Raw genomic sequence first — 72,089 nt, 5'->3', positions numbered from 1 at the left:
GCCCTATGCACAGAAAGACCCCAAGGCAAATTCACACCAAAAAATAACTTATCTCTGCACTAACTTATCATTAGCATAGATGTGCCCTGTGTGACATTACTTTTATAAAAATTTAAACTATCATGACACATTGTCTGAATAACTTATTCTGGACAGACAGCATTCTCCTATAATCAACTGAATAATCAAGTACGACAAAGAAATCTGAGAAAATAAGAATAGAAATTTGTGCTCTTCTTGTGAATAGAGAAGATATCTATTCTGAACAAGTTCTGATGTTGCTTAGGTAGGATTTTTTTTTTTTTTATGAAATTTTAATGCAGGGCCTACTACTTGGGTGACCAGAACCTATTAGGTATTTTTTCAATATAAAACACCAATACAAAAGTAAAATAAAATTAAAAGATTATGCAGATTTGCTTATACTTTATTTATTTTCTTATTAAAATTCACAAAGAATAGCCAGTGCGCAACAATTGTGAATGTTGAGATAACCATTCAGTTGCCCAAGTATTGTTTTAAATTCCTTATTTTTGACATTCATATTAGAAAACTTAAGTTTCTCTTATCTACCCATGAGATTTTAAATTTATGTCTTAAGTGCCTGTATTAAAAGCAGATATCAGCTTCTCAGATGGTGCATCTCCATTAACTAGCAGTAACTCACAACTAAAACCTCTCAGGCTGAAATGCTCCACAATGACTTCCACCCCAAGTATTCACATCACTGTCTAAAGGACCAATTTAGTAACATGACTGATACCTTGGACCATTCAAAAATGATTTGAACAAAATGCAGTAACTGCTGTATTACTGACTAACTTCCAAAGACCTTGCCATTAAATAAGAAGAGTTAAATATTTTTTCTGATCATCTGTTATCACAAACAGGACTTACTAACAGATATTGCATGCTCAGCATTTCTCTATAAAAGTTCTCTGAAACAGTCACTCAACACAGTAATCAGTAAGTATACTTCTTATATGCTAGACTGCAAGGAGATACACTAATGAAAAATGGTTCTTAATTATGTGTTTAATGGATGAGAGCCAAGCCTACTACAACAAAATAAATGTACGTGACAATATTATTTACCCTTCTTTCCTGAAGATCATGTTAAATGTTTGGTGTACAGGACCATGTCTGTAGAGGTCTATGGATCTGAAAAGGAATATCAATGATTTTTCAGTAGTTGGCTTGTTAGGAAGGGCAGAGCAATGGAGCTGAACACAGGTAGATGTCTGCTTAATGGACATTATTCTCCATCCTTAGATATTTATATGGTATAAATATTTATAAACATTAAAAATAAAGTACCAACAAGGGGAAAAAGAACAACTATTAGTTAAGTGTTTAATTTGTCTTCTGTTTACATTACTGGTAATGTAAATACTTTACATTGTAAAGTATTTACATTGTAATGTAAATACTGGTAATATACGTCTCTTATTATGGAAGTTTCATTAGAATTAGAGAGGGCTGTTATGTTTTATAGACCAAAATATAAAAGATAAAATAATTTTGGGGTAACTTTACTCAGAAGAAAAACTTTACATTGAGGGAAGAGTCAAAGAGCATTTAAGAAATCTCTTCTGATAGCTGAACATGACATTGACACTAACTGGCCCTCCTGAAGAACAACCTGCTGTACTACCTAATATTTTTGCATTCAAATAAATAATTGCATCTCTCATGGCATAATACATACAGCAAAACAGGACTACAGATTTTTGTCCTGATAGGCATCCTACTTATCATAACTTAAATGAGGCTGGAGTGAAGATGGAATGAAGATTTCTTTACTCTGAGGGTGGTGAGGCACTGGAACAGTGAACAGCCCAGAGAAGCTGTGGATGCCCTTTCCCTGGAAGTACTCAAGGCCAGGTTGGATGGGTTTTGAGCAACTTGGTCTGGTGGAAGGTGGGAGATGTCCCTGCCCATGGCAGAAAAGTTGGAACTAGGTGATCTTTGAGGTCCCTTCCAACCCAAACCATTCTATGACTCTACAACAAGAGGAATAGGAAGGAAAGAAGTATAGATTTATATATATAACTATTTTCTTAGTCCTACATGAAGTATATATGCCTCTTAACAAAATACTAATTTGAGCTTCAGAAACAAGACTTCTCAATGGACATCCTCATTGTAAAATGCTGTTCTGCAGAAACCATGTCATAGACTAGAAAAGTCAGCCTCCAAAGACACTGCACCTCTGATTTGTATGTGATTTTGTTGAAAAGTATGCTTTTTTTTTTTTTTTTTTTTTTTTTTCATTTTTACTGAGTATCCTTCTTTTGGCATAGAAAAAAAAAAAAATGTTACTTCCTCTTTAATGTTGATGCACATTGAAACTGCTGCAGCTGCCCATCAGCTCGTTGCCTTTTCTTGGTCCTTCATCATCCCATAGCCTTTAGTGAACCATCACATAGCTATGTGATTTTTCAGAAACAGGCTTGAGAGCACCATGCCTGTGTTCTGATCTGATGGGATAAAAGCTGTCATGGGACAAGAAGCTCTGCAGCTACACTGTCACCATGCCCAACCTGATAATGTTTGATGAGGAGCGAGGCATAATAGATCTAGTGTAGCAACAATGAGAAGACTTCTGTATTGCAGCTTATAGTGAGATTTCCCCCTGCCCATCCCCTGGGGTGCCTGTAGTGGTTTTACTCAGCTGGGCAGCTGAGCTCCACCACAACCACTCTCTCACTTGCCCTTCTCAAAGAAAAAGAGGAGAAAAGGGCTCAAGGGTTGAGATAAGGACAGGGAGATCACTGAACAATTATTATCACAGGTAAAACAGACTCAGCACAGGGAATAGGCAAAATTCATTGCCTATTAAGCTAGAGCAGTGACAAACAAAACTAAACAAAATTAAAAACACCTTCCCCTATCCACCCTCTTCCACCTCCTCCCCCAGGGGAGCACAGGGATTGGGGCTGCGGTCAGTCCCTGGTCTGCTCCAACAGGGGCTCACAGGCTGCAGGAGAACAACTGCTGTGTTCCTGGAGCACCTCCTGCCTGGGGATCTGCAAGGCTGTCTCTCAATTCTCATTCTCCCAGCTGCTGTCAAGCAGCATTTTTTTTCCCCTTTTCTTAGATCTGCTCTCATAGAGACACAAACAGTATCACTTACTGGCTTGGCTCTGGCCAGCAGCGGGTCCCTTTGGAGCCAGCTGAATTGGCCTTTATCTAACATGGGGCAGTTTATAGATTATTTTCAGAGAAGAATCCCCTCTACCTGCCCCGCTCCCCACCTTCACCCCTATCAAAACCTTGCCACAAAACTCACTACAGTCCCCCAACCTGCTCTGGGTCCAAGACCCCATTTCAGCCTCCAGAACTACTTCCCCAGTGAAACCACAATCTGCCGATCTGAGTACCCAACAGCCCAAGCCTGCCAGCCATGGGCACCACTGAGTCAGACCTACACAAGGGCCCTGTCGTGGCCTTGGCCCAGCCCCATTCCCCAAGAGGTGCCCAATGCCAAGGGCTGGGACCACTGGTGCCCCTCAGCTGCCTGGCTCCTGGCTGGAATGGTGGAACAGGATAGGCTGCCATCACTAGCACTGCAGGATGTCTTTTTTAACTGGAAGCTTAATATGATCATGTAAGAGAATGTGTGTCTTCAAATGTTACTAGCTCAGATTCCTAATGGGCACAATTTTTCCAGTCCAAACATCTTTTGAGGTATTACTCTTAAATTTATTGAATGTAATTTGGATTATACCAAAATCACACATCCCTTTCTGGTATAAGGGTAAGAATTATATTGAGATAGTAGCAGTTTAATAGAAAAGTATTGTTGTAACCAATTAAACTTTGCTTAGACGAGCTATCAGTGGACGTAAGTATTGTATTCTCAGTGGAAAGAAAGAAAAAATGCAGCTTCCAAAGAAGAGGGGATTAAGGTGGGATAATAGATATAAACATGTAAGCATCAGGTTAAAGCATATACACTTTAATTTCATATTTAGCTTTCCACCTAATATTCTCCTTGTGTTTTTACTAATTAATCTGCATTTCTGCAAGCTATTTTTAAATAGTGAGGGTGATAAATGATGTGTACAAAAACTTTGGGGGTGATGATTTTTTTTAGAAAAAAATAAATGTCATGGGAATATAGGTAGTAATTGAAATAACTGAAATAAATTGAAATAATACTAAAATTTATTGAAGTTTTATAATAAACAATAATAATAAATAATAATAATAAATAAAATTTATTGAAATAAATTGATATTATTATTGTTATTGTTTTGTTGTTGTTGTTGTCATTATTATTATTGTTATTATTATTATAAAAAGTAGATTGTTTTCCAAAATTGATCATGAACTAGTTTTTTCTCAAGCAGGACAACTTTTGTCTTTAAGCGATGCAAAATTATACTAATATATACCTTCATGAAAACATTGGAAATCCTTGTATGGTTCTCCATTAAATGCAAATTGAAATGGATTCTTGAAAAGGATGTAATAAGAAGCTCCATATCTATTTCTGTCTTTATAAGGAAACTGTTTCTAAATCCTAGATAGTGAGCTTTCTATGACTTGTCTTTTTTTCTCAAAATGCAGTAGCCCTACTCCCTCTAAGGTCCTCTAGGGGTTCTCTCACTAAAGCGAAACGTGTTTTGTTGTTGTTGTTTGTTTGTTTGTTTTCTTTTTCCACCTCTGTACTTACTTTCATCAACAATACAAAAAGTGAGGGTAGCCCGATAAATAAAACCAATATTCATATACTGAGTAATGAGGTAAGCATTTGTAATAAAGGAGGAATCTCTAATTGAATTTTTAGGACCTAATTTACTCTGTTCACTCCTGTAAAAATCACAACTCCATGGAAAAGTGTAAAAGGAAGCAAAATTAGGCACTCAATAGGCAGGTTGATTTTTGATATGTGACAGATTTTTATTATTTATACTTATCCAGAAAGGATATTGCAGTTTCTTTCTGTTGCAGCTTTTTTTTTTTTTTTTTTTTTTCTTTAAAACAATTCTGGATTTTTCAAATTCACATGACTGTAGGAAACCAAATGCTAAGCATCATGCCATGTTTTAAAAGTCAATATATAAAATTTGCAAGAACTGGCAAATGAAAACTACTAATTTCAAGTATTTCTTGATAGGATCACCATTGTGAACTTAACAAAACTTCTAATCTGAAATAATATTGTGACTATATACCGTATTATAAGTCAACAAGCTTCAGCCTTCCCACAAGGAAATGAGACCCTTAGTGTGGATATGTGGATATGTGGATACACCCTAACAGGCATCAGTAGGCTATGTCTGCACTGTATTTACAACCAAATTGTCCTTCTGGCAGTCCACAGTCTAAGCTCAGGCTCCCGAAAAATCCCATCCATCTTTCCAGGTCATACTGTAGGGGCAGGCAATGTCACAGAAGGCAGAAATACAAGAATAACTCCTTTCCTTTACTCAGGCTATTTTGTCTGGCTAATATTATTCCTATGATAATAGAACAAAAATGAGATGAGATACAGGGGGAGGACAGACCAGCCAGAGCATTCAGAGATACCCTGAAGTGAATTCAAATCTCTAGATTCCAGCTGAGTTTTGTCCAAGGAAATACTTTTGAAAGCTGTTTTAAAAGGGTTCCTATAGAGGAAAACAGTACAGACAACCAGCACATTTGATCGCAAGCCTTGTACAGCACAGCCACATGATATATAGTGTATCTGTAACATCAGATATTCTCCCTTACATTCCTAGCAAGTTGAAATAAAATTCAGTCTCACTAACTCCATCATCTGACTCAAAACACTGTAGTCCTTTCAAGAAAACTGCTTTGATTCACTCCACCAAGTTCAATTTTTCAAATCCAGTAAAGACAGTCAGAAAAAGAAAACATGATATCCTGCATCATATGTCCACTGAGAGACTTTAGCCACAGCAAATCAATTCACAGGAAATTGAAACTATATAGTTTACTAAACTTTGGAAGGAAGAATTCCGGGAATTACTTAAAATGATGCGATGGAAAGCATCTGAGGGAAAAACAAGACAAAATAAACAAACCAAACAAACAAAAAAGCCCAAAAGTAAAAAGAAAAGAAATCCAAACCAGTTTAATGAAAAATTTGTTAAGGGTGGTAGGCCATAGCTAATTAACATAACAGAATTTTTTGGAAATGTTACCACCAGTAGAGTCAGGAAAGTTCACTGGTTAATGTGTATTTATATTTTTGGTATTAAAGAAGGTCTTTCATCTCATTATGGGAACACTGGGAAAGTTCAAACAATAAATTAAATAAGAAACAAAAATATTAAAGAATGGGGGAGAGTAAAATTATGTTAATAACAAAGGACATTATGAAAAAATACGGGATTATTTTTCAAGTTAAAAAAAAAAAAAAGTCCAAATTTTAACCACACCTCAAATATATAAAAAGTGAGTCATAAATTGGGTAAAAGTGTCATAAATATCTTATTTGTTTTGCCCTCAGGTTTGAAACTCTTGTTTTGTTTTTAATTTGATTTGTGCCAGCTGTGTGACAGCCTTGGTTTGATGATGCATTTTATTTTGTAATGGTAAGGAAAAAAAAGGAAAGATCTTGTAATTTCTTTTTTTTCATTGCTTGGAAGATAAAAAAATATAGAGATAAGTGAATTGGAATTTTTAAAAATTGCAGTAAAGCTGTACTTTAAAATACTTATTCAGACCTAAGCTATGTAGCAACTTAATTATCTTAAAAATATTTGTCATTGTATTTAATCTATTTCTACATTTATGTAAGTGTCACAGTATCCTTCAAACCTAGGTTTTGGGGTGGTCCATTAGAAACCCACTAGCACCTCAGAGTGTTTTAGTTACTGTAATGTTTTTGTCACTGGAACAAAGACAGTATTGTCTTGCATACATTTTTTTCCATATGTTTGCATTAAGTGACTGTGCACCAGCACAGGTTGCCCAGAGAGGCTATGAATATTTTCAGAAGCCATATGGACATGGTCCCGGGCAACCAAGAACAGATGACCTCCTGAGGTTCCCTCCAACCTTCACTGTTCTGTGATTCTGTGAAATGCAATGGTTAATAGTGCTTATATAAATTATAATATTGCGTGTACTAACTTATTACTGAGATTCGAAAAACACTTCAGTATATGATAGTATAGTTTTCAACAGTGGGCAAATGGTTTATTTCAACTAAATTAATGTTAGGCTGATTGTTATCTTTTATTTACTGTCTGCTTAGAAAATGGTTCTGCTTCCCAAGGAACAGCAGCATTTCTGAGTCAGGTAAGGAAAACCATTAATTCTCAAGAGAAGTGTTAAGCTACCTCAAGTATTATGTTGCACGAATCACAAGGAATCTTTGGGACTGAAGCAAGGAATAAGAATAAAATGAAAATAAAAAGCCAAAGGCAAAGGGGATACAGATTCCCAGCTGCAGGTGGCACTCAGGAAAAGCAATGCTCAGAGGTAAAATTTTGTGTAAAACCCATCTGTGAGAGCCACAGGAAAAGGCTAACAGCCTTTCAGCTTCATGAAATTAATGGACTGCCTTCTGGAACAGATCAAAAGTATAAAGAGCCATAATTCCACCATCACTACCACCACTCTCCCTATCCCCAGCCCCATTTTTGCATATCTGTCTCTAAATCTGTCAACTACTTTGTTCATCTTTGTATTGTAGCATGCATATTTTCTTGTACCTTCAATTGTGCCTGGTGTTAGGGTTGACTGGCGTAACCTCAGAGATGCTGCTCCTGGCTGAGGAGGGACCTATAAAACTGGCCTACTGGCTCCCCAGCCCTGGTCCATATACCATTACTTAGAGAGTTGTGGAGTGCTGTCATCTTCTAAGACACACATGCCAAGTATTACAATGCAGTGTGAGACAACTCCTGATGACAAGTGTTAGTCTGAGTTTCATTGCAATGCTGCATTTTCCTGAGCCTTGTAACTTTAAGGAATGAAAGTTCATCTCAAGTATCAGGTCAATCTGCTGTGAAGGTCATTCACATAGGTACATCAGTATTCAGGACTCATTATCATTATTCTCCTTTTCTGTTGTCTCATATGAAAGTTAGTTATAGAATAAAAATACAGTGAAGTTTTGTAAATAATAGGAAGACCAAAATTTGTTTACAAAATACTGGGAGAATTCCTGACAGGAACAACCACAGTAACAGAAAATCATGAGTTTGTGGTTAATTCACTAAAATAGAAAGTGCAACATTTGTTGCACATTTTAATACAGAAATAATCCTGCCAGTATATAAAAGATAGATTTTCATTTTTTCTTTTTCTCTTATGTGCCCCTAAGCGTTCTCTGCTTAAATATATATATTTATGTAATATTATGTATTATATTATTATTATGCATATATTATTGTATATTATTATTATTATTATTATTATTATTATTATTATTATTATTATTATTATTATTATTATTATTATTATTATTATTATTCAATATGCATATATATATATTTATATATGTAGATATATATAGTGGTTTGCTATTACCAATAAAAATTATATTGTCGATAAAGGCTGATTAAAATGAACAGAAAAGAATATGACTATCACATTGTTAGTTTCACTACTGCAATTTAAATGTGTGCATGATTGGGTGTAGCTATTTTCTACCCAAGGGGATGCATTTATAATGACTAGGTTTTCAAAATAACTGTGATCACATCTATTTCATGAATGACAGATGGATTGTAGGTATATTAGGTGTTCTTTCATTCTGATATTATTGTCATCACCTGCACTTTAAAAACATGTAATCCAAAAATTAGACTTTTTAAAAAATCTGTCCCTAAATGTAGAGAACATGATAAACTAAGACATACATATAAGTATATATTTAAAACCAAACCAACCAAACAAAAACCCCACCACTGTTGGCTGAATGTTACTTTTGGATCATTTGCATCACTGGACTTTGTCCTGACTAATGGGAAACAATGTGTGTATATCTTGCCCTCTGAGTATTTCTGAAGCTGTGCTATAGATGAGAGGTTTAGATTTTGCAGTTTCATACATAATCATAGGATGTAATCTGCATTTCACCTAATAATAGCAGAGACTAAATCCACACAACTAATTTAAAGAAGTCCTTGTTCAGTCTCCATAAATATTTACTAGATGCACATGAAAAATAAGAGAACTCCTATGGGATCTGAGATGCTTTTGGGGCCAGGCAAAATATTACTGAGAACTGACTCAACATGAGTCCCTTACGCCTTTAAAAACAAGTACCTATTACTTTGTGTGAGACTGCTCTAAGCAGCTGGTGTTATCCATTATTTTTACTGTGCTTTGGTTAAATTCTGGTTCTGCATTCAGCCCACATAAATAGCCTGTGTGCTTGGGGCTCTGCAGGGGTTTCCCAAAGAGCTCCTCTCTCACAAGCAAAGAAAAGTAAGGACAGTAAAATTGCTTCATGGTGCAGGCTAGAATTTCTATCCCATCCATGCAGCAAATCGAATTCTGTCTTGCTTTGTTTCCTGAAATCCCCATCCTTGAAGTGATATGCTCTATTGTATAATCAGGTGATATCAAATGGTTATTTCATTAGTAGTAAATCTTTTAAAATACCATGAATTTAAAAAGAGTCTTGTTTGCTTCCTGTGTTACCATTTTGTGTTGTTGGCCAGGAAATGAGCCTGGGAACAGGAAGCCAAGCATGTTCTGGTGTATAAGTTTATGGAGGTGACAGACTATGAATCCAAATTAAATGTCCTTTTAAGAAGCTTTGCCAATGTTTATTTTCTGTTTATTTTTGAAGACTGTAGACTACACCATCAGCTTGTATAAATTAGCAAACATCCCTTGAAGTCAAGAGTTGTCCTGATTAACACCAGCTGAAAATCTGGCTTGAGCTTTTTAAAATCATTATGTTTAAATGTTGATGTTATTTTTCTTGAGTAATACATTTACCAAAGTGGAAAATGAAGCAAGATCGAGACAGAAATGTCTCAGCTATGCATCTTGAAAACAGATGGGACAACGGGCCATGGAGTTGCTTCCCTACTTGACAGTAAAATTAGCAGATTTTGTTTTTAATAAAGGCTGAAACCAAGAAACCCTGATCATTTTACCAGGACATTTCTGCCCTTGAGGAAGGAGGTCAAGAGCATTATCAACTCTATCAAGCATAGAGACTGACTTAAAGCCATAGATGGTAACTCCACACGCAAAAGATTTGGCCATACCAAGATTGAGAACAGCCCACAGAAGGGAAGGCAGGAAATACCAGGTCCAGGAAATATCTTGGGCAGAGAGACAGTGAATTCATTCCCCTGTCTGCTCTGTTCCTTTGGGCAAAGTAAATTCACCATTGTTTGGAAGATGTTCTGTTGTCTTCATGTATTAATGCTATTCAAAGAAGTAGGAGGTACCAAGATTAGTCAGCTTGCTATGTAAAAAAAATGGCATCCAGAGGGCAATACACTACTGGATTATAGCACAGAAACCCTCAGAAAACAGTGTGGGGATAAGACTATCAATAAAAAGTGTATAGTGCAGGAAATCGAGCAAGATCTGAGAAGACTAAGTCATAGGATTCAAAGGATTGTGAACAGTCCTGCTTGGTCTGTTCAAAGCAAAATGAGAGCCAGTCATTCTTATGTTATACAGAAGTAAATAATCTGCCTCCAACAGAAGTATTTTGAATTATCTGTATATCCTTTGTTAATTATATTTTTTTCTCTGAAATAATCTCCCATTGTTTTGAATGTTCTATAATTCATGCCACTTCCTACAACATTTCTAACCCTGAATGCTTCACTTCCTCTGTTCCACACAGAACATTTCCAGGGAAATCAGAGAAAGAATATTTTCTTACATCAGTTCGTTCATCACATTCAAATCTGTCTGACTTGTTTGTGGAGCTAATGTAGAAAATATTTACTTTTTGCAGCATATTATCTCATTTTATTGCAAGTGGCTTCACAATTTTACATTAAATAGGAGTTGAGCCTTCGGCTGATGTAAATTGGTATGAATAGACTGGTAGAACACTTCGGGTCTGAAGAGATCTGCCAGTAATTACAAGGCTGAATGACACCCATTTGAAAAAAAAATAAAAACAATAAAATAAATAATTAAAAAAAAGGTCAACAGACTGTACCGTTTTGTAAAGGACATGTTCTCAAGTGGGGTTTTTGGTCAGTGGAAATTGAAGACACTCTTTAGAGCTACATGAAGGTCACAGGCATATACCCAGTTAGAAGAGTCATATGATGAGACTTAAAGTTTTATTTATGCAGAATAATATAGAAATATGATTGTAGAATAATATAAAGAATGTTGTTTGTCAATTGTAGTGGGTTTACATGGCAAGGTTTTGGTAGCAGGGGGCCATAGGGGTGGCTTCCGTGAGAAGGATCTAGAAGCTGCCCCATGTTTGGTAAGAGCCCCACTGCTGACCAGAGCTGAGCCAATAAATGATGTTGTTTTGTGCTGCTCTGAGAGCATATTTAAGTCAGGGGGGAAAAAACTGCTGCACCACACAGCAGCTGGGAGAGTGAGAGGAGTGAGGAACAGCCTTGCAGGTGCCAAGGTCAGTGAAGAAGGACAGGGAGAGGTACTCCAGGTGCTGGAACAGAAGTCCCCTATGGCCTGTGGTGAGGACCACGGAAAAGCAGGCTGTCCCGTTGCAGTCCACGGAGTACCACAGTGGAGCAGGGTTCCACGCTGCAGCTGGTGGAGGAGACCACGGTGGAGCAGGTGGACCTGCACCAACAGAGGCTGCGGCCTATAGAAGACCCCTGCAGGAGCAGATTCCAGGCTGGACTTGTAGACTGTGGAGAGGAGACCATGCAGGAGCAGGTGACCTGGCAGGAGCTGCTGCCCGTGGGGGACCCAGGTTGGAGCAGTTTGCTCCTGAGAGATGGACCCCGTGGTGCAGACCCATATGGGGAAGATGTATGAGGAGCAGCTGAGGGCACTGGGCCTATTCAGCCTGGAGAATAGGAGGCTGAGGGGGGACCTCATTGCAGTCTACAACTTCCTCGTGAGGGGGAATGGAGAGGCAGGTGACCTATTCTCTGTAAACACAGAATCACAGAATCATAGAATTTCTAGGTTGGAAGAGACCACATGCACAGCCTTTCCCTCATCCACCCAGTGTGTCACTTTATCATAGAAGGAGATCAGGTGCGTCAAGCAGGACCTGCCTTTCATAAACCCATGCTGACTGGGCCTGATTGCCTGGTTGCCCTGCAAATGCCACGTGATAACACTCAAGATAATCTGCTCCATGAGCTTCCCTGGTACTGAGGTCAAGCTAACAGGCCTATAGTTCCCTGGGTCTACCCTACAGCCCTTCCTGTAGATGGGTGTCATGTTTGCTAGCTGCCAGTCGACTGGGACCTCCCCTGATAGCCAGGACTGCTGATAAATGATGGAAAGCGGCTTGCCCAGCTCCTCTGCCAGTTCTCTCAGTACCCTTGGGTGGATCCCATACAGCCCTGTTGACTTGCATGCATCCAAGTGCTGTAGCAGGTCACCAAACATTTCCTGGTTGATTATGAGGGCCACATTCTCCTCCCCATCCCCTTCCACCAGCTCAGGGTGCTGGGTGACAGAGAACAACTGCTCTTGCCGCTAAAGGCTGAGGCAAAGAAGGCATTAAGCACCTCAGCCTTTTTGTCATCTTTTGTATCTAAGTTTCCCCCCGCATCCAGTAAAGGATGGAGATTCTCCTTAGTCCTCCTTTTTGTGTTGATTTATTTATAAAAACATTTTTTGTTATCTTTAACAGCAGCAGCCAGTTTGAGCTCCAGATGAGCTTTGGCCTTTCTTTTTGGCTGTCCCTGCACAGCCTCAGAAAACTGTGAGGGATGGTTGATACACAAGATAGTTGTGCAACCATCCAGAGGTACCTGAACAGTCTGCAAAAGTGAGCTGATTGAACCTTCAGTAAATTCAGCCTCTGTTCATTGGTGACAAGAGGCACAAATTAAAACATAGCATGTTCCTTCTGAACATCAGGAAACACTTCTTTATAGTGTGGGTGACTGAGTACCAGCACAGGTTGCCCAGAGAGGTTGTGGGATCTCCTTCTTTGGAGCTCTTTTAAAGCCACCTTGCCTTGGTCCTGGACAGCCTGTTCTGTGTGTCCCTCCTTGAGCAGAGGATTTAGAGCAGATGGCCTTCCAGAGGTCCCTTCCAAACTCAACCATCGCATGATTCTGTGATCATCCTAGACTTGACTGTCCCAATGACATTGCTACATTGTTATAAAGGTGTTTCCTTATTAAAACATCTAGTACTGATGTAAGAAATTATTCAGAATAGGCAATGCTGATCCTTCTTTCATTACAGAATCACAGAACTGAAGGGGTTGGAAGGGACCTTGAAAGACCATCAGGTCCAACCCCCCTGCCAAAGCAGGTTCCTTAGAGCAGGTTGAAATCCTGGCTTAGAAACAAAAGTTCCTTAGAGCAGGCTTAGAAACACTTGAAATACTGACATAACTAAAAATTTATGATGATGCAATAATCTAGTGAACATATTGCTTCTTTCAGAAATATTCTTATAATTTGGAAAAGCAGAGCTCTTCTTATCCCAGTTTTTGAGGAGTATCACAGGTGTTGGGATTATTTTGTTAACTGATTTACTGATTTAACTGAGAAGGTAACACAATCTTTCATTTATCAAATTTTCAGCCTTTTTTCTAATAATAAACAGCTTGACTGCTACATAATATGGTTTGCTAAACTGCATGTGAACAAAAACTCTCAGTTGTCAGTATTGTTACTGTGCTGAAGAAGCCTTCCTTTGTTAGCAAGCTTGAACATGCTCATGGTACTCTATCTCCCTCCTTTTATCCCTCCCTCCCTCTCCTCTCCTCTCTGTTCATGTCTCACATGAACATTTCTAGTGACAGAGCCCTGCAAGGAGTCTGCTATTCCTCTTGTCCCGCTGTGCAATGCAGCATCACTAGAAACATCCTCTCAAGATTTTCTCTTTCTTTGTAACTCCCACCTTTGACTAGGAAGGAAAAAGAGGCATTTATGCTCTTGCTGAGACTCAAAGCATCTGGGTTAGGTGGGAGGAGAGACACTACTTCTATTTTACAGTCACTTCTGTCACTAGGCATGAGTTACGAGAGTGAGAGTTGGGTAGCAACTTTAACTGTGCAAATACTTTTAGTAACTTCAGGGTCAAAACCAGAAGTTGTACTGCATAATGAGTCTTCCAGCATTATAACACCTAACACAATACCATTTTGTTGGTAGGTTGAAAGAAATAAGCTATGTCCTTTAAACTTGCTTTGCTGGGGACACAAACTGCATTCCTTGCACTGTGAGGCTAACCTCCACATTATTACATCCTTTATAACTCTTTACCAATTAATATTCTCTGGATTTTCATTCCCAACACATCGGTGTCTGAGAATTTGTGTGTCTGGAGAGTACCACATGGTTTCATGGATCAATGAAGTAACTGGAAGAGATAAAGCAAAGGTAAGAGTTTTCAGTTGATTAGACTACAGGAATTTAAGTTAATTTTTAAGTCCTTCCTAATTAATTCAAAATAAAATGATGGGTTGGCATCTTTATATATTCAAACTTAAATAATAAACTATTTAGTTCTAGAAATTAAGAGAAACTTGATGACTGTTCCATTTAGAAGACCTCATAAGTACTTGCTAACTAACCTAAGCAATTTGGGAATCCTTCTATGGCAATATTATAAAACAAACCACCCTCCATCCTGTCCTCTCCTTACTGGACACTTTGTTCTGTTTTCTGAAGAATTTAACCTGCTTAAAGTAGTTCTATTCCCCAGTAGTTTTAATTTCATTAGAGTATTCTGAAAGGTATAGCTGTTTTATGAGCAGTTTTAAGATGTACTTCTGAAACACAAAGAGGCAAGAACACCCTGAACCATCGATGAATATTTCTTATTTCACCTTGCAATTGTCACTAAATAACTTTAGAGCCATATTTGCAAAAAGTCAGTGCAAATCAGTTTCATCTGCCAATCCTACGAAACAGGTAATTAATTGTAACTCACACAGACGCTCATTTAACTGATTTGTTTGCACAAAGAACAAAGCTTACTGGAAAACTGTCTGCAGGGAGTTTGGGGCACATGAGTGAACCTTCATCAAATAGATTAGCATCAGATTAGCATTCATATAATAGTATACCTAAGCAAGATCCTACCACCTACCAGTCAAACTACAGACAAGTTCTCCTCCTGGCCTCACTATCCTTGGTATTTGCCTATTTTCACACATCTAAGAAAAAAACAATTAGCTCTGAAATTTTATTTGAATGTTATTTGGTTGGAGATGGTAACTACACAAAAGTTTTGAAGTACTGAAATCAATCTTTATTTAGACTAATTCTTTGTACTTTTGTAGCATATCTACCAGCTCTACTCATGGATCATGTGTTAGATACAGATATGGAAGTTTGTCTTCTAATATACCACATTGTCCTCCTTTTCTTTAAGAGGCATTTCACATGTACTCTGAGGCCTCAGGTCTTCTAGCCTTTAGCTGTAAACCAGTCTTGTCTTTCTTGTTAAAGTCTAATTTTGTGTCAGATTATGGATATTAAGTTATTTAGTATATTACAAGAGACATTAAGTACTTTGTCCATCCTGTTGACCAGTGCTCAGCAAGATGCTAGGTTAGAAACAGCCTTCTAGGGAGTTGTAGATTGCAATTTTTATAGGAGTGGTTCTGAGTTATTCTGTTTTGATGTAAGAAAGTTAATAGCCAAATGTCTTCTGAGAGACCATGGTAGAAATATTGGTTTTCCTTATTTCCTTACTTCCAACTATTTTAGTTGTTTTGATTGGACAGCACTTTTCCAGGGATTGTAGGGATTGTAATAAAAATTACAAGTTGAACTGAAGCATTAGCATATGTTTATGTTGTAGTAGATGCAACAACAAATCTCCTTCCACATGTGACTTCTTAATTCCTAGGACAAACTTGTACATACTGCAAAATAATTACAAATTACATACAAAATAATTGACTTGTAACTCATGGAAACCTGATTTGAAATGATGTGGGCTTTGAAGCTGCTGGAAGAGAAGCTTCCCAGTATGAATTCATTTAACATTACTGCCAATCAAAAAATCATTGCATTAGCACAATCTACACATCACTGGATATGTTTGATACAACATGCTTAAACACTCAACCAGCAGCAGAAGGGCAAGTCTTTACCAGTAAACCACCAAAGCCTTCTGTTTAGCTATTCCTTTATTTTAAAAATGCAAACTGATCTAATTTACCACATAATTCCTCCTGGATAAGAAAGAAAGGCTCAGAGCATTTCACAAAACTATTCCTTAGTTCAGTTATAGCCATGCCAGAATAGGACTATCATCTCCACTGCAGCAAGCACTAAATCAACTCATACAATGTACTTCTTTGTGTACAGAACTGGACTAAATCCAAAATCTGAGACTAAGTTCTTTTGCATAAAACGATTGCTCTGATTCTGTGTTTAGTGCTGCCTGCATCCCAACAATCTTGGGAGTCACTCTGACACAATAAAAGAAATGCTTATTCAGAAGACATGATCTTTCAGTATGTAAAAAACCACCCACCACCAACAAGAAACAGATGGATTTTAACAGATAAATAAGGAATGAAGATTGAATTGACTATAGGGAGATTTATTTAGCAACTGTTTCCAATTTGTGTTTGGGATCTACAGTAGCAGCAATTTATGACAAGTCAAAGCCAACTTGCTATTTACATTGCATATAAACAAGCCTAAGTGAATAATTAGGCAACTGAAGTACTTGTTTTTCAAACTGTAGGCTAAGTTTAGAAGACATGATACCTCTTAGCACTTCTTTTTTCTTGAGAATACTAAGAATGATTAGCATCACTACACATACTGTGGAGTTTTGGAAGTAATTCCAAAAAGATACACAAGCAAACCTAATGCAAGTTCTTGCATTTATTCTAAGATTATATTCCTAATAAGGATATTGTCTTCATAAACAACATTCATTCAGAAATGAATTAAATACACCAAATAAAGTTTGGTGAATGTCTTCTAAAAGCCAATCCAGACTGCATAAGCAGTCTTATATTCAATGAAATTTCAAGAATATTATTGCTAATAATACTAGATTTAGTTACAGCAATTTCTGTTCAGATGAAATAACTGATTTTTATTTTTTTTTGAACAGATGAATTTCAGTCAGCATGTGCTGACATTTTTATTTCATTACAGTGCTTACACTTTAAACGAAATTAGTGAATTTAAAAGCCCAAGAGTTATTAGCATTGGCAACTAAAGTATTTTTTGTGTAAAATAATACGATATTGCAAATTTATTCATGTTGTTTGGCAAACATATCTCAGTTCTTTACCAACTATTTCATTGCAAGCCTTCAGACATTCACACCATTGTTAGTGAAGACAAAAACAATGTTTGATAGAGCACTGGGGGCAAATACTGAATTGAGTAACTAGAGTAATTATTGCAGAAATCAATGTGAATAGTAAGACAAGGAGCATCATGATGGGCCACTTTGTTCACATGCTCTTTACTTTCCTCCTTAGATCTCTCGTATTTTCCTCTGACTTATTGTAACAGGCTGGTCTGACTGGGTGCTTTTGGGTACTGCTAGCTTCTGAAAATTTAAAACTCATTACTACTACTTTTTGAAAAATGCTATAATGGTTTTATTATGTGGACATCTGTCTCCCAGCAACAAGGGTAAGATGAACAAAACATTTAAGATGTATCATTGAACAATTGATCTTAACTTTCAGGTGTCACATTATCATCATGTGTTAAGATAGAGCAGGAATCACAATTGATTTTATTTTCACAGTCCCATAGCAAGGACTTGTCATTTAATAAAAGTAGTATAAATAAATAAATAAATATATATATATATAAATAATATATATAATATAGAAATATAGTGACCATATTTAAAATACTTATAATTTATTCCTGAGTGCAAAGACAGGCTAAACCTAAGGCTGACAGTATAATGATTACTTTTCCTATATGCACAATGTATGTCTTTATAAAATCATCATAGAATGGTGATACATATAAAAAAAATGCAATTTTCTAAACACTAAAGATTCATCTGTATATCTAAAGCCTTGTAAGATGCATATTATACAGTGAATGAAATGAAACTCTCCAGGCTTTTCATTCTTTGTTTAATTCCCTGGAGTTCCACAGATGCTATGAAAAGCCTTAAGACAGAAAGCATGACAGTACAGTATTTCATACAGTATTTATATAAATTTACAAGCAGAATATTGCACTGTATGAATAATCCTTATAACTTCCAAATATTTACATTTCTAAATCTGACCCTTTATATGCCTACAGAAATTGCAGGAAATAAGCTTTCCCTTGTGTATGAACAGGAAGGTGGCTTATCTGAGTTTTAAGTCAAATTCAAAACATACTTCAAATGCAATTACCACACAGAAGACCTTGTTTATGTGAGTAACTATGTTACATATCTGCTACAGGAAATAGTGTGTCATGCATTTTGCTGAGCATATGCGCCAACACAGGCAAAAAAAGCAGATGTTATTTTTTCTTCTTTTAAATCAGCTGATAATCCATAAGCAGCTCTCAGTCTAGCATTGACATAAAATTTGAAACTTCTTCAGTTAAGAAAGCACAAACTTAGATAACAAATTATCCTAACCTGTGTTTCAGGCTTAATTCCCAAAAAAACCTTCTGACTGTCCCCTGCACAGAAATAGGACACAGGGAAGTCTGTAAACTCTCTAAAATTCTTCACTCTCCATAACGTTTAAGAAATGTTTCTTAGTTTCCTTAGTTTATGTCCAGCTAGTACATGAGCTGTCTGTTGGTATGAGTATGGGTTCCAACTTCCCTTAAACTGGACTATCCTCATACATCTATCAGAAAGATAACACTCTTAAATAATTTTAAAGAATTACCTGTTTGTGTTTTTCATACCGCCATGCTTTCATACTAACTGTTGTTTAGTTATTAAATGAGCTACTACATCCAGAAGCGATGTAGCATAGCAGAGAAATGTCTCAATTGATGCTTACAGAGAAGGTCATCAGACACTTAGCAAGTTTATATTTCTTAATATTTTAGCTCTTTCAAAATCATAAACGGCAGATATCAATGTACTAAAACAGTTTCTTATTTATGTACTCACTTAGTGGTGGAGGATTGTTTTGAATCCATTGTAATTATTCCTGTTGGCTACTTACTGGTCTTTTCTGGGAGGCAAGCTAAAAACTATTAATAGCATGAATTAAGCACTACTTTCTTATAGATTATGCCCTTTTTAAATTTTGATAGCATCATTTTCTAAGTTTCTGATTAACCAATCAATTCTTCAGCATTTAAAAGTTTACTTTCTTCTATATTTTTTTCATTATGCTATAATGTGTTCTTTAACACTGCTAGTTACTCATCTGAGCTTTCTGTGAATTAGTTGTGACCATCTGGCATGTAGTTGCTTTGGTACAGACAAAAATATTGTGTAGCTCTCACTCACGATACAACTGCTTTAGAATATCTACTTCTTGACCCATAGATAGTTCATTTAGTAGAGAATTTCTTAAGAAGCTAGAGTTATCTGCGGATTTATATTTGGATATGTTAGAATCATTGCATGTGGAAAAGCAACAGGGCTCCCAAGTTTGTGCAACAGATGTGAGGAGAAAGAGTTACTCACCTCCCTTTCTTCTTGTGACTGTGTTTGTTAGCAGAGCTGCTCACAGCAACCACTTACATACACTAGAGGTAGCCCCCAATTCACCATGTGCTGACTTTGTTGTTTTGGTGTCAAGGGTCCACTCCTGTCCCCCTTGCAAAGAAATTCCCAGCAAATGTAGGTTAGACTTTGAAGATGAGAGAGAGGACAAATAGCAAAGACATGCAGAAGAATAAAAAAGACATGAAGAACAAAAAAGTCCAGGAAAACAAATGGGCAGAAAAAAAGGCAGAAATTTGGTCTGGTAGCCATGTTTCCACCTAGGACCCCCTTCATCCATATACCGAAAGGGACAAAGGTTTGGTAATGAGTGAATATGTGACTGTTGTCTTTCCCCAGCACCAGGCTCTGCTCTGTTCAAAGAAAGAGAAGCATCTTATTTGCCTGATCAGAGAGCGGGGAGCTTGCTTACCACAAAGACTCTGAAGCACCCAACAGACTTCCCAAAGCATCCTAAGGCAAATGGTGGGCACCATGGACCCCACCAGCAGGAGCTGCTGGCCTGCAAAGCCAAGCCAAGAAAGTGTCCTGCCTGTGAAGAAAGGTTTTTTGAGGAAAACAAAGGATGAGTGTTTTCAGATTATTTTGTTTCAGATGTCTTTCTCAGATGCTGCCCCTTGATTTCAGAAGTGGCCTTATTCCACTTTATGTTCTGATAACAGCAACAGTGTTATTATTTTTCTGTTTTTAACTCATGGTATTGCAAGTCTATCTCAAGATTTTGAGTGACTTGGAATTCTAACACAGTCATAGTCTACTTGTGCTACGTTTTCATTTCTGAACAGTGGTTAATGATAGTACTGCTCAATGTATATAAAACTTCTTACAGTGGCTCTCTTCCCTGTCACCACCTTAAAAAAAAAAAAAAAAGGGTTTACACAAAGACTTTTTGTCTCGCTCACCAATTAGACATATATCCCAACCAAAACTTCCAAATTGACCATTAGCCTTATGAGGCAAAGTAGGAATGAGCTTTAAAGTGCTTGCTTCCAACAAATGTAACTAGAAACATTTCACACTATCAACATTTACCAGAAGAGGAAAGAGCTGTATAGAACTGGAAAAAGGTGGCATTTTTTGTTTGTTTGTTTGCTTTTTTACACTTTCTGACAGAATTGCCCATTAAAATGAGAAAGCAATCTGCTCCCAGATACCCTGGCCAGAACTTGAAAAATGACTGGAAGACTTCATAAAACTCCTAATGTAATTAATAGAAGTTGTGTACCTATGCTGTCTCTACAGCTTTCAAAACTTCAGATTATGTCTGCTGCTTGGTCCTACCACTTGCAACATTTAATTCAGAAAAAAAAGAAAACCTTGTGTTTGCTATTTCTAATTCTTGAGGCAGGGTAAACAATTAAACAATAATGTCTGTCAAATATACTCTTATTATGTAAATTAATTTTATTCAAAACAGATTAAAAAACTAACAGAGCTTGCCTAACTACATGAGGTAGTACATGTAGCAAAACAGAAGGCAGAATATAATATTTTGAAATATGAAGAATATGAATCAGTTTACAAGTTGAAAGGAAATAAATTCAACAACAGAAATAAAAAAATAACAAAAATAAAGTTTAACAGCTTTTCAGTCTTAAAGCACAACACACTTTTCATAGAAAGAAACATAGTATCACCATTACATGTTCTTCATATACCATAATATGGTAAAATTAATGCACAAGGCTGTTCACCATAAATGAATTTTTTTAAATGGTGAAGCAACAAATGACAGTATTGTCAATGGGCTCCATACCACTATACTTCCTGGCCTGCAGGAGTATTTGCCAGGTCATAAGGAGCAAGGTTAGCCTTTGTTACCATTTTCATTTTCTTAAACATTTACCCTCACAATTTTGTATAGTATACAGATACCATGTACATCTTAAGCCCTCAAGCTTACAAATCGTTATATATGTGTACAAATTTATGGTTTTACTGAAACCCAATTTTGGTAAATTGAATGAGTCACATGGTAGAAGTAAAGCACATATGTGTGCAGAACTGCACTGTATATCTGATGAAATTCCTTAATTTCAGGTTACTTGATTCCTCAATATGAAAATTTTCTTTTAGACTCAGATCCTCCAAGGTTATACACGTCTCACTCAATCTCCCATGTCAAGGTAGGTGAATACATGTGAAGGACTGGGTCATAAATGAATTGGGTACTTGAACTAAAGAGCTCACCAGCATCCAATAAATGTTTTATTTAAAATATTTAAGAATTAACAAACATGAATGGACCACTCTCATTGAAATACTTGTTGAGATAAAAACATACTAATACGACCCAGGACTTCTCCATGTTTTCTATTTTATTTTAAAATAGGTATTTGTACTTGTTACAATTAGTGTGAAATTGAAAACAGTCTAGCTCTTCATTTAGGCTTGCATGGCTAATGCTACTGTAAATCATCAAAAAGTTATATAGATATTTATTTCACTTTAAGGCACGATTTATTATACTGAATTATTAGGATGGCTTCTTTTATGTACATTGGAAATAAAAACTCAGGCCTCCCTATGGTATAGTTTTAAGGTTACTGTTAGTGGCATATATAAAGCACCATACAATATCATATTGAAATACCATAATAATATCATAAAGAAAACAGAACATTTATGAGCTTTGAATTAACTGTATAAGAGTAACTGCTAAGAAAATATAGCAATAATTAACACAGGATTCAAAATATTGTTATATATCAATATACATTTTCAACTGAATTTTTCTCCCATGTTTACTTTTACAGATATTTTCATCAAGATATATACGTAATTTAAACTTTTTTTGGTGGAAAGCAGTATATATATTCTGTACAAGAATGTTACAGCTTTATACAAATTATAGAAATTACAAGAAATGGCTTCTATTATTCTCTTCCAAGTGCTCTGTTTTCACTTGCCTGTTTTACATTTTTCTCGCTAGACTCAAACAACAGCAAATACTCTGAATGCCTTGCTTCCTGGAGGATTCTGTAAACTGAAACACAAAAAACATTCCTGGAGTTATTTTTAAGACTGACACTCCAATGACTTTTCTTTTTGAATTGTTAAATACAGTTCTAGGGTCCTGCAACATTTCCTGTGTCTACTACTCATAACTTTTACTACCTTTTTTTTTTTTTTTTGAATTACCAAACTTTCATATTATTTTTTCTTCAAAGAAAATTATTGAGAGCAAATTGTAACACAAAAATTTCAATAAATCCTAAGTTGATTCTAATTAAAAGAATTAAGCTTTAAATAATAAAGCAAAACTCTTAAAAAAAGTTTGGGGGGAAAAGAGAAAGCATGCATCTTATGTTGGCTATTCTATATAATTCTATATAATAACTATATTCTGATATAATTTTTAGACCCTGGAGATTACTTGTTCACTGGTTGCACGTATTTCTAAAGAGAATTTATATTTTGCAAATCAAACGAAATATATTTAAAATATTGATAGCCTTCTGAATGGCTAAATGGCTTTAAAAGAAATAAAAAAAAAGGAGAAATTTGGTAGAGTATGGTTTATTTTATACAACAAAAATATAACATTTCATATTTAATGGTATCATGATTTTCTATTTTGCAAAATATATGAGACCTATTTAAGAAAGGAAAACAGAACAAAAATAAAGAAGAATATGGTGTCTGCACTGGCATTGCAATCTTCATTACAATTTTTCAGCTTCACAGAAAACTTGCATGGAACTGCTCTCCTAACCATTGACTTTGGCTTCACTGGGATGGTAAAGTACAAATAATGATTAAATTTGCAACATTTTTTTTTTCAATTCCTTTTCTTCTCAGTGAGGAGATTTAGGTGGAGAACATAAGTGTCAGTAAGGAACCACTCTTTCTGAAGGAAATGGACATTAATAGGGAAAATGGGGTTATTCATGAAGCAAATGAAAGATGTATTTTAAAAGTTTCTAACTTTACATAAAGGTTTATGAAGTAAAGGGGCATGTCCCCCCCCCAAAAAATAATAAAATAAAAATAAGAAAAAATCCTTTTTCTCCTACATCCAAGTTCTCTAAAGATACTCTTTTAGATTTTTCCCACACAAACTTATTGGTTTTAGAGGTAACATTCCTAGCTTTGCAAGACAGAAAGAGTGGCACAAGGGCTTTTTTTAAGGCCATTTATTTTTCTTCCTATAGAAACTGTAGCGTTCTTTAAATAATTACATTTGAACTGCAACATGTAGCCATGTGTTATCATCATAGAGGATGCTAATACACTGAGTATAAGTAAATGAACTTTCACACCACTTCCATGTCTTTCAGAAAAATGCTGATATTGAATACTGATATTGATTATACTGAATACAGTAAAACCATTAAAAATAGAAAATAATAAAAAAAAGTGTTTAATGTTTTGTGAATATCATTTATGAACCAGGTTCACTGATTTGATTCTATGTAAATTTGTAATGATCTGTTTATTGCAGATCCTCTCAGACAGAATAGATCACTGACGTTAATGTAAACATTCTTTGGTGTTTTGCCAAAGAAACCATAAGTGATTTTCTTATCAAATATTGTGTTAGTTGCAACTTAAGCAAAAGAATAAACAAGAGGATTTTTTGTTTGTTTGTTTGTTTTTATAAGAAGCTTTTTAGAGTAAAGATTTACAAGCTTAGAAGAGGCAAGCAGTTCTTGTACCACAGCTTCTCCAAAGTCACTGAAGCTGTTACACAAGCTCTGTAAATAACCCAAGTTGGCCTATTTGTTGGGTTTCTAGCACTGCCCCAGGTACAAAGATACGTAATACAATACTTTGTAAACCTTATTGAGGTGAAGGGTAAACAGTAATCTTTGAAAATGGGCTCTGTACCTTTCTGAAAATATCCCATTTTGAAAGGAAGCAATGTACACCTTTCTTTTGTCTACAGGCATAACATCAACGTAACCACCTTGGTTGCGGACTACACCAGCATGTACAGCTGCTCGGCAGATACTGGATATCTAAGAAAGAAAGAGGGTAAGTTTAGTTTTCATTCATTCTCTTATTTCAAAATTGTTTAGAAGAAAACAAATAAAGATGCCTAAACTAAATTATAGGAAATGTAAAATAATTACACTCATCACATGACTGATTTTATTAATCTTTACAGTACTTAAATCAGATTCATATGCCAGTTTATAGGAATATACCACTGCCTATTCAATGATCTTCCACGGTGTGATTCAAAAATCATTTATTTCAGCCTATTTCAGTTCAAGGACCTGTTCACATTCTTGAGCTTTTCAAAATGAAAGGCTTTATCCACCATCACTTCAACAGCAGAGAGGTAGTAAAAAACAAACCAAAATTATTATAGATCAGGAGATTCAGTTTAATCTCCAGCCAGAGTCAAGTACTGGAACAGCAGAACAGCAAAAGCACACTGCAGTTGTATGTTTCTAGGAAGAGATGTCCTCCCTAAAAATTGACTGTAATAATTCTATCTCCAGCTCAAGAATCTCAAACAGCAGTGAAATGTTCAAGGGAACATTAGAATTTCTTACATTGACGTGGGCCAATATTAAAAGCTAATTATATTTAAATTATTATATTGAAATTGTAATATAAGCATCAAACAAAACAAAGAGATCTAAAACAATCCTAAGCTATTATTCCTTAGTTTTACTCAGGCAAAACTCTCTGTGAAATTAACAGCAGTTTCATCTATGTGAAACCTAAAATCTAATGTCTTGTCATGAAAGTGTGTAGCATAAATAATATTTATAGAAGGATAGTTCAATGATAATCTTGAGAATGTTGATTAAAATAATTGATTTAAACTTGTAGAGCTCCACTACTCTTTAAGCATGCAAAAAAACAATTGCCAGAAGTATGAAACTTCTTAGCGTAGAATGTATGTCCCAATCTACTTCAATACCCAGCACTACAAAACATAGCTCCAGCTACAGTGAATGTCCACTTAAAACCAAGTTGTTCTGTGGAAAAAAAGAAAAGCCTTCACTGGAATAGGTCTCTCCTCTCCTCAATCAACCTTAAAAACTAAGCCAATACAAATATCAATAGCTGGTTACACAGACGACTATTTAAACAAGAGTTGCATTTCTTCCAGTTATAACTGGAATAATTCATATCTGTTCCTGTAGCTATTTTGTAATCTCAATGCTATATAAAATCAGGAACTTAAAATAGCAATGGTTTTCCTACTCCTATTTCAACCACAGAAGCTGCTAGTTTTGATGTTATATAGTTTGTCTTTTAATGATACAATATTTCTGAGAATAATGATTTGAACCTGTTTATGCAAAGAATGTTTAGCAAAGACACTTTAGAGTTTTTCTCTTCACCCTGCTGGCAAGCTGCTTTTGAACATGCCAGAAGGGATACCATTTATGCTCCTTTGTACTTTAACTCTTCCTCCCTAATCTGCCAGACCTTCATTGTATCCTGAACAGTAGTAGTCACCTTATTTTTAGGATTACAGCATCCTTTATGTACTCATATTATGGGAGTACCTAAAGATAATATTGCTTGTGTACAATGTCTAATAAACAGGGATATAAATAGTCCCTACAAATACAGGATTACAGTCTAAGGAAAAAAAAAGACAAGATTTACAAGCAATTAACTACACTGAAGAACTAGAAGAACTCTAATTGCTAGTACTATAATATTGTAGCAATTTAGTTTTCAATTCACGTTGGAGATATAAAGCAAGCTAGACGTACAATAGAGTAAAATAAAAATCACAGTTTGTCACCTCTATAATACTACATGTAACACTGCACTTGTTGTATATCACTAGAAAGGACAATACCTTCATAATTACTTTTGAGGGTGGCTAAAATAATGATTTCTTTAATGCTATTTGGAAGTTTCTGATCAAATGCATAAGAAAGTAAAGATAAAACAATGGAGGTAGAATGACAAAAGAGGCCGACTTCTTATTAGAAACTATTTCCAGTATAGGATGGAGTCATTGCTAGAGTTGATACCACAATTGATTACTGGATGGTTAGGCTAATGTAAAACATTTTAAACCTAAAGGCAAGATGCTTACATGGGATATGTGAAAAAGATGAGGTCAGAAAAATGGGGTTGAAGAGGTCAAATCAAGAGATGATTATCAGATGAAAAATAAATTGATATTCTAATGCTGCTTTACAGATGAGCCTGGAGCCTGGCTCATCTGCTCATAAGGTATCCACAAATGTGCATACCTTATGAATATATGAACAATTAAATGAGTACAAATTCATAAATATGAGTTATATGTATACCGATGAATAAATCCATATAGTTTTATCACATTTTTTTTGAGGAAGTTTTATCTGCTTTGAGCTTTCAGGAACTTTTCATTGGCTTCATCTAAATCAAATCAGATCCCAATATTGATGCCATAACATTTACTACTCAATAATGTTTCATCACCCTGATCACACTTCCCAGAACTGTTAGGGTAAAATTCCTCTTAATTTAAACTGAATAGGATTTCAAATCTCTGTCTATCACAGAATTCAGTATATTATTGATAATTTTACATTAGCAGCCTCATAACACTTTCTGCAAGTGTTCTCAGAGATTTGGGTCTGTTTGTTTAATTTTTGTGAACTCACCCTGAAGGATATGTAAGGCAGTATTTTAAGGTAACATAAACATTTCATGCAACATTATACGACCCTGCTTTATTGCTGTGCTGTGAACCCTCTGACATTCATTAGTATTTAACAGGTCATAGAATCTGAATACCAAGCTGCTTAATTATTTTCCTTCTTCAGCTACTCAGCAAAATACCAAATATCTACCACACCATAGCAGTACTCTGCAAACCACAAGCCTTTCTCCCTCAGCCTTGCAGAACTACACAACTACTTAATAGTAGTTTTATATCATATTTCACTACAGCAGAGAGCTATGAAAGTTTTCGCACAAGAGTTAGGGAAATATTTCCGTATATGGTTATTGAAAAAAAACTTCAAAATCCTCAGATGGTATGAGCTGATAAAACTCTATAATTTTTGTAGAGCTACTGCTACTAGAAAGTGGTTGTCTTCGGGAAAATGCTGCCTCCTATGAAAACAGCATGATAAATACATACAATATAAATCTTATACAAACAATCACTGCAATCTCAAAGCTAAAAGAAAAGGATGGGAGAACCAATAGGGTAAAAGTTCTATGGGGCACTATCTACAAATCAGAGAACAGATAAAGGAGTAGCAGTAAAATATTAATGAATATAAGAACAAATGACTGATCAGACCAAAGCTAGATACAGAAATGCTTAACTAGATTCTCATGAATACTGCAGAAATGGTTTTGTAAACATATGTTTTTGATGTGACATCTGTTGTTATTTGTTTTTAATTAATAAATATTGTTGTACATTTACTGAATGCAAGTGGCCTAAGTATTAGTGCAAATAAATAGCCATGTGCATGTTATTTGTACATACATACATATAAGTGTTGTTTTTTGTTTGCTTGTTTGTTTGTTTTTTAATGAAATAACATCACAAAAAATCCACCATAGATTTGCAATTTGCAATATGCTTGCTATGACAAGTGGGTAAATGAATTCCCTGTATCTGCAGACAAATCTATTAATACATGAAAAGCTGAAAAAGAGGATTTATTTGTTAAATATTCTCTATAATCCTGAAACTAGTTCAGTTATAAGTTAGAATGAACAAAATATAGTCATATTGCTTAGTGAAATTTCCAATAAAAAGTATCTTATCTTTAAAATAATTTAAACGATAGAAACAAAGAAACTGTAGAAAATCACGTAAAGGCAATAGCAGCAATGGGAACATATAAATAGGATGTGTCTGTCTAAATCTTAGCTAGGTGCCCTAGGACCCTTCTGTAGGAAACGGAAAGAAATTGACAGATCTAGTAGGCTATTCATCCCATACTGAAGGAAACACTCATAAAAGGTCAAATGAATTCTGCTTTGCCTATTCATCTCTTTTACCACTACTACTACAAACTGCTATAAACATAACACAGATGTCCAGTTTCATTGTGGAAACTCTCTCAACATCTGAAGTTAATAGGAAGACTCCCATCCCTGTTTTCTTACCTGTATTTACGTCCATTTTTTCCTAAAAGCAGTATGACTGCACACATTTCTATACAATGGATATGAATAATGAGACAGTATATCTACAATAATTTTAAAGCACAATTCTCCAATACTAATTAAAGTAAGCTGGGACTTTTCTAGCCAAAGCAAATATGAGATTTTCTCCTGTATAAATTAAACAGAAATAGGTCTTCTTTCTCCCACAACATAATCTCTTCTGTCTCCCAGGGAAAATGTGGCTGTTACCATTCACTGCAACCTCAGAACTGGAAGAAAACTGTGTTTGATAAAATTAACTATCATTGAAACTATTTTCACTCCCCTCTTATGCACATTAAGGACCCAGTTGCACAGGCATAGATTAGTGTTGCTTGCTGAACTGCAAGAGCTTCTCATGCACAGAGGACAGGAACACAAATTATACAAGCAATCTACTGAACACTAGTTAGTTGCAAAATAATGATGAACAATTGTTTGCATATTATTTTCACATATTTCGAAGAGGTGGAAAATACTGAAAAACATCCTACCCAGCTGGGCACCATACTACTCTGTACGACAGACAAAGTTCCAACATGCAGCTTATTGGTAAAAATTTGAACTGCTCTCTCTGCCACTACATAGTGGCTTCTCCAAAGGGAGACGACAAAGCAGAGAAAAAAAAAAAAAAAAAAAAAAGGCAAAAAAATGCAGTATTAGTCTTTCACAATAATATAACTGTGAGATATTTTACTCAAATATATCAAAATCCTTCTTCAAATATTTAGCTATCTAAAATGATCTACAATGATAAGAAATATCCAAAACAATGAGAGTGTTGACATGTATTTTCAGAATAATTTTTGGTTAATTGGAAAGAAGCTTTGTTTACATTAGGGTCTAAAAGGCAAGGGTTTAAATCATGGAATGGCTTGCGTTGGAAGGGACTTTAATGATCATCCAGTTCCAACCCCCCTGCCATAGGCAGGGATGCCACTCACCAAATCAGGTTGGCCAAGGCCCCATCCAGCCTGGCCTTGAACACCTCCAGGGGTGGGGCATCCACATTCTCTTGGCAATCGGTTCCAGTGCCTCACTACCCTTACAGTGAAGAATTTCCTCCTAATCTCTAATCTAAATCTACCCTCTTTTACTTTAAGACTACTCCCTCTTGTCCTATCATTATCTACCCCAGTAAAGAGTCCCTCTTCATCCTTTTCATAAGACCCATTTAAGTATTGAAAGGCTGCAACAAGGTCTCCCTGGAGCCTTCTCCAGGCTTAACATCTCCAGCTCTCTCAGCCTTTCTTCATGGGAGAGGTGTTCCAGCCCCCTGATCATTGTATTAGATGGCTGATGAGTATACATTGCCAATACTGAGCAAATCAATGGGAATTTCGATCAAAAATTGAAAACACATATCCAGAAATTGCTGAAGTCTAGAATGAGTTTTTAATAAAAATTCCATATCATCAGCAGCTGAGTACTTAAATGGAAGTCTCCGACAAAACACTTCAGAAAATACTGTTATAGCACATCTTTTTTCTGATAGTAGGTCTAAAAAAACCTGCATGTGGAGGAAAAATTGATATTTACAGGATAGTATTATCTTTACACTATAGCTTGTCATAGGACTTTATATTTCATTATATAATGCAATGAAAATCACATCACTTACATCAGAATAAATTCGTGTTCCAATTACTCGAGCATAGTGTGGATTTGCCTGCATACAGTTGCGAGGACAATACACCCTGAAATATGGAAAATAAAGCACACTCAGGAACAATGATATTAGAGTATTACTATGTAACATATTCAACATCAGCATTATTGAGTATCAATCTATTTGATGATGCATACAGACATACATACTGACGCTAAAAGGCTATCAGTTTTTGAGCTTTGGTTACTATTGACTGAAAAGCATTGCTAATGTAACTTGTGGTTCACAATAAAGTGCTTGAAAACATTCTTCAACAGGTCTGGTCTTCTTCCTCCTTTTAGATAAGCAGGTCATTTCTTCATTTAACATATGTGAGGACAGTAGAAAAGCCAGCGTATCATTATCTGTTTCGACAGCATTCTATCCAAACAGTATAGCTGAATACTTTCTCAGGAGATGCATACATGAATGAAGACCTGGTATGGTGCTGATGAGCTGGCGATTAAAGAAATTTAGCAACTTATCGTGAGGGTGAGCACTTAACATCTATGAATAAAATGGAGAAACTTGGAAAGTAATGAGATTTTAGGGGATCAGAATGCTACTAAAACACAGTCTGCCTTATTCATCTGCATTTTGTTAATCTTTAAGAAAAAACTTTCTGTGTTTCATGAATCCTATAGCTCCAATATATACAGGACAACTATGTGGAAAGATAGTATAGTGTAGTATAGAAGGTAGCAAGCATTGTGTTTGAAAATTATAATATGCTACAAGGATATAGTAAACCTCAGATCTACTCTGAGAGGGTGTTTCATTAAAATTGGGTCATGACTTTATGGCTCTTAAGCCTTCCTTCTTGGGGCAGCACTAGGAAATCATCCTTCGCTGGGATACTATCCACACTCTAGTCAATATCTGGCACGTCACAGCCCTTGGGTCTTATCAGATGGGTCATTGAAACTAGCTGTTGCAGCTGGAAGGGAGAGTTTTTCTCTGAAGGAAGCAAGAAAGAAGCTTTAGAAGACTTGATGATTTATGGTTAAGGCATAAGAAGGAAAAAGTAGCTTCTACAATCAGTGCCACGATTAGCGCTGATGATTAGCGCTTGTAGTTCCTGAGACTACATTTTCAGAATTATGTTAAGGACATGCACAGAATCTTGAATGGATCATTGCTGTTCAGAAGGTTCTTAAACTGATGTTATCAGAATTAATCGGTCATTTTAATGCTATTTTTATTTTTCTTTTTTCTTAAAGACAGACTGTATTTTTCTCCTAATAAAGCTTATTTCATTTATTTATTTTATTTATTTATTATATTTATTTTTCAATTAAGAAAAAAATAAAGAAGGGAGAAGTATGAGATTTTATCCATCCATTCCTGCATTCCACTCCTTTTCTTGCTTCTCCACATCTTCCAGCTAGAAAGCTAGGAGTCACAGCCAAACACCAAACAAGTCCACGGACCCAAGTGCTACATGAAGCAATGTTTTCCTAGCAGTTCTGGCTTTGTGCTTGCTTCCTGTATTGGCGGTAGGATTGCTATGAAAGTACTCCTGTGGATACCTCCAGCTTAGCTTGCGGTAAATCATGCTACAGAGTATTTACCTTTGACTCATCTATGGTTTTCAGAACTGTTACAGATCTACTTCCTCAAAATATTGAGGCATAGGCTTCTTTCAATAAGTGAAAACATAAGCTTCAAAGAAATGGCACATTTCTTTGACTGAAAGCAGTTAACTGACTTGCAGACCATACCTGACCTTAACAACATATACTTCAATCATTTTGCAAATATATTTGCTCACTCCAAAATTCCCAAACAATTTGATAACTTCTATGACAAATATTTTTATCAGTTCCTTTTATTGTATCTGTTTTACGGGTGAATAAATTGAAATAACATGTATTTTGCTCTAGGTGCCTAGATTTAATAGTGGAAAATTAAAAGGAAAAATGGATCTTTCCTCACAGTGTTTAGACTAACAAAATCTTCACTAAGATATAACAAGAGAGCAAAAAAAGATCAGGAGCTTCTCCTTGTGAAAAGAGCCTGCAGATTATCTTTCACTTACCTGGCCTTCTATTTACACCAAAGACAAATATATTAGTAAAACATTTATGACTTCACTTTTACAGCTTCTACTGTCACCTTTGTCAATGACAATTACAGATAATTATTATCGGACAGAAAATATGGGAGCACTTTGTAATAATAAAAGATTCAAAGAATTTTACCTTGGACAGTGTGAGGCTGGTTTTTGAAAAGGACACAATTGTTCTACTGTTGTTTCACATGTGATAGCTTGAACTGAATAAAGTAAAACAGAAACCAATTAATGTGTGCTATTTAGAAAACTGTAATTCGAAGTAACTGAGTTTATAAGAAATAAATACTAACCTGTTACTTTAGAGACTGTGAAGGAATTGGCAGATTGGTATTTTCTAAACGAGAAATAATAGAAATAGTCAATAAATAACATCTTTTAATGCTTTATGTCTTTTATGTCGTTTTAGCTAGTCAATTTTTTATTCGTAAATATAGAAGAAAATTCTCCTTCATTAAGGAGACAATGTCTCCTTCACTTATTCCTCACTTATGTCTTCTTAATGAAGAATTATGTACTATTGTGCTACACAGAAGCAGAAGTTTGCTGAAACGTTGAAGAGAAGGTATAGGCTTGGTCCTTTATTTATGTATTATGTACTATGTATTTATGTAATATGTATTTAATCCATAAGGCCTCTAACACATTTTTTTCTAGCAACTCAATCACAAAACCAAAACCAAATTAGACATTACTGTTCAGCTATGATACAATTATTATCTGTGCCCACAGTAAACAAAAATGAGTTTGGATATCTCACTCCTGTGTTCTGATACTCAGAAGATAGTGCGAAACACGCTCTGTAGAACAGACACTCGTATGGTTTTGTCTCAGATGGCATAGAAATACACAGATTTCAAGTGATGGGAAATCAATTCCTTTACTTTGAAAAAATTCTGTAGTTTAATTACCACTACTTTTGTAAGAAAGTTGACTCCTAATCCATCAGTATCTATTTGCTTATCTCTTTGTCTCGAAAAGATTTTAAAAAGAGATAATTGCATCTTCATTTTAAGAAGGGGTAATTTAAACCACAATCAAATAATCTGATGACCCAAAGAAACACATTAATTAATTGACAATTAATTAATTATTTAATCAATTAATATCAATGCCTGAAACAGTGCTTTCTAGGTAACCAAATTCTAGGCCTCTGAATTTAGTCTACCTAGCCAGTGTTTCCTTCTATTCTGAATTACGTAAATCTGTTGACAAGAGAAATTATGACAGGTTTTACAGCATGTGAAATCAGTTTGCACAGAACAGAGAGACACGGAGACACAGCAGAAACTAAATACATCATTCAATAGAATTCTGTTTTCTTTCAATACGGTATTACTCATACCCTCTTGCATGTACGCTACTATTACACATACACTAACATACAGCAATGTACAACTCTCCAGAATACATTAAGATATAGTGAAGTGTAGTTTGCAGATATTATTAGTATCTTAGATTCCAGCATACTTTAGTTATTAATGGATATTTATACATGGTAGCAGTCAAGCTGAAAGACTCTACTTTTATGTACTTCTTTTCTGGTTTTGCTTTCAGCATGTCAGTGTGTATTTGGATCTATTTTCACATACCAGTCTCTGGATAAGCACCTGAACACTGTAGTACAAAGTCCAAATTAATTTTCCACAGCATGCAGTATTATTCTATTATTGGCCAATGCAGAAATTGAGCAAAGTTTTGTGCAAAATATCATAAGTATATTATGGAATTGTAATGAAACTATCAAAAATGTAAGTAGAGATGTATTTTTGCTTGGTTCATATTGTTTCTTTGCACAGTACAAGAGGGTCACTTCCAAACACAAACTTCAGCGATTTTGCCTTGTTAGCTGTCACACATTATTGTGTACATGGGCCAACACTGGTTGTATTACCAGCTTTGTAATAATAAATATAGTAAATGTAAAAACATTTAAAATAATCTAGTTTAGCGTCAGTGTGTACTACTTTTTTACAATAAATCATTTACAAACAAATTATTATTGTGCCACTTTTCTGTACACCATTAAACACTGGCTAAAATTTAATAGTGGATACAATACCTGTATTTCCACATGTCCTTTTATGATAAAAGTATGAACAAAATATTATTACTGCAATATATTTTGCATGAAATAGCAAATCCTTTCCATATATTTTAATTTTAAGGAAACTTACCCAATTGACTGAACACCATTTCTATAAGATTTGATAAAGTAATTTTTCCTTCCTTGCCTAGTGACATCAACCCAACCACCTTCATTGTCTAGGATGCCATAATGTATGGCAGCTTTACAAATACTGGATTGCTGAAAAACAATGTGAAAAGCAGTTCCATGTCAGACAAAACCACTATTTTCCATTGTAACTTAGTATGAAAAATTCAGTTTTTAATTGCAATGTATCATTAAAAACTTGGTAGATAGTCTATTAAGTTTGATGTTGACTATTTAGGTGTTATTTCAAATAAAGAGAAATCCCTTTGCCTTAATTCAGAGATAAAATACACTCATTTACAGTATGCTTGTTCACAGTAGCTGCTTTTTTCCTATACTGTTATACAGTTCTACATGGTAAATTATGCTAGGCATTAAACTTAAACAAGTAGAACTGTCTTACTGAAACAATTCATATGAGTGTATTCACAAATTGTTGTATTTGTCCTTCAGTTGCACCTTAACATCTGGACATGTAAATTTTATTTCTGTGCATGTATAAGGCACATGACGTACATATAGACAATACACGCAGAATAGCAGATGTAAACTTAGTTTGATGTTATCTTAAATAAAAGCTTACATCAAATGTTTATGGTCTTCAAAATCAAACAATCAGAGAATGGTTTGGGTTGGAAGGGTCCTTAAAGATCATCTAATTCCAACCCCCCTGCCATCCACTCTTAATACAATTTTAATCCATTCTTAATACAATTTTAATTAACATTCTAATGGAAAATACATCTCATTAAACATTCTATTTGTACAAAATCTGATTTTAAAATGTTTACCATTTCATAATGTACACTTCCAATAACCTTGGCTTTGCTATCCAAACAGCCAGCAGGACATTCATACCTAAGAAAATAAAACACAATTTGGCCTTAGATCCTGGGATTACAAAAAGGGGAAATGTTCCAGGTCACACACAAATAGGGCCTTTCCTAATAATAATAATAATCTATAACAAAACTATAGCGTAATGACAATTGTAAAATTTACCTTACCTATTGCAAGTTGTTCCTTTGCACTGGTCTCTTAGACGTACTTCACATGAAACAATCTGAGCTAAAACAAGCAAAAAGCCATTTCACTAGAATGAATTTCATGCTACATAGTTAAAATTTGTTAACTACTTGAAAATTAGGTAAATTCCTTACACATTTGCTGTGTGCTTATTACTTCATTTTTCTCACTGTCATCGCTGCCTGTAGAGCCTGAAGGTGAATGAGTTCTTGGCCGGCTTTGTGCCGTTGCATCCTGGGCTTTGGATCGTTGCCGTTCAATCTCATTGGTTTCCTCTTCTGGTTCATGGGGAGAATAAGGCCTTTCTGAATCCTCTGTTTCAGAAAATGATCAAAGAAGATTTCTCAGATGAAATAACTCAGTGTTTGTGGAACACAACCCCCTTATCATGTTTTGGTAACATGGCTTTGTTTTCATAAAATGGCGGTTGAATGTAAGTAGGAAAGCAAGGAAAACTTCCCATTGTTTCATACAAGAGATCAAGCTTCATAATACAACTCAATTGCCTTTCTGGTGCTGAAAAATGCTAGAATTTCTCTAGCAGGAGAAATTTCTCTAGTAGGAAAATGCTCCTAATGCTCCTTTTTTAGTATCTTTCTTTATGCCATCAGGAAACTGATAGGTTAAAGGTGATATTCTTATTAGATGTTGAAAGAGTTCTACCAGGTTCATAGATAGCTTGCAATTAAGAATCCAATTTGGTAAAAAAAAAAAAAAAAAAGCTGAAAATGAGGCCCTTTTACTGATACATAATGTTATTGATTTTGAAATATTCATCAGTAACCTACATTTCTTACTTAAACAAGAAATATAAGGAATGTACTTGGAAACACTGGTGGTTTCTTTTTCTTACATATGAATAGGTGAGTAACTTTCAGAAGTTATTAACAGGAACAGCTAGGTTACATGCATACGGAGTAAACAAAAAGAAATAGCAATTTCATAATATTTTATGTTCAATGCTCTAAAATACTAATAACATTTTGAAAATTGTGAGGAGTTAATCGACTTAGCTGTCATTTCATTTAATTATTAATGTCTTCTTTTCTTGTTCTTGATTTTTCTTACAGTAATGCATATGGCTATGTCACTGAGCTACTCTTTCCCTTTAAACAAATCACTGCATAACTTTCACTATAATTTACAGAAAGACCAATAAATAACATACAGCTAAAGTCTATATCTTTGTGTACTAAAAGACTTCAATCAGGACTTAAATTAGCAGGAATTCAGTATAATCCAATCCCTTTTGTGACACTCAGCCGCATACATCACATAGTACATGATCTCATTTATCACAGTAAAGTAGGTCCCTACCCCATGTTTGGGTACACGCATAATATAATCTATTTCACTATGTTAAAGCATAATGAGGAAAGAAAGCAAAAGGTTACATTCCAATTATAACTGTTGAAATAGCACATACCTCTGTAACAAAGATTTTCTCTGCAACCTCCTCCGAAACTAGGGGGACATGCAGAACAGGGTCGGCCAGGTTTATACGGAGCATGACCCCACCAGTTACCCCTTTAAATAAAAATAAAAAAATAATTAGAAAAACATGCTATAATGAATAATGCATTAATATTAAACATCATTAAACTGGGAAATGGTTGGCAACCTGCTACAGCACTTGGATGTACGTGGAGAAGGACTTGGGAGTATTGGTGGATAGTCGGCTGAATATGAGCCAGCAGTGTGCTCAGGTGGCCAAGAAGGCCAACAGCATCCTGGCTTGCATAAGAAACAGTGTGGCCAGCAGGGCTAGGGAAGTAATTGTCCACTTGTACTCAGCTCTGGTGAGGCCGCACCTCGAGTACTGTGTTCAGTTTTGGGCCCCTCGCTACAAGAAGGACATCGAGGTGCTTGAGCGAGTCCAGAGAAGGGCGATGGAGCTGGTGAGGAGTATGGAGAACAAGTCCTACAAGGAGCAGCTGAGGGAGCTGGGCTTGTTCAGCCTGGAGAAGAGGAGGCTCAGGGGCGACCTTATCGCTCTTTAAAAGTACATTAAAGGAAGAGGTAGAGAAGTGGGGGTTGGTCTATTCTCCCACGTACCTGGTGACAGGACGAGGGGGAATGGGCTTAAGTTGTGCCAGGGGTGTTTTAGGTTGGGAATTAGGAGGAACTTCTTTACTGAGAGGGTTGTGAAGCATTGGAATGGGCTGCCCAGGATAGTGGTGGAGTCACCATCCCTGGAGGTCTTTAAAAGACGTTTAGATGTTGAACTTAGCAATATGGTTTAGTGGAGGACTTCTTAGTGTTAGGTCAGAGGTTGGACTCGATGATCTTGAGGTCTCTTCCAACCTAGACAATTCTGTGATTCTGTGAATATCCTATAGGATGTTAACCATTTACTTACATTCTTTAAGGTCACAATGGGGAGATACATTTCTTTTACAGATCATCATCACAATACAATGAAGATCTCTCTGATGTTGTATGCTAAAATACAGGCCACAAAACTGAAGTCCTACAAAATCACGAGTATTTGTGCAGCCAAGGCTGCCTTGGGAACAAAGCTCTACTTTGTAAAAAAGTACAAAAAAAAATAGAAAACTCAACTAATTTCCTTTTATATTATTTCCTGGATCATCATAAAGTATTACCCTTACCACCCCCTGCCTCCCAAGATATTTATGGGTGTCAGCCAACTTACTTAGGAGAATAATTGCATACAAGATAGACTGCTTTTGGCCAAATCTGTCCCCAGATGTTCATGTTATGACACAAATTAATTGCACAACCTATTCTGCTACTTGTTGCCCAAACAACCTATGGAAAAGGAAAGAGAAATGAATGTAAAAACCAAAACTAATTGACATGAAACAAAAATTATCTCCAAACTTCAACATACAGAACTCAAAACAGAAGCAATGCTATATTAATTGTCCTCTATTATAAAAGTCTTAGCAATCTAATTAAAACAGAGAAAAGTCCACTTGGTTCTATCCTTATTAGAAAGAAAAGCTTTACATTGATACAAGAGATACGGCTCTCATTTTAAAATACATATATATACATATATATATGTATAAATGCTCTAAACATGTGTTGGCAAATGAAATGAAATGAAATGAAATGGCAGCAAATGGATACAACACATTATCTGAAGAAATGGTTCTTGGAATTAAAAAGAATAGAAAACATTGCATTACAAGATGTCACGTTCCTGTGTTCTCATTGTGTCCAAAGTTCTCACTAAAATTTAAGAATCCAAAAGGATCTCGATTGCTTAGACTGACAGAATAGGCACTTGTCAGCAGTGAGAGAATGTGACATAAAGCTATTCACAAAACAACTCACACATCAAAAAGATTCAAGTCACAGATTTTAAATAAACATGCTTTTATGTCATTGCAATCTAATGTGGCCGTGCTCCTTTGAGACAATTTTAATTGCAGATCTCAAAATGATCTGAAAGATAAAGGTGGGGATCTTCAGAGTAGACAAATACAACAGATGCAAAACTAATCCAAGAGAAGTAAACTGTGTAGTTCCTTCAGAACTTTAGAAGTTGATAGGTACTGTGAAGAAATACTAACATAAAGAAGTATATCTATGTATTGTAGGTATTGCACATGATAGAGGAGTGTAATTATAGTTATTTTTACAGAAATGGTAAATAAGAATAAGGAGGTAGTTCTGTCTTAAAATTTGACACAGTGGTAAATTATAATAGTAAACAGAAAACAAATCTTTTAAAACTATCATTTTGAAGTTTTCTAATAACATATCAAATGTTTTATAACCCATTTTATATGGGTTTTAGTATAAGACCAAGACCAGGCTGGATGGGGCCCTGGCAAACCTGATCTAGTGGGTGGCATCCCTGCCTATGGCAGGGAGGTTGGAACTAAATGATCTTTAAGGTCCCTTCCAACCCAAGCCATTCTATAATTCTATGATAATCTGAAGATTATGTATTTCCCATTCACTGAAAACATGACTGGCTCCCTTCAGAAAAACAAACAAACAAACAAACAGACAGGTTAGATACATAAACTTCAGAAGTACCAAATAAATTAGTACCTATGCGATTTCAAAATCCTGCTGAAGTAAAAGCAACATGTTATAACTGCTTACCTGTTGTTTGACTAGATGAATTCAATGAAGAGAACTTTTAAAAAAAAAAAAAAAAAAAAAAAAAAAAACATGCTGTTTCTTCAGCAAATTCCAGAAAGGAGTACTAACATGCCAGCCGGCACAGAGATGAGATTATGCAAAGTGCACTGAGCAGACACACTCAGTACCGAGTATTGTGAGATTTTTCCTCATTCCTGTTAAGGAAGTGATAACTATGTGGAAGAAATGTAACATCTGTATGACAACCCTACTCTATGTCACCAGTACCCAATGCTTTTAACTATGGAGTCTCATAAAAACAAGCCCCTTTCCTGTTTTCCTGTATCATACAGTCACCTAACTGGAGGTCTTGACTGTACTTTTTTCCATAGCTGACAAAACCAAAACCCACCTACATACCTGTGTGTAATGTGTACAAACAGGACCAGAGCATTTGTAAGGACAATATGGGTTGCATTCATGAGGATGTGGATACGTGAAATCTCTCACTTCGTCATACCACGCTTGGACATGAAACGTTGGAGGCCTGTACCTAGGAAAGCCAGCAGATCAGTGAACAGCTATTAGATCAGTGAACAGCTGTAAAGTCTATCATTCTTCCTTAGAGTAACAAGCACATTTTGCTAGATTTCCAAAAAAAAAAAAGATAATATACTATTAAACAGTGTCTTAAACTACCTTCCCCAGTGTGCCCCCAGATTCTGTCCAATTGATGGAAGAAGGCTTGCAGGCCCATGCTCCCATAGGCAGGTTTCAGCCCATGACTCTGCAGATCTCTCCAATTCTACATCCCATGTCTGAAATTTGAAATAAAAGAAAGGGACACCTTCTTAAAAATACTTAATGGCTACTTAATACACTTTAAAAACAGAACAAGACAAACAAATTAAAAATAAAAACTAAAAAAAAATAAAAAAAAAAAAAAGAAGATTGTTCATTTTCAAAGCATCTATTTCTGGAGCACAAAACTAAAGAAAAAAAGCAATACTTTAGGATTGTATGCCCTATTTTTGTTACATAAGAAATAGAAATGTTTCCACCAAGAGGAAAAAAAAAAAAAAAAAAAAAAAAAAAAACACTTTAATCCCTTCACAGTTTTCCCTTCAGAAAGCATGTGCAGGCATGCTGCAATGAATAAAAGACAAATAGGAAACAGAAAGGCTTAGTGTTCAACTTTCCAAGCTAAATCAAGTGCATTTTCTGTCTTGTGAGATTTCTTTTTAGTAACAAGCACTTTCCTTAGCCAAAAGCGTATTATCCAACACAATTTTAAGGCTTTATTTCCTCTAAACCAAGTTTATTTGAAATGAAAATGATTTTCTCTCCCTTTTCTGTAATCAGCTTTCATTGAAATAATACACAGTTCAAACAAAATATAAAAACTAGAGTAACGTTATCAGTCACTGTTTTTCTGGCTCGGTTGGTTAAAAAATAAAGAAAAAAGAAGGCATTCATGTTAGCAAGAGGCATGTTTAGGATAAGTTAAAGAAAAATACTATGTTATTGTTTATCACAAATGTTTACCTTTTCTGTTCTTTAGAGGTATATGGAAGAATAGGTTTGTAGCTGAAAGACAGATACAAGTTTTTCTCTTTCAAAAACATACTAAAATACACTCATCTTGAAAACAAAAATTAAACCATACTTTGTATGTTTAATGTATTAACCTGGAGTTTACTCAAGTGGTTCTTGTTAAGCAAAGAAGCCATACCGCAAATTGGCATTTAAAATCTTTGTAGTTGCAAAGTTTCCAGGTATCTGATTCACTGATACCAATAGTCAGGTTAAGAAACTAAAATAAATGTACTGCTTGAAAAAAGCGCAGCTATTGCATCATGAGTTCAGACTAAGTTTCTCAGCATTAGACTGGGTTATCTAAGTAAATAATTCAGTATTTCCGGAACCAAAATTCCATGCAGACACTGTAGATCACGTCTACAAATTTTTGGCAAATGTTGAAGGTAAAAAACCAAACTCCTCTATAGAGCCAAAGAATACACAAACATAACAGAAATTCCATGTGCTATAATTTGTTTTACTACCGATTTTGACAGGCAGTATTCACCTTATTAATTAGGTTACTTATTTAAAAATATGTGCTTTTGGTTATGCAACATCATGATTGTGGAAAGACTAATATCATTCAAATTAATCCTAGAATATCTATTTTATTGATATATACTCTTCTTCAGAAGTCACTAATGCAATGATTTCTCTTTTGTCTGTTCTTATTCATAATAAATGTACTGGGTACATTTTGACTCCTAAAATGCAACACTTATTTTTGACAGAATTCTCTAACAGTGTAGCAGTGACAGAACAAAACTTCCAGCCTATATATGGATACAAAATCAACTGACTCTAGCGAACAGTATAAAATTTCTGTTCACCTTATTGGGCCAGTATTTCAATGTCATAAACTACAGAATTCCAGTCTTAAGTCAGAAAGTTTTATGACAGTTTACAGTTTGTATAAATCTTTTCCCTTTCCTCATCACACCATTATAAATAGTTCTTTTTCCTATTGTGCTCACTGTTAAAAAAAAAATAAAAAATAAATAAATAAAAAAAGATTAAAACATTTCTTCCACATACAGACTTATTTTTTTATATACTGTAGTACTATGGCTTCGTGCTGGAATCATGACTCCATAACATCTTAAAATAAATGCCAGTACAGTTTGTCCTTGCTTATATTGTACAACATGAAGACAACTCAAAATCTTACATTACTCAAGATAATATATGAATTATATTATCTTGAATCATATATACTTGTATATGAACAAGTCCAAACATAAAGCTAACATACATCCCAAGTAATTACTGTTTAGAATGGTTTTACCAACTACAGAAAAGCTGGACCAAAATGTTTGTACCTGCACACTTCTAGAACATCATGTCTCCAAAGCCAGCTAAATTTTCTGGCAGCTTTTATGAGCCTCAGAACTTGAAAATATATTCTCTTGTAAAGCATCCTCTCACAATTTCAACTCTAAAAGCATCAGTGACAGATAAAGGTGTTGCACTGCTTTGTTGTTGGTTGTTTTAGCTATTTTGTTTGTTTGTTGTTGTTTTCTCCACGCAAGCTTCAAAATATTTTATGCAGCTATTTTAACTAAAATAATGATTTTTTGGTAGTCAATAGTAGTTGCTTGAAGCAATTCCTCAAGCCTGTGAGCAAGCTATCTTTAAAAAACAAATCTTTTAAAGACTGATGGTAACTACACATGACAGAGCCATCCAGACTCTGCAAGAAGAGCCTTTTGATTAAAAACTTAAATTCATCGTTAATCCTCCTGACAGATGTACACCCATACTCACATATACTTTTATGATTGGATATTATCTTCAAAAAGTTTACTCAACATTTTTGTTCTTTTTTGTTAACTGTTTCTTGCCTTCAGCCACAGCATAAAATATTATATATACCTCTGCTTGCCTAGCCAAAGAGAGGCACACTTTACAGTTTCCAGGCAGCAAAGAAATAATTTTCAAGAATGGGTTCAAAGTGAAGCTCTTTGCAGGAAGCACAGTGCAGATTATATCAACAATGAGGACCTTAGGGCACTGGTATATTTTTGTCCTTTCCAGAATCATTCCTGACTCCAGAAAAGGTTGCTATATGAGCCAAAGAAGTAATTCCACTCTTCCCAAGAATACATGCACAGGATTATATCAGACAGGAATCTGCACCATTAACTAAGGACAAGAGGTCCTAGCTTATGGCTCATCATGAAGTAATTACCCTATTTCTTTACATCTTAAATCTATCCCACAGGAGCTTTCCAGGGTTTTTATTTACTACTATAGCTAGGTTTTTATTTACTACTATACCTCATCACAGTGCACTTTCCTTGGAGCAACTTCATTTATGATTCTGCTCTGGACTCCTCTAAGACAGTAACTTATCAGCCTTCCCTGGTCACTGCCCTTGCATGTCAATCATAATGACAGGTCTAATGACAGGAACCTTTCAGACTCTTCAGTTTGTGACATATGTGAAAGAAGGAAAGGATAGAATGAAATAATGAAGAAGTTGGAACCGAGATAATCACAATTTTTGCCAGCCTTCATCGAAAGCCAATAATTAGAGGATTAAAAACAACTTTTGTTTCAACTTTGTTTTTTTTTTTTTTTTCAAATTTCCATTCTCTGATAGAAACATAAAAAGTATGCTTATTAGCACTAACAGGCTAGACAATCTCCATTTATTAATGCATCAAAACAAATCGAGGGGGAATAGGCTTAAGTTGAGCCAGGGGAGTTTTAGGTTAGATGTTAGGAAGAACTTCTTCACTGAAAGGGTTGTGAGGCATTGGAACAGGCTGCCCAGGGAAGTGGTGGAGTCACCATCCCTGGAAGTCTTCAAAAGACATTTAGATGTAGAGCTTAGGGATATGGTTTAGTGGGGACTGCTAGCGTTAGGTCAGAGGTTGGACTCGATGATCTTGAGGTCTCTTCCAACCTAGAAATTCTGTGATTCTGTGATTCTGTGTGTGATAAAAATGTACCAAGAAAGGCATTATTTGGCCTAATTAGATGCACTATTTTAACATTGTTAATATTGTTTACAACAATGTTGTAACTTCATATTTGTATACACATTTTTATGTTAGTTGGTCTTTTTATGAAGAAACAGGGCTTTGGCACTGTTTTACAACACTGGAAAAAGAAAAGGTTTTAACACATGCACAATTCATATTTCAGTACCCTTTGTAAAATGACTGTAATACTATCTCATGGGAACTGTCTCATATATCAAAATTTAAATACAAACATAAAAAGACACGTATCTTTTTATCAGAATATAGTACAACATTTAACCACATACATTTCATACACAATAATTTCAACTACTAACATTTTCATAAGTGTTGATAAGAATTCTTATGACAAAATCACCAGAAATCTGACAGTAAATAGTTGGTGTTACATTAGGATTGAATTCACCCAATTATACTGCATACCCAAATACATACTAGGCTGACCAATCAACAGATAATCCCAACTTCAAAATATTGTGAGATCTGAAATGAATCAAATGTCAAAAAGCCTACATCTATATTATAGTTTCACAACAAACAATACATCTTATTTTTCTCTCTGTATGTACCACACAACAAAGTCACTTCAGAACAGTCAGCTGTTCAGGAAATTCTCTGTGTGCCAGAGAAGAAAGGACTTATTCATTTGTTTCTCAGCCTTTAGCACCTAAATCCCTTATTTATGAAGACAGAAAAAAACTACCTGGCATGGATATAGTGCACATACAGCTAGCATGGTTTATTGTCAGAAAACACTGTCCATTGTCCTGCCAGCCAATGTTAATTAGGTCCAGGAATTGTTTTTCTGTTTGTTTGTTTGTTTGTTTGGGTAGAAGGAGGTCATGAATAAATGACACCCATCGTACAATTAACATTGCTTCTTCTTAATCAAGACTATGTTTGAGTTCAAATATGTTTAAATATGCAATAATTAATATTGTTAACAAAGCCAGTTATTTCAAAGCTAGTTCAGCTAACTCAATGCTAAATCACAGTCTGCAGTATGGAGACTGTGATTTATCACAGTCTGATAAATCACAGTCTGCAGTATGGATACCACATACATGTAGGTTACCATGTGGTAACTGTATAGCTTTATTTCTTTTTCATCTTAATTAATTAAGCATCATTATTGGTTGGGCTGGAGTAAGTTTCAAAACCACAGTGTATTCAGATGTAAAAAGGTATATACATGTTTTTATGGTTCATGTAATTAAAATGGCTTTTATTCTCCTGGTGTTCCATTCCTCCTTAAAACAGTTTAGAAAAATAATAATAATAATAATAAAAAACAGGAAATAAAGTGTTTGAAGAAAGGTTTCTAAAAGCACCTGAAAAGGTCCATTCCAAGCAAGTACTTCAAACAACTGATATATGTAAAGTGATCAGTGAATCTTTACATAAAAAGATGCTTGGCATTAAAAAAGCCAGACTAAGAACAGAGTAAAAACATATGAATGGCAATGGCAGCACAGGCAAACTACATCATAACAGAAGTAGGCATTGAAAAATGTTTTAACCACAATGTCAGTGATATTAAAATCTGGATACTGAAATATATTCTTATCTGGCATAGATCTGATCCTTTAAAATTATATCAAAAAATTCTTCCAGAATACTCCGCATTGTCAGCTGATATTTTACAGATTTGTCAAAATATACTTATAGAACAACTTTGAATCAATTAGTACAGAAAAATTTTAAAAGAAATCTCTGCATAGCTATAGGTTGAATTCTTTTGCTTAGTGAAGGATGGATAAAGCCTTCAAGCAAAAATTCTTAAAAACAAACAAACAAACAACAAAAAACAGGAAGTTGTTTCTTTCCATTAAAAGTGTGATCATGGGGTCTTTTTAAAAAGGGTCTTTTTGAAATGTAGGAGTGAATCCATCAGATGTGAATCCACTAGTTCCCTCATTCATGCTCTAACATGACCAAGTTTCAATGAGTTTGCACCATCAAATTTCTTTGGTAAGTACTGGGTATTGACAGGAGCACATGAAGATGGAAGTGTAACTAGTAGGCAGCTTATTCCCAGGTCTACCAAGCATATTGACAGGCAATTCTTTTGATAATGCATGCAATGTAATTCAACCTGTTTATGAAGAAAAAATATTTTTCATGTTGTGGAAAGACTACATGTAGTCTACCTTTTGGATAAGGGATCATCAGAGGGGGCAGCTTTCCACATTAATAGGTGGACAGTGAACACTTCATCAACACAAACCTACCTGAAGTTCTTTCTTTTGTTTTACAGAACTCTGCGGGAGTAGCAACAAATGTGTTGCTAACGTGTCTTAAATGGAAAAATGTCCCTTTACTTTCCAAATGTTTCTTGTATTTTTTAATTCCACAAGAACACTCAGCAATGCTAATTATAAAGACCAAAAGATAGTACCTTAGCAATGGGAACATACAGTACTACTGCAGAGATGAGGAGAAACTAAAGAGGTTTTTTTGCTCGTCCATCAGTACTCAGTATGTCAAAGAGGCTTTAACTACCAAGTTATGTACCTTTTTCCTTTCCTCTTGTATAAATCACGTTTACATCACAGAATCACAGAATTTCTAGGTTGGAAGAGACCTCAAGATCATCGAGTCCAACCTCTGACCTAACGCTAGCAGTCCCCACTAAACCATATCCCTAAGCTCTACATCTAAATGTCTTTTGAAGACTTCCAGGGATGGTGACTCCACCACTTCCCTGGGAAGCCTGTTCCAATGCCTCACAACCCTTTCAGTGAAAAAGTTCTTCCTAACATCTAACCTAAAACTCCCCTGGCTCAACTTAAGCCCATTCCCCCTCGTCCTGTCACCAGGCACGTGGGAGAACAGACCAACCCCCACCTCGCTACAGCCTCCCTTGAGGTACCCATAGAGAGCGATAAGGTCGCCCCTGAGCCTCCTCTTCTCCAGGCTGAACAAGCCCGGCTCCCTCAGCCGCTCCTCGTAGGACTTGTTCTCCAGGCCCCTCACCAGCTTCGTCGCCCTTCTCTGCACCCGCTCAAGCATCTCCATGTCCTTCTTGTAGTGAGGGGCCCAAAACTGAACACAGTACTCGAGGTGCGGCCTCACCAGAGCTGAGTACAGGGGGACGATCACCTCCCTAGCCCTGCTGGTCACACTGTTCCTGACACAAGCCAGGATGCTGTTGGCCTTCTTGGCCACCTGAGCACACTGTTGGCTCATATTCAGCTGACTATCCACCATCACTCCCAGGTCCTTCTCTGCCTGGCAGCTCTCCAACCATTCCTCTCCCAGCCTGTAGCTCTGCTTGGGGTTATTGCATCCCAGGTGCAGGACCCGGCACTTGGCCTTGTTGAACTGCATACAGTTGACCTCAGCCCATCGGTGCAGCCTATCCAGATCCTCCTGCAGAGCCTTCCTACCCTCAAGCAGATCGACACACACACATAGCTTTGTGTCATCTACAAACTTACTGGGGGTGCACTCAATGCCCTCGTCCAGATCATCGATGAAGATATTAAAGAGGACCGGCCCCAGCACCGAGCCCTGGGGGATGCCACTAGTGACTGGCCTCCAACTGGACTTGGCTCCATTCACCACGACTCTTTGGGCCCGGCTATCCAGCCAGTTTCTAACCCAACGAAGCATGCGCCAGTCCAAGCCAAGAGCAGCCAGTTTCTTGAGGAGAATGCTGTGGGAGACGGTGTCAAAAGCCTTGCTGAAGTCAAAGTAGACCACATCCACAGCCTTTCCCTCATCCACCCAGCACGTCACTTTGTCATAGAAGGAGATCAGGTTCATCAAGCAGGATCTGCCTTTCATAAACCCATGCTGACTGGGCCTGATCGCCTGCTTGCCCTGCAAGTGCTGCGTGCTGACTCTCTGTAGGAACATCTAACTTTAGAAATGTATGTTGCATTTATCTGCCTTATACTTACGAGGACAAGATGTAAAACAATACATATTAAAGTCCAAGACAACAGCTTATGCTGTGCCATTTTGTGGTACAGTCTCATCAGTGACATAGCTCCTTTTATGATGTTATTGAATCTAGGGTTATCACAACAAATACAGTATTCTGGCCCATAAACTACATTTTTCTCAGGATAAAAATTTTGAAAATTACAATTTTCAAGATGGCACGTTTGTGTTTTTTTTTTCTAGTGCTTTCTAGCATTCTGCATACATAAGTATTGTGCACCAGAACTCCAGGATATAATAAGTGATCATTTTTTGACACATGAAAATTCAGTCTGTGAAAACTAGATCCCATTATCTTACCCCATTGTTGTAGTATATGTAGGCATTGAATCGTTCTTAATTAGAACTTTCACAGAAAACTATCTGAATCTAACAAATTAACATGTTACAGTCCTGCAGACTTAGACTTCATCAATTTTAGCAAGTCACGTACATGTCTTTTACAAGTCATGTATCAGTTTTGCAAGTTCACAACCTCACAAGTTTACAACCTAAACTAGATAAATATTAATCTTATATTACAGGCTGTATCTAATGTTTCATCTCTTTGAATTTTTTCTTCCATTTTTGCCCACATCTATTTTAGGATGAACTATATCATTAAAGAAATACTATTTAAATTCATCTTGAGATGATGGTACTACCACAAATCTACATTTGCTCTGTGAACATAGAGTTAACAGCCAAAGGGTCTTGTGTACTGTTATGCTGGAATACTCAGTACACGTATTCCTGAGGACTGCAGTTACAACCAACATCGGACATGCCATTTCTTATGAAGGCAAAGGATGATGTTCCTTCCTCATTCTTCCTCCCATTTTGGACAAAAAATTACTGCCTATTGATCTAGATCCAAGTGATGAACACATCCATGAATCTAGCACTTCCTCTACAGAAACAAATCATGCTATTTTTATCTTTTTTTTTTTTTTTGGTGGCATAGTAGATTGATTAAGTTTAGGTTGTTCATGACAGCATGTCTGCGTTTCACTGAATAAACTGAAGTATTTGGCAGTGTTCTGAGTGGTTGGACAGTGATGCTGATCATAATGTTAGATGTATTCAGTGTGCTTCAGTTGTTGATAGAAGAAAGTGCAAAATTCAGAAGTATATGAGAAAAATAACAACAACAAAACAGGCATAGTAGAGTTTGCTGCTATTCAAGCAAGTGCTTGTTTGAAACTTAATCAAAATACTATCTTTTAGCTTTTAACCTTGCCAAATTTACTCTTCCTAAAACCCCCTAGTCATACCGACATGATTAAGTTCACAAGTAATTCACCTCCTTACAATAATTTTTTTTCTTCTAATTAGATACACACACTCAGGAGATTTCAAATGCTGGAAAATAGCTTTTAGTCATCCAAAAGAACATGTTTCTCTGCAGAAAGTTACCAGCATAACTACTTCCCTTTTACTCTTGTATCCTCCTGTGTGACAGAGAAGGTCTATATTAACTTTTCAGGTATCACTCCTGTGAAGCATAGTCCTCTCACAGTATAATTCATCCACATACAAAAACCCTGAGCTGAAAGTTCATTGGTACTCTAGACTTGATTTCATTATCTATTCCGAATAGTCTACCACTGACAAGATGGCATGGTCTATTGCTCAGATGCTTCTGCTATCCAAATCAGTGTACTCATACATTAAAACTGCTATTGCAAACATATGTGAGCTAGTATGGACAGCAGAGGCATTGGCAAGAGTCAACTTTTCAAGTAAGAGGAAAAAACACTTAGCTCTACATACTTCGGTCCCACGATCTCAGTTGGCTTGTTTATTTTACTGTCTTCCTGTTTCAGCTTTGGAAGACAACTTATGTATCATCTGAGCATCATGATTATTTATACAATTTCTGCTGCATCTCTTAGCATTCACATAGATTTGCTACCTAAAATATTCCCTTCCATTACGTCAGGAAATTACACTGTTTTTTTAGACTGCCATACCATCACATACACCATGACAGAGCTCAGTCTGACTTAGGGTTTTTCTACAGCAGCATTTTAATCTAGATCAGGAAAGAGATTTGATGCAAAACTATTATTGTACATGACATTTACACTTACTGTATATCACAAAGCACTGCTAAAGTACAAATTGGTTTCCTTCTAGACAAAATGCCAGGAGTTATGTTCCAAGAGCACATCTAATGCTTTGCAGTTGTTAATGGGAGTTCAGTCCATACAAACAGGTAAGACCTATCTCAAAATGACCCCTGAAATGCAGAGAACATAAATGGTACTCAGCACCAATTCTCTTGCTCTGCATTCCTGCTCATATTGTACCACAAGACCCACTAACACAAGCCTTGCTTTTGTCAGCATCTTGTTAAAACCTACAGTATCAATAGCACTACCAGAGCTTCACAAAACTTATGCTAGGCTAACTGAGGGTAAAACCAGGGTGGTAGATTAAACTAAATGATGACAGCAGTTAGTGACTCCAGCTGCTGACTCTCCTTCCCCAGAAAGTTAAAGGCTTTGCAGCAGGCATGTTGCATGCAAATACAGATTTTCTGAATTCTCCTGGTTTACAACATATCACCTTAAAATAAACCACAACTGACGGATTAACTTTACAGATTGGACTACAAATTGTGTTATTCAACCTGTGTCAACACGGTGTCCACGTAGCATGTAAACTGAAACCAATGCTCTGCTTGTGGAAAAGCTATTTCAGTGAGGAAGGATATCACAGCTTAAAGTACAATTTATCAACAGCCAAACTAATCACATCGGCTGGGATTAACCTCTCTTGAATTTAAACGGCCTCAAAGCTGATACCTACATCGGAGCTAATTACCTAAGTTACCTTTGCAGTTACATAAACAAGTAAGCATCTACAGAGGCAGATAGCTTTAGCTACACACCTTTAATTGAGATGAGTTGTGTGTTGGAAATTCTCATTTCCCTTGACTAGTACCCTTGACAAAGGAGACCATCTCAGATGCAGACATCTACACCAGACAATAAAAACTAATATTAATAATAATAACATATATACATATAATATAAACTAATAAAAATAATAAAAAGTAACATTTTAATTGGAGAGATATTCATGGATATAGGAAAACGGGGGGGGGGAAATCATATAGAATGGGACTGTATGGAAAGAAAAAAAGAGCTAAAATTTAAGCTTAGTAAAGATGGAAAAGTAAGTACAGTGGGCACCACTGAAAGTAAACATTTACCATGGCATAGTATAAATACCTCATTGCTATATACACTCTAAATATAGGGAGAGAGTACTAAAGTAAATACCACAGTACAGTATGGGTATTTATTTATTTTTTGATAGAAGATAGAATGCACTGTATTCTTTAAGACTAGTGAGAAGGGAAAGAAAAAAAATTTAAAAAAAAAAAAAAAAAAGAAAGATGAAATATTGATTAAGAAATACCATGAGCAAACAAACCAGAAATACAGTTAAGAACTAGAAATCAGCTGCATGGTACCAGCACAGAATAACAAAAAGCTACATCTGAAAATGACTTCAAGAGACTGATGTTAACTGCTCTTCCACTGAGCCAGAGTATAATATATGCATATTATCCACTTTTATTATTATTATTAGAAGTAATAATGGTAGTTTCAGAATAATTTTTATTTTATTCTTCTTCTGGAGTTTTATGACTGTGAGAGTAAAGACAATTTTCTTGGTATGCAATGTAAACCTCCTTCCTTGCAATGCTAGATGATTTAAAAAAAAAAAAAAATCACTTTCCTGTATCAACCTTTATTTAGTTCCCAGATTAAACAAATTCAGCTATTTCACTCCCTCAGTCCTCATCATGAATCACACATGAGTTTATAATCAGTCCCATTAATCTCTTTCTTTCACTCTGGAGTGACTAGACCATTCCTAAAAAAAATGACCAAAAGTGGGCACCACACCTCAGACAAGGTCTCACCAGTTTCACGCAAAGAAGTCACCTTCTTTCACAAGTTCTTGCTTCATAATATTTTGTAACTAAGAGCAACTCATGCATCTTTTTACTGTAGCGTTACCTCTACATATTACTCTTTGTATTCCACCTGTTCAATTTCCTACTTACTCTATATCTTGCAGTTAAATTTACTGCACTTTATCATGTTAATTCTAGGCCATTACCATTGCTTATCAAGTTCTTACAGTTTGATTGTGCTCTCTACACCAACTCCAACGCATGCCCTGATTAATGTATTATTTGCTCGTCCAAGTCATAACCTACGTGCTTAACAGAAAGAGGATAGGCTTAAAGCTTTTGATCCTCTGCCAGTTTAACTGTGAGCTTCTGTAACTTTCAACTCATTAAAATACCAGGTGGAGGGTGTTAAAACCATTCCAGAGTCAAAAATATGACACCTACTACTTCCCCCAGTACACTACGCTCATTAATTACTGGGTCAAAAAAAAACACTTGATATTTGATTTGATATGATCTCTTCTTGGCAGGCATTGGCAGTTCTTTAGCTTCACTTTCAGTTAAGCTTAGGTGAGGCATTTTCATCCATACTTAGGCTTCTGAGGGGAGTCTGTAGAAACTAATGACTTTTCAACACATCTGAAAAGTCACTTACTAGCACACAACTGAGATGCTCACCTTCAGTCATTTGAGTTTGAAAATACCAAACTCCATGTTAGCTTACAGTACACAGAGTGAGCACAAAAGCTCAAGAGTATTGACAATTCTCCTTGAAAATACAAAAACAACCATTCTAGCAAGTTCCCCTAAACACAAGGAAAGGGATAAGTAAATTAAACTTCCCACTAGAAAGAAAGGCATCCATTTTCTGTTATAGGAAGATAGAGTATCTAGAAATAAAATGGTAAGAACCTGACATTCTACCATGTGGTTGACTAGAGTTTATAGAGCTTTAAACTGGGCAGAGATCCCTGAATAGACCTTGAGGTTTCAGCTACTCTTTTGGAAAAGAGTAAAAAGCAGGAAAACTGCGGCTTTTGCCTGGAAACAGGAAAGCAGTATGAGGCCCAAAATATTGTTCCTGAATGCTGAATAAATTACACTAATATTTAGAAGTATCTCTACTACAGTTTCATGTGTTTGAGCTTTTTGTGTTCAAAAAGTAAAAACCAGGAATAGGAATGAGCAGACATGACTAATCACATTTAATTCTGTGTGTACTCTTAAGTGCGTTAAAAAAAAACTTGCTGGAATATTCAGGTTTCCAGGGTGTTCTGACACACTGCATTTACTTGGCTACTTTTTAAATGCAGTACATAAAGACTTTCTATTAGAAGATGACTAAAAATCATCTATTCACTTCTATATTCTGACATGAATGGAAAAGAAGCAATAGCAATGTGCAAACTGATCTTGACTTCTGCGTTTTGTCCATTGTCAACATATGAATTACACATATTCATTACAAGTAGTATTCATAAATATGTATAGCTAATTATAAATTGACCACAGCACAGCTCCTTACCTCAAATCCTAGTACTCATTACCACCATAAACTAGCTGTAACTGATTGCTTTCATGCAGCAGTTTTAGTGATGCTACAGAATTTCCTGGACTTTGAACAAAAATTAGCCGCAGTATGTCAAATATGTCACAATTAATGTTGGCTTTTAAAAGGTGACCACCATGATCTGACATTAGTAGAGCAGAAGTGAATGGAACTTACTGTCAGAGATCACACAGTGATCATATATGACTTGGCCCTACCGTTAGAAATGTTTAAATAAAATCTAACAGAAGGGAGTTAAAAAATGTCTTATAGAAAAGTACCTAACCATTCAGAAAGCCAACATGGAATTCACCTATACTGCAATATGTATTAGGCATCATTCTTTCTTGAAACCCAGCCAAAATTCCGGATCTAATGCTATCTTCCGTCATAAAAAAGCCATCATAATAAAGTAAAAGTTGTCCAGACAGAAGATAGTCTTAATGAGTCATGCTTTTCTATTAAAGTCACTCTAGTTCATGTCAAATCTAAGGTTGACAACTATTTCTAATAGATAATGTGCTAAATTCATGTCTAGCTTTTCAATAACATAATGTAAGGAATAATATCTTCTTATCTTCTTTTTTTTTTCCCAATTAAACAATCTTAAGTTAAAGCAGATGCCCAGACAGCGGTCATGAAGATGGCAGGGCTACATGGAGTTACTTTCATAATCTCATTGATTCTTTCTGTATTCAGTCTAGATTTTATATTTAAGCTCTGATTCTGTTACTACTGATTAATATTTAATAATCTTTTTTGATAAAGGAGGTGAATAAGTTCTCTAACAGTAAAATAAAGGATGAACAGTATCTATTCTGTGTTGCTAATTATTTTTATTATGGGAAGGTTCCTATAAACTTTGAGACAGTAAGCCTTTCTGTACTTTCCACTTTCAGTTTCTTCACTTGGAGTTGCTTAGTTGTTGTTGGCATTACATCAATAAAATTTATAGCATGGACTTACCAACTTGCTTTCTTGGCCTCTTCACATTGCACAATCTTTTGCTAAAATTGCCAGAGAGAATAAAACAGTAAGTCAACGTCACTGTGCTCTTTGATGCAGTGTCAGTAGACTCTGAGCATAGGCAAAGAGGCTGAAGCACTTCCACCAGCCTTTGAAGTGGAAGAGGAAAGTGGAAAACCAGAGGGAAAGAAGACAGGTTCACACTGAAAAGGGCTGCTCTGTTTTTGGCACCCGAAGTGTTCTCTGGCCACTTACAGGATTCCACAAACCAAGGTTTTCTGCTCAAGAGGAATATGAATTGTTTTTAACCAAGCATCCCTGCAGGGTTTTTGGCAAAATGGACAAGACAAACTAGACAGAGACATGTAAGGGCTTCATCAGAAATGCCCAGGAATTTTAACAGGGTACTATCATTAAGCACATAAAAATTCATCAAAATCTGTATGTTCATTACAAGGCCTCTAGGTTTCCTAATACTATTTCAATTCTCCATGCACTGAAGCACCGAGACTGACTCCAGAGAAAATTTCAGTCCTGTAGCTAAGTATGTTATAGACAGGAAATGTCAGCTGAGAGCTGATAGATACATGCAGAGAAACTGCTAAATCCAGACTTATGCAAATCATGATTTAAATGCAGCATAAAATAGCTGAAATTTCAATCCCTATTGAAACAGGGATTGAAATCAGCCACTATGGTATGAATGATATTTATCTAATACCCACACAAGAGTTCGATGGGCCAGCGTGTTCCTATGATCAATGACATCTCTAGCATGTATTGGCAGGACCTTGTTAAAAGACGACTAAAAAATAATGAAATAAGGAAAAATTTCCTTGCTTGATGTTCTTCAATTACAGTAATTACAAAATTAAAAGTGTGGCTAGGTGCCAAGAAGTGCCAGGTTGAAATATACTGCCTACCAATCTGGAAACCTAAACATTTTTCAGTACAGCAAAGGCATATGCATGAAATGAGGATTTTGCATGAGCTATTCAACTTTTTCATTTGTTTGGGAAAATATGTATATTTATATGAAATTAAGGACTGAACACCAAAAGAATGGTTTAAAATAGAATGTGTTATAAATTCATTAACCAAAAGTGCTTTTATAAATTTTACTCTTGGTGGGTCCTAGTTTGCAGAGTACAGCTGATGAAAATAAAAGGAACAAACAACTTACTTTATCCAACCAATGATGACTATTTTTAAAGTGTTGACCATAACCATGGAAAAAAATGCAGTTTTCATGAATATGTTTAAATTTATTAAAGGCATAATCTCACCACTGAAATTTCCAAAATAAAATAAAATAAAATAAAATAAAATAAAATAAAATAAAATAAAATAAAATAAAATAAAATAAAATAAAATAAAGGTTTTGTAAATTTAGACCATGATATACAAATACTACTTACAGAAGTATAGTTAGAAAGACCAAGTGGTCAGGAAATTATATAATGACAGTGTCTAAAGTAAGTATTTCAAGTTGTATTAACACTTCACAAATCAGTAATAATTTATTAACAATGAAATAAAACCTAGTCTAACTGATTAAGGTAGAATAAGGCCTTCCATGTCGACACAGTTTGAAAGGACAAACGATACTGATTTCCTAATTTGGTAACACTCTCTTCTATGATATTTATGTAAGGGTGGGACTGATGGCAGGAGAGTGCAGAACACTGTCTAAAATCAATTTACCAAGGAAGGATTTTAACCACAGAAAAAATGTACTGCTTTATATACTCCAAAATTATTGGCAAGCGTACAACAAATCATGACATTTCCCATTTTTGCCTTAAAGTTCAGGTCTTTGCCAGGGGAGGCCAGGAAGTAGCAGACAGACCAAGCACAGTACAGAAATTGCCAGGGACACCAGATCAGCCTCAGAGCAGAAGAGCATCAATAGCACATTGCTCTGGTCAGACTAATGAGTCATCAGCAGTTTGTTTCAGTTCTCAGTGCTAGTACAAACTTTTTTTCCAGAGTTATCCAAGAGACTGAAGTGAAGGCCATGCTGGGTCAATGGCCTGGGATGGGAAATATTAAAAGCATGGTATAATTTTACTCGTGTGCCCTGGAACATCACAAGGGAAATATCATCCCTCTCTGCTCCCTCTGAAGTGCTGTTAATCCTTGTGCACACCATGTAGAACAATGTTCCGTACTCCTTTCTTTACAAAGGAGCACTTGTTAACTGCACAGAGCAGGATAAACATCAGTACAGCATGGACCTGCCATACATTCTCGTAACAAGCTGATGATCATAACCTCAAGATTTTTTTTTCCCATTTAAGTTGTAACGTTGACAATTCAAAAACAGCATTGAAGGAAGAGTTCTAGGAAAGAATGATCTAACAGAAAATAATGTTAAAATGAAATTTATAACATTAACATTATCAAGTCACCAGGACTGGCAATATCATTCAAGAATTTGGAAGAACTTGATTATGAAATCGCTCAATTACTGTGTGGCATACAACCTCTTTTTTTAAAATGGTCTCAGTACCACACTAACAAAAGCCATTATATGGGTGTTCATATTTTAAAAGGCTTCCAATGGATCCTGAGAAACTGCAGACCAGAAACTGGCTTCTACTGGGATGACTTGATAGGACAAGTTATAAAGAAAATAAATAAATGGATAATGTGAATTCCTTTCAAATCTATTGGACTTCTTTGAAGGTGTCAACAGGAAGTAAAAACGGGCTAAGTATAGTTAAGCCTTTTTATGAAGTTCCTCACTAAGTTCTTTAAAAAAAAAAAAAAAAGCTATAATGAGATGAAGAATGTAATAAAAAGACAGAAAACAAATTGAAGAATAAGCGATCACTTTGTAAAATTCCTGAAAGATGTATCGTTATTCCTCTGCCACATACATTTTCCATTACAGCCCAAGACATGGAAGTGCAAGATGGTATTAAATACTTATGGTAGTTTAAAAAAGAGGGAGATTGGAAAGTAAAAGATGGAGATGATCACTAAGTGATTTAAAGTAGTAGTGATTAGAATCATTAATACTAAGTGATAGGAAGACAAATAGTAGATAATACTCAATGTCAATGCATGTGAAACCATGAGGACAGGAGAGCCATCTGTACATACATGTGATAACATGTATGTGATATAACATAGTAAATAACGTATTTGGAATAGCATATTGAAAAGATCTTGGAACCATCACGAATAGCACTATGAAAGTGATACCTTTAGCTTAGCCAAGCAGAAGAATATTCACAATTAATAAGCAAATAAAGAACAAAAATAAAAACATACAACTATTTCAATCCACAGTACGCCTTAATTACTAACAATTTATGTTGTGTACAAAATAAAATAGTGGAACCATAGCAGATAAAGAAGCAAAACAAAATGAAATAGATTTTTCAGATGGAATGGTTTTCAAGAAAAGTAGATGTAAGAGATATGACCACTGTGAATATGCTAAAAGGCTACTAATTTTGCATTATTTCTCACAACAAAGGAAAAAAAAAAAGTATTAAATAAAAAGACAGGTTTAAAGGAAAAAAAAATACTTATTCATGTATTATATTGCATAATTTATGACGCTCTGCAATTTGATATCAGAGACACAAAGAATACAAACAGACTCAAAAGCATTTAGATTCATAGAAGAAAATCCTTTTTGGGACTACTGGAAACAAAAAGTGCAGATTTAGAAAAGTCCCTAAGCTGCTGTTTGCTGGAAATTGAAAGCTTTTGAAGCATAAGTTTTCCTGCTTGCATGCTCTATTCTTATCCTTTTACCCTAGGAATCTGTTACTGCTCACCACCAGAACCATGATACTTGGGAAAATGAACTTTTCATCCGGTAAGTTCAGCCAGACAACCATGAGAATGTTCTGTTCATTACGCACATCCACTGTGAAATCTACTGCAGTTAGTAACTTTAGGTCTCTGAATTACGATAATCTCATGCCCTTTTCCTTTTTCAAGTTTCTGTACGGTTTACAGCTGTACAGAAAAATCAGTAATTCAACATTTTCTTTAACAGAATCAAGATCTAATACGCTGCAGACTGTCCTCAACTATAATGGAAGCCACTGGCATGCCCAAGGACTACAAAAGTCCTTGGGCAGGCATGCCAGTATCATCAGAGAGATACTATTTTGTATCTCATATATCTACCACTAAAGCTAAATCAAAACTGTAGTGTGCTATATGACGTAGAGTATCATGTTATGGTTTATACTTTTCAGTTTCTACTCTGTATCATCTACTCACTGAATATATTGTGCAGAAGTATGTTAGAAAATATAGGGTGTAAAAAGTTTTTCTCCTCTACACAACTTAAACCAAAACGTGGTGTTAGCCCTGCAGTTCTCTCAAAGGTATGGCCAGATTTTGCAAGCAAAGCATATGACCAGTAGGTTCTACTCAAAAGTGTGGCTCTTCAACACTCTCAATCCACTGTATACTCCCACCCTCTTCTTTTATCAGTACTTGTACTCATCTGATTCAGCCATATAGGGTGCAAGTCCCATAACTCACATTGGCAGAAAATTAACACCACAAAAGAGGGAAAAAAAAAAAAGGAAAAAAGTTTTCTGATTCTTCACATAGTTGAATCAATCTCATAATCAACTCAGATACCTGACCAGTGGAAGGAGTGGGACTGAGGCATTTTCAGCCAGAACTGCTTGTTAGGTTAGCTTAGTTGCAACAAACAAACAGTACAAGGAGAGCACACAGCTCCCACCATCTCACAGCTCCAAGCACACTGGAAGATTTTAAATTATATGGGAGACTTGTAGAGAGATAAGATTCAGGCGTAGCATGTGAACCTTGATCCTTGATCACCTCCTTGGATTCATAAAACTGCTAAAATTTCTACAAGCAGTGCTAGCTCTGTTTACAAGGAGAGGCTGTATGAGTACAAAAGGCTGCTTATAATGATGGGGCTGTGCCCATACTAGGATTATTTTTTTTGGCCAGGATTTCTATACTATAAAGCACCCCAAAAGTAGATGAAAGTGTTTCAACTGTACTTATCTAGCTTAATAAACATAGGGATTTAGAGGGATTTTTTTTTCCTTATTCTGGGACACTGGAAGTTGATTTGATAAGATCTGACGTATCCTAATAAAACTGAAAAAAAAAAATATAAAGTCGTACAGGTATACTTAAACCTTTTTTTTTTTTTAATATAATAAAAAATAAAGATACCAAATAATGTCCATCCTTTATTAAAAAAAAAAAAAATGCAGCTCAATAGTTTTAATTCCATTAACACTTGCTTGTTTGGTCTTTCTGTCATCCATGAAACTGACTTAGAGGGCATAGAACCTTGTAAAATCACATGTAAGAGTGTTTATTTCTATCTAGAAGGGTGGCCTTTGTACATACATTAGCATATGTCTATAAAAAATAAAGTTTCTATTAAATGTCACGACATGCATTTATCTACATTCAGTTATGGACAAAAATAGCACTAATAATTGTACAGCTTCAATGCCAGAATCAGAAGTTCTGAAATGACCAAATGGACTTTGTAGCTTATTTCTTGAATATATGTACTATGATAACGACCAGATATGAGCTCTTCCAGGTAATTTTTAATTGAATGCACAAAAACAGATCAAGCTTCCTCAGTGAACTATCACTTATTGCTGCTTCTTTGTTATTTAGTCTTTGACTTCACACCGTTTATAATTTTGTACTTGAAATTTTGAGTTATTAAACAATAAAACAGCCCTGATTCCTTTATTACATCTAATTTAGAAAAGAAGGTAGACGACCATGCAATCACAAACTGTATCATAAAGTAGATGTGCAAACAACCATTCTGTTCAAGCAGCAGAGCTTGAGTGTCTTCAGCCATCCTCATGGCTCACAATGCTGGCTTCCTCCAGGAATAACCCCCATTCCCACTCCCTCCCAGCCTTAATCTTTACCAAATTTGGTCTCTTACCAAATTTCTGTGCTCTAAAAATCCCTCCACAAACTACTACTCCCAATTTTTCACTGTCCCAAGAGTCCCAGTTCTTCCCCAGCTACAACAGTTCATCAAACTATCCATACTACTGACTCCTCAACATTTTGAGGAGACTCTCAGCCTGCTTCCAGGTTCTTCTCATAGCTTGAGCAGTGTGTTCTTAGCCCCTGAACACATCTCCATCCCTTTGGCCAGCCAGTCACAGACCTTTTGTCTTCACAAATCCCAAAGTCCTGCCTATCATAATCACAGATTGTCTCAGAAATTGTGCTACAATTGACTCCAATTCTCGAAAGTGGCTGCCCTGTTCTTCTGCTGCTTCCCCATTCCTCCACCCTTTCTCCACAAGAATATCTCTACATTAAAGTCAGGTAATATTTTCTCTTTCCTTTTACTCTGGGTCAGGAGTCATTGGGGAGCATGGAAAGAAAAAGCTTGCTCCAGATACAGCCCTAACACAAAATTTAGGACAAACTTTGTGCAGTGCAGAAGGAATCTTTCAAGAATACAGCCACTAATAAATAAATAAAATCTAACTCCAATGAGCACATCCACATTCTTCTTTTTAAGACATATATATCACAGTCAAATATACAATGGCATTAGGAATGGGAAAAGATGATTAACTAAAAAATAAAAATAAATTAAAACTACCCTTTTTTATAATCTCAGGAAATATTTTAACATGGGAAAACAGAACAGTCTTCTATTCTCATTTTACAAAGAGGCTGAAGAGCTTTTTTGTAAGTTAATCAGAAACAAATCAACCTGTGTTTTTGGGAACAAAAATATAACCCACATTATAGAAAGGTCTGAAAGTCGCAACAAAAAAATAAAGTTTAAGGATGTGTAGTCAATTGTAACTGAAAGTGTTAACAGATTTTAAGATATTATCCTTCCTTTGTTTGGAGATAATATGTACTAACTTCTAGCCTAATATAATAATATTCATATAGGTAAAATCCAGTTAAACTACCTTTATTGATGATTTAAGCAAGCATGTTTTCTCCAGGACATATACATTCTCACATCTCCAAGTTGAGAGAGACATTGCTTCAAGCTGGGAAAGACATTTAAATCTTGAAGTGTGTTAATATGATCCCCTGTCATGATCTTATAATTACAAGTTCTAGGAAACCTTGGTGTTAAAAACCTTGCCTATAGTCATGCTATTTTTCTTATGCATGGAGAGAGAAACAAATACATGCTGTGGACACACGAAGATTTGAGTTTTTCCTGCAGAAACAAGAAAAGACACCTATTCTTGTCACAACTTTGGACTTCTTAAAAGCTCTAATGACCTGTTTTGATCTAATTAGCAAGGAGATATAGTTAGTCTTAAACCATAGCATAAAATCAAAGTTCAAAAACATGGGAGATTTAAGTCTACAAGTAACAAAACAAAACATGGAAAAAAAAATAGAAATTCTGTATTACATTATTAATCTACTAAATATAGGAACATATGGGACTCCAGTCTAGTACCACATGCCAACTCAAATAGAGGATTTTATTGTTTACAGGAGCCTCTTTTTGCTCAGAAATTCCATCCAACCTAGAAGCATGGGAGAGAATCCATGTTATTTAGAAGCTTCATAGTTCAGTACTTTTCTCAGATGGCAACCTCATCATCAGTTATTTTGAATAAAGCAATTTTAGAAATTAGTCCCTTATGCTGAAGAATTGATAGTTAAATTCAGGAGAGCTAGGATAGTTTAAACCCACTGATATCAGTAGAATATGACAGGATCCACAAACAGCCATTTTTCTTACAGTGCACCCCTGTACAATAAACAAAAAGACAAAAAAAGGATCAAGCACTTTATAGGAGCAATGAAGCAAGCTAAGACTGAAAGTTTGTTGCTTTATAAAATGACAGTAACTATTCTATGAACATTTCTTTCTGCATGTCACTATCATTTTTTTCTTACCATATATTCCATATTGGAAGCTGGTGGATACACCTGACCCCGTAATTTATTATGAAGATCCAAGATACTTTGCATATCACTGTCTGTGATAGCCCTTTTCCCTCTCTGCTTGGCGATCCACCACTCACCATCTTCATCCATGTACTTTTCCAAAAGTTCCTCTAAGAGCGTGGCATTGGGAAGAACCATTGCAGAAATTGCTTGAGCTATGAATAGTAAGGTAGTTACTCTGAGCCATTCCTGTACTACATACTTCATGATGAATGATCTCAGAATGCTCAGGAGTTAGCTCCAAGACAAAGTCTTTCTTCCAGGTCTGTTGGCTGCAAATGCAGAAGAGAGAGTAATGGAATTTGGAGGTTGAAGCACTGGCCTGTATGAATTTATTAAGCAACAAAAGTCAAACTGTAGCTTGTACAGAGCTTGCCACTGTTGTTTTAAAGGAAGAAACCAGAACTCCACATGTCATTTACAGTCATCAGTACACACTGCTGTTTGCTTAGATAACTTATCTTCACGTATATGGACTTCAGTTTGTTCAAGAGCTTTTGTATACCACACTGGCATGCACATTTCAATGTCTGCATACAAAAAAAGCATGCTTTTCCTATCTACTTAAAAGAAGCCAGACTTCAATGAAGATTAGACAGTAGATAAGCAGCCATGCAGTATTGGAATTTATAAACAAAAATGCTAAAAGGCTTGCATTCCATGCCAAAATGCGAAATGAAAACACAATTAAGTTGATATAAAATATCCCCTCTTGGTGCATTTCAAAATATGACTGTGATTACAGCTTTCATTTTATGATTTTGCAGTACCCAATATAACTGGAGTCATTCAACTCTGCCAAGGAAATGTGGGGGGCGCTGGGGTTATTCTATTCACCGAACAAAGAAAAAGCGCGGACAACATTTTGAAAAGAAAAAAAAAAAAAAAGCAGCACTACAACCAAGAACGCAATATGCCAGCGCCGCCTGTTACGTGACCGCGCGATTCGGGTCGGAAAGCCACGGTGCCTTCCTCACGCAGGGTGAAAAAAAATAATAATAAAATAATAATAATAATAATAAAAGGATTTTTAAAAGCGAGAATTCCGCTGGGCAGAAAACAAAAAAGAGACGAGGGGGCAGCGCGGGGCTCTCCTTCCCTGCCGCCGCCCCGGCCCCGCGCCCCCATGGTAGGCGCTGCGGGAGCCCCCGGACGCCCCCCGCCACCACCGCCCTTACCCCTCCGGCGGCGGCCGCCTCCTCGCTCCGCCGCCCACCTCCTCGCCGGGCCCACGTAGGGGCCGGGGGGCCAGCTGGGGAGACCGCTCTGGGCACGGCTGGGGACTGCTCGGTACCGCCGAGCGCTCTCACGCCTCAGCTCCCTCTCCGCCGGCCTCCCCCAGGAGCTCCGCGCCGCTTCCTCCCGGCTCCCGGCCCGCCGGGCATTTATCGCGGGCGGCGGTGACGCGCGGCGGTCACCCCTCCCCGGCACCCCGCGGGGCGGGCCGCGCTCTGCGCCCCGGGCTCCGCGCCCGGCCCCGGCTCCCGCACCCGCAGCCGGCCTCACCTGGGCGGCCGGGAGCTCTGCCTCTCGCCAGGAACTGGCCTCCGTCCCGCCAAAGCTGTCGCCCAGAAAAGGTCGGGAGGGCCCCCTCCCTCCCCGGCCCCTGCCGCCTCCATCCGTCGGCGGCTGGCGAGAGGATGCTGAGCCTCCTCGCTCCTGCTGAAGCAAAGCATGGAGGAAAAGCTGGATGCTCGCACGAGCTCCGGATCGTGTGACTGTGGCAAGAGGTTTCGGGCCACAAATTCTGCTGTGGACTCAGACCAGCTGCATGAGGCTTCTCTTTATGAAGTAGAACTCAAAAGCTTGTAACCACTCATTTCTGTTCCCAGCAAGACTAGGCATCAGAGGTGCATTTTTGCACTGTATTTATCAAAGTCTTATATCCTGATTTTTTTTTATATATATATATATATTTTTTTTTTTTCAAGTTACTAGGGACAATGTTTCATTTGTGTAGTATAACCTGTTGCATTTTGCTAACAGTGGGATTGATCCCCTTCTAATCTTCACAGGGCTGCTGTACCAGCTTGCAAAAGTTTTCTGTATTTTCATTTTCAGCAATTGAGAGGCTGAGGTTAAAATTCATCAGAATCCAGCTGGCTTCAGACTCTCTATAAATGCTTCCAAAATTCATGGGCCCAAGAGAAACAATGCTGTGCAAGTAACACACTGCTTCGTACTGTACTCTTTCTTTCTCAGTTTTAATTTCCCTTAAAAGTTTGAATGTAACCTGTGTTGCAAGATGCTATATATATATATATAAATTTAAATGATATGCAATATCATTATATTTCGTATTGTTTGCTCTTTATGATTGTTTTTTTTAATGTTGAGGTGCACATCTCCACCAGAGTATCAGGAGCTGAACTTTTTCCTAGCAAAGCTGCCCGAGGTAAAATGCCACCACACAGCTGAATACACAAAGGTTTTTAAGGGTTTATGCACCAGGAGTCCTTAATATTGCTGGCTGGTCAAGGGAAGGGATTGTCCCACTCTGCTGGTGAGGCCTCAGCTCAAGCACTGTGTGCAGTTTTGGTTGATGCACTTTAAGGAGAACATAAAACTATCAGAGAGTGTCCAAAGGAAGGCAATGAAAATTACGTCTAGGGGCAAGACGTATGAGGAGCAGCTGAGGTCCCTTGGTTTGTTCATCTCAGAGCAGAGGAGACTGAGGGGAGGCCTCCTGGTAACCTGTGGCTTCCTCATGAGGGGAGCAGAGGGGCAGGCACTGAGCTCTGCCTCCCAGGGGCAACGACAGGACCTGAGGGAACATCATGGATCTGGGACAGGGGAGGGTCATGCTGGGTGTTGGGAAAAGGTTCTTCACCCAGAGGATGGTCAGGCACTGGGACAGGCTCCCTAGGACCATAGTCACAGCAGCGAGCCTGATGGAGTTCAAGAAGTGTTTGGACAACAGTCTCAGAAATATTGATTTTAGGATGGTTCTTTGTAGACCTAGGAGTTGGACTTGATAATCTTTGTGAGTCCCATCCAATTCAAGATATTCTATGATTCTGTGAACATCTGTCATTTTTGGTACAGAAGAATGAGAGTTATTACAGTCTGTTCATCCAAAAAAAGTTTGAAAGATAATGGAAACCAAAAATTAAAAGAACTTGATAAAGTCTACAAAACAAATCTGATTTTTTTTTTTTTTTTTTTTAATATTTAACATCTTATTTGTCTTCTTTGTTGTAGTTACTTAGACCTCTGGAGGCCAAGAGGCCTCTGGAGGCCTCTATACCATTGGGGCACGATTTCACTACCAACATTTATTAAAGAATATGTACCCTATTACGTTATTTATTCTTTGTACCAGTACAAGTGTTATTTAATTAGAAAGCAGCAGAAAAAGTTTATGTTTGTATCTGATTGTGGTTACATATTATCACATCCAAGAAACTGAATTAAATATATATATAAGGGATTGAGGATATTTATGGGGTTCCCATCAATTGCTGGGAAGTGCAGTAGCTGCCCCTGTACATCAACACTGGCCATCTGCTGAACCTGTTATAGAATATACCTCAAACATCATCTTCTGTCTTTCATTCTGAGTATTCATAACACTTTTTAGAAAGTACGTGATCATATTTGTTCCTTGTCAGATTGAGGATCTTATCATTATATCATAATGCAGGTTTTAGAATGAATTAAATAAGTACTAATTTTTTTTTTTTTTTTTAAAAAGGGTCTCATTGAAACTGATATATTATTATTTTATATATTTTTTTTGGATCAGATAATTTATTAGTCACTGAATAAACCATTTACATTCTGTTTTACATTCTGTGATTATGACCTTTATGTTTAGTTTATGGCACTATGGTTTGTGACCACATTAAAGTGTTGTGACTTTGGTAAATGAGATTTTAACCTATCCACTAATTTTGTGTATATGCACATAATAAATATGATTGCCTGAATCTGATGTCTTAATCCACTTGGGGGAGACCATTTGCTCCATTTGCATTATTCTGGATTGGTTTAAACCTCTTAACATTGAGGGTATAGCTACCACCTGTAATTTAAAATTGTTGTAATAGTCAGGCACCATTTACACCTCCTGAAATGAAAACTAACCATACTCCCTGCCCAAAGGCACATGCAGACAGGGTATATGCAGACTGATTGAATAACTGTTTCCTGAATAGCTGCACCAGAAACATTAAAAAAAAATAAAAATAACAATAAAAATAACAATAAAAATAACAATAAAAATAGCAATAAAAATAACAATAAAATAACAATAAAACAATAAATAAATCAATAAGGGGGCATCAGGTACATGCTGAGTGAGCACTGAGAATATGGTACCAAGAAAATCCTAGAAGGGAAGAATTGTAACATAAACTTTGGCTAAAATGCTGTCAGTTTTGATGAGAAGAGTATCTTCTGATGTTTGAGCCTTTCTGGGTTTGAGGAGACAGAATTCCAACAGTCACTGTAAATAAACAAAGGACTGAATGAAAGATATTTTACTTCATCATCAATTTGTTTTCCTAATAGAAATAACAGACAGGACCCCCAAGTGTGTTTAATTAGGTTAAGGAAGAACTACAACACCAAGTAAGAAGGCCGGTGAGAAAGATTCTACTACATATAAGCATATATTTAGCAAATCTGCTAAATTATAAGAGCTAGGCTTTTAATTAAAAACAGAAAGAAGAAACAAAAGCTAGACCATCTTTCTGTTGCTTTTAAACATCTTTACTTAATAATATACTTTTGATTTTCTACTTGATATTGCAGTATTGCATTAACAAAAAAAAATTAAAAAAAAAATAAATAATGCTGCTCTCTCAAATCAGGCAACAACCAGTGCTAATCCTGTGGTAAATTGTTCCAGACTTCCACAAAAATGGCTAAGCAGGAGACTTCAGGAGACGTGTCTGTAAGGTCAGAGACCCATTTTCAAATTTCAGTCTCTGATATGGAGCAGGTTCTTGAATGCTCCCTTGCTGGGATATGCCCACCATAATCCTGAGTGGTCTGACACGATTTTCTTTTTTTGTGGCTCTGTTTCCTATGCAATTAAATGTAGGTAGAGATAGAAATATACATATAATCATCTGTAAGTTGCTGGTTAAGATGGAGACAGTGTGCTCAGATCCGTAAGCTTTTGTCCAAAATGCCTCTACAGTTTTTGGACTTTCTGTGTGGTCAGGTGTCCTGGTTTTGGGTAGGACAGAGTTAATTTTCCTCCCAGTAACTGGTATGGTGCTGTGTTTTGGATTTAGGATGAGAATAATGTTGACAACATGCCTATATTATAGATGTTGCAGAGCAGTGCTTACACAGACCCAAGGACTTTTCAGCTTCTTGCACCGCCCTGCCAGCAAGGGGGCTAGGGGTACACAAGGAGCAGGGAGGGGGCTGAAACAGGACTGCTGACCCGGACTGGCCAAAGGAACAATCGAACTGGGAGGGTTGGCTGGATGCAGGGACTTCCACTGCTGAGAGATGGGCATCAGTCAGTGGGTGGTGAGCAATTGCATTGTGCTTCGCTTTTTTTGTAAACTTTTTTTTTCCTACTTTCCTTTTTCATCCTATTAAACAGTCTTTATCTCAACCCAAAGGTTTTACCTTTTTTCCCATTCTCTCCCCCATCCAAATGGGTGGGAGTAAGAAAATGGCTGTGTGGTGCTTATCTGTCTGACATCAGGTTTTAAAAACTGCCACAAAAGGCTTTTGGCAAGGACAATGAAAGAAGTAAAGAGAGGATGGGTGGCAGTGTTTGTGCTATTCTCTGTGTGCTGGGAAACCTTTATCCAGAACAAAATTATTCTAATGTTGCAATATCTTTTGATAGCTGTTTTCCCTCTGCTGAAAATAAAATGTCTTGGTCATATCCATTGTTGAGGACCTTATGAACTGTTTTATTCTCAAAGACCACAGTGTAATTGGTGATTCAGAAACACAACTCGAAAGAAAGAAAGAAAGAAAGAAAGAAAGAAAGAAAGAAAGAAAGAAAGAAAGAAAGAAAGAAAGAAAGAAAGAAAGAAAGGAAGGAAGGAAGGAAGGAAGGGAGGGAGGGAGGGAGGGAGGGAGGGAGGGAGGGAGGGAGGGAGGGAGGGAGGGAGGGAGGGAGGGAGGGAGGGAGGGAAAGAAGGAAGGAAGGACTTAACTTTCCTATGGCTGGAGTTACCAGATAAAAAAAAAAGACATATAGAAATCTCATATCTACCAGAAACCACACAAGTGCCTGGGCACTTTCCATGTACCAGCTAAAACATTTCCTTTCACTGACAAGCATTACCTACATTACATACATTCTCTAGTACAGCTTGTGCAACATGCTGTTTGGTAGTTCAACAGCAGAGTTCACAAAGATTATGGTCTCCCATTGTCTCTCAGAGAAGCTTGAAAAATATTTAAAAGATCAGCAATAAACAAAGATACTCATAGCACGTCACTGTTAGTGGCCTTTGGGCAAAAGAGTCGTATCTGTTATCACGTATTATCCATCACTATGATGGAGAGCAAAAACTGGAGAAAAAACAAACAAAAAAACAAAACAAAACAAAACAAAAAAAACCTGCAGTCTTCATCAGCTATTTAATATAAGTGACTGAAAAGAAATGACAGTTGTCTGTGAGAGTAAATGGACTAGTCAAATTTAAACTGGATTTTAAATTATATGAAAGTCACAGAATGATTTCAAGAACAACTATTTGAGCATAAGCTGTTATAGTTAGGTTATGAATAGGTAGCATGAAAATTTTGCTTTTATGCTACTAGTTTTAAATGTTTCATTTTAAAATTTGGATGCGATGTTTGCATGAAAAAGTCATTATCATAGAATCAGAATTGCTTGGGTTAGAAGGGATCTCAAAGATCACCTAGTTCCAACCCCCTGCCATGAGCAGGGACACCACCCACTAGATCAGATTGCTCAGGGTCTCTTCTAACCTGTCCTTGAACACTTCCAGGGATGGGGCATCCACAACCTCTGGGCAACCTGTTCCACTGCCTCACCACCCTCTGAGCAAAGAATTTCCTCCTGACTTCTAATCTAAATCCCATCTTTTACTTTAAAATCATCCTCCCTTGTCCTTGTCTGACTGAACAAAGAGCTGCTCTCCATCTTTTTTATAAGTCCACTTTAAGTACTGAAAGGTCACAATGAGTTCTCCCTGGAGCCTTCTCTTATGTAGGCTGAACAGGCCCAGCTCCCTCAGCCTCAGTAGGAGAGGTGTTCCAACCCCCTGATAAACTTTGTGGCCTTCCTCAAGACCCATTCTAACACATCCACATCCTTCTTGTGGGGTCCCCAGACCTGGACACAGCCCTCCAAGTGGGGCATCACAAGGGCAGAGCAGAGAGGGACAATCACCTCCCTTGCCCTTCTGGCTACTCCTCTGCTGATGCAGCCCAGGATGCAGTTGGCCTCCTGGGCTGTAAGTATGCACTCCTAGCTCATGTCGAACTTTCATCCACCAGAACCCTTAAGTCCTCTGCAGGGCTATTCTCAATAAGTTCTTCTCCCAGTCTGTACTCGTGTCCAGGATTGCCCTGGCCCAGGTGCAGCACCTTGCAATTTGATTTGTTGAACCTCATTGGGTACATGTGAGCCCAGTTCTCAAGCTTGTCCAGGTCCATTCTTGCCTATTCACAGTGATTGGAAGCAATTATTTCTTCTTAGAGGAGCTTCTACTTTGTATCTAATTGAGATTAAGAACAGTTTATTTTTTTCTGTTTTATTTTGTCCAAGATCAACAATAAACAAAAGTTATCAGTAATTAACATTCTGTAACTAATAAGAAATCTAAGAAAGTTTTAAGTCAATGGATAAATCACAGAATCATGGACTGGTTGAGTTTGGAAGGGCCTCTGCAGGCCATCTGGTCCAACCACCTGCTCAAGCAGGGCCACCTAGAGCTGGTCACCCAGGACCATGTCCAGGCAGCTTTTGAAGATCTCCAAGGAGGGAAACTCCACAACTTCTTTGGGCAGCTTATTCCTGTGTTCCATCACTCACACCGTAAAGTGCTTCCTGATGCCAGAGCTACAGGTCACTGGGGAGCTGGGGTAAGTGGAAGGCAAGCTATCATTAAGAAAACAAATATTAATAATATTTTAAAAAGGTCATAATTTAAATTTCTTTAAAAATATATATTAGAAGAAAGAATCAATAAATTGTTCTGATGTCAGAACTTTTGTCTATTACAAAACTAGTTAATTTGCTCTCCGCTTGGCTGTTAAAGATCAAAAAGTATTTTGTTTACCAAACAGAAAAACTCCTGAAATGAAGAACAATTGCACTCTTCCAGAAATAATGTCTTACTATTTAGATATTAACCAATATACTTCTGTTTTCAATAATATTGTTCTTTAAAAAAAGAAAAAAAAAGATAAAAAGATAAATACATACTCCCTTTTCTTTCACAGTACGCAGAGGAAAATCAGTCAGCATCTGAAACAGCAGGTTTCAATTTCTACCCCTCTCTAAAACTATTTGTGTCTGATTGTACTTGAATAATTCCCCCAAAGTGTACTTTACAGTATGTCAGGATGGCATTCGCTCTGTCACTTCTGTTTCACAAAATAATCAAGTATGCTTAGAGCCAGGAAAATGTGTAGTAATGCTTTTGTAACCCAGTGATGAGGGCACTTCTGGTAAAAGAAATCACATTGAAAACCAATATTTGCATTTAATGTATTTGAAATAAAGTAGTAATTGGGGCAGGTATATGATATCTTGTGGATTTAGTCTCCTGTTTCTGCTCAGTCTCAAGCAGACAGTGTTTCTCTCTTTGTTTGTTTTGCTAAAGCAGGTTATAAGCTTGCTGTTCTTTCCTGCCTTAACACATATACCCAGACAGCTCCAACAGATTCAAGCCTTCAGGATAGTGTTTGCAGTTCTGTCTCAGAAGCATTCTGTTCCCAATCCTTTGCTGCTGATTGATTTGGAATAGGACTGGGAACTTTGTTGGTGGTTTTTATTGTCTCCAGCTCTTTGCCCCATAAAATGACTTAACTGAAATAAATGTAGCTCTTGTACTCACAGTATTGCTGCAGAGGCAGGATTGGAGCATTTTCTCAAAAAACACCTTTTAATCTAAGATGGGTGGATCTGTCTTGATAAATTTTGAACAAAACCTAGTGCTAACTACACATACATATGTAATTGCAATGGCACAGTCCTGTTTACAGTCTGATGCTGTGAAAGTCATTGATTCCTTCTTTACTCTCTGGAAAAGAAATGGCTTGACATAACCATCCCCAGAACATATCAGTTTTTCTAAAATTAGACGGGAATCTCATTTTTTTTGAGGATTATGGTTAAAAGAAGCACCTTTATCAACACTTGAATTACAGCAAGTAGTCAATATAAAAAGAGAGAAAGAATTTTGAAAATGAGAATCTGTCTAGAAGTATTTCCCTGCAC

The 72,089-nt window shown here is 36.4% G+C and overlaps 1 protein-coding gene across 4 annotated transcripts; it reads right to left on the bottom strand.

Annotated features, from left to right (window-relative positions):
- Positions 1-21,099: 21,099 nt before the first annotated feature.
- On the bottom strand, positions 21,100-64,035 carry CRISPLD1 (cysteine rich secretory protein LCCL domain containing 1). Of its 4 annotated transcripts, none has more exons than XM_082752760.1 (15): positions 63,874-64,035; positions 62,645-62,967; positions 40,510-40,628; positions 40,231-40,363; positions 38,405-38,520; positions 37,175-37,275; positions 35,883-36,062; positions 35,730-35,790; positions 35,514-35,580; positions 34,685-34,815; positions 32,801-32,844; positions 32,638-32,710; positions 30,410-30,485; positions 24,538-24,668; positions 21,100-22,693 (listed from the first exon to the last, which is right to left on the bottom strand). In XM_082752760.1, exons 2-15 carry the CDS (start codon positions 62,900-62,902, stop codon positions 22,642-22,644), a joined length of 1,542 nt encoding a protein of 513 aa, XP_082608886.1. In that variant the 5' UTR covers positions 62,903-62,967; positions 63,874-64,035; the 3' UTR covers positions 21,100-22,641. The 4 variants fall into 4 exon arrangements, with proteins under 4 accessions (XP_082608886.1, XP_082608887.1, XP_082608889.1 ...); XM_082752761.1 differs by having other exon boundaries at positions 63,912-63,985; XM_082752763.1 differs by lacking the exon at positions 62,645-62,967 and having other exon boundaries at positions 63,874-63,990.
- Positions 64,036-72,089: the final 8,054 nt, after the last annotated feature.

Source organism: Aythya marila (genome assembly GCF_965140915.1).
Source record: "Aythya marila genome assembly, chromosome: 2".
Lineage (NCBI taxonomy): Eukaryota > Metazoa > Chordata > Aves > Anseriformes > Anatidae > Aythya > Aythya marila.
Note: the sequence above shows the minus strand (reverse complement) of the source record. Positions and strands in the feature narration are given on the sequence as shown.

Bases quoted from the DNA above. Each gene is read 5' to 3' on its own strand.
- CRISPLD1 (XM_082752760.1), bottom strand. From the start codon at position 62,902: ATGAAGTATGTAGTACAGGAATGGCTCAGAGTAACTACCTTACTATTC. The intron at 36,063-37,174 runs GTATGTGCTATT...TTTCTGAAACAG, and splicing joins AGAAAATCTTTGTTACAGAG to AGGATTCAGAAAGGCCTTAT. The intron at 32,711-32,800 runs GTTAGTATTTAT...TACTTTATTCAG, and splicing joins CACAGTCTCTAAAGTAACAG to TTCAAGCTATCACATGTGAA.